The sequence below is a fragment of the Garra rufa genome, chromosome 4 (genome assembly GCF_049309525.1).
Source record: "Garra rufa chromosome 4, GarRuf1.0, whole genome shotgun sequence".
Taxonomy (NCBI): Eukaryota; Metazoa; Chordata; class Actinopteri; order Cypriniformes; family Cyprinidae; genus Garra; species Garra rufa.
This window is the reverse complement of record NC_133364.1, coordinates 52,921,180-52,993,268: the sequence shown is the minus strand read 5'-3', so window position 1 is coordinate 52,993,268 and position 72,089 is coordinate 52,921,180. Positions and strand designations below refer to the sequence as shown.

General features: G+C 39.5%; 2 protein-coding genes across 2 annotated transcripts in view; both read left to right on the top strand.

Annotated features, from left to right (window-relative positions):
* LOC141333016 (uncharacterized) overlaps positions 1 to 6,317 on the top strand; it is a 12,672-nt gene extending 6,355 nt beyond the window's left edge. Inside the window, exons 3-4 of the mRNA XM_073837964.1 lie at positions 214 to 387; positions 6,156 to 6,317. Of these exons, the coding sequence (XP_073694065.1) occupies positions 214 to 387; positions 6,156 to 6,317 (336 nt within the window). The remainder of the gene's footprint in view (positions 1 to 213; positions 388 to 6,155) is intronic.
* Positions 6,318 to 14,473: 8,156 nt separating this feature from the next.
* LOC141334149 (uncharacterized) lies at positions 14,474 to 54,968 on the top strand. Its single transcript, XM_073839284.1, has 3 exons — positions 14,474 to 15,167; positions 15,501 to 15,673; positions 53,098 to 54,968. Exons 1-3 carry the CDS (start codon positions 14,507 to 14,509, stop codon positions 54,007 to 54,009), a joined length of 1,746 nt encoding a protein of 581 aa, XP_073695385.1. The 5' UTR covers positions 14,474 to 14,506; the 3' UTR covers positions 54,010 to 54,968.
* Positions 54,969 to 72,089: the final 17,121 nt, after the last annotated feature.

The following is a 72,089-nucleotide window of genomic DNA, read 5'->3' as shown; positions in this document are numbered from 1 at the left end:
GCTGGAAACAATCAGCTCGTGAGCAGCAGCCCGACATGCCCACCACACACACAACTCACAGCAAGTGACAGACACAATGCAGGAATGAGTGCGTGAACCCATGAACTGTGACAACCTCAGTACGTCCAGAATCTTGTCACCCTTCTCGAACCCGAAGCCAGGTTTTGTGTAAAGCTGACCTTAAATTTAAGGTTTTGTGGACCTTAAATTCAGGGCAAGTATTTCTGCTGTACCTTCTACACGTGTGCCATGCTCACTGGGTTGATGAGGCGCAAACCAGTGGTGTCAGTATCCCAGTACCAAGACACAACCTGTAACCAGTATCAAGGCACAAGTTTCTTCAACTCCCTGTGTCCTCCTCTTGCAGTGACTGAAGTGTCTCCTGAGGTGACTTTTTTGCCTCTTTAAGAGAGATAGCTCTAATAAATACTCAATTTCTATTCTAAATTGTTAAAAAAAAATATTTTTATGAGTGCTCTTAAAGCAGGGGTGCCCAAACCCGGTCCTGGAGGGCCAGTGCCCTGCAGAGTTTAGCTCCAACTTGCCTCAACACACCTATCTGGAAGTTTCTAGCATGCCTAGTAAGACCTTGATTCGCCAGTTCAGGTGTGTCTAAGGGTGTACTCACACTAGGCAGTTTGAACCATGCCCGAGTGCGTTTGGCCACCAAAGCGCGGTTCGTTTGACTAGTGTGAGTGCTAACCGTGCTGGAGCATGGAACAGGACGCGGGATGTCACGCTTTTGCGAGGTAATCAACGTTTTTGTAGTCCGTAATCAAAGCTGCAAAGTCATTGCTGAGCTTCAGCAGGTAATTGAAAACCTCCTCACACGAGCAGCATGATTGCGTGAAAATTTTCGTGCCACAAAGGCGATAGACCTGTTTAACAACAGGCTGTGAGAGGGCTGTGGACCACCGCGGACCAAACGATTTAAAATAATTATCCACAAAGTAAACTATTTCGCGTTCAGCGAGAGCGTTGCTCTTCCTGTTTATCCTGAAACCATCGCAACATAATGACGTAAGCGTGCTCCGGCACGAATGCTGAAACCCTATGTGAGTGTAGGCCAGAGGGGGAGGGGGACAATCGTACTCGGGCCCGGTTCACGACAACCGTGCCTAGTGTGAGTACACCCTAATTGGGGTTGGAGCTGAACTCTGCAGGACACAGGTCCTCCAGGACCAAGTTTGGCACACCTGTCTTAAACAACATTAACAAACACATCACCCTCACTAGAAATCGTGATCGCTTGGAGGGCCCCCATTCATCACCCGCCCTTTGAATCATCCTTACTGTGCCTTACAGCGCTCCTTTTCACACTGCCTCGGATAATCTACTGTTTGTCTTGTCCACTCCATGGTGTGAGTTTCTTCGAGCACTTGCTGCAAGAAACTGGAGCTGTTGCTGAAAGTTCAGGGCTTCAACAAAGTCACACATTTCCTTTCAAAACCAGCCTGATTATGTAAGAGGCAGTTATTAATGCAGTCTACGGCAGGCTTCCACTTTTGTGTGTGTGTGTATGTATATACATATATATTTATACTACAGGGCCGAATGCTTGAATCTGATGAACGTTCTAATGGTGTGTATTATTTTCAGAGAAATGCACGGCGAACATATTTTCAGGCAGGTCTTGACTGCAGTACGTCTATATCACTTTGTCACACGATTTCAGATATTTCAAAGGTCCTTACAGCCTTAAACAGCAAAATAACCAAAACCCATAATGACACTGGCCAAACAAATAAATACAGTAAACAATAGGATAAAAACGACAGATTATGTCCATGTTTTTGCCACAAAATTACGATTTATTATGTTCGGAAAGCACATACTCTATTTCTCCCACTCTCTCTTCCTCACAGATGCACACACATACAGTTTACTCACACGTTAGCATACACGCTAATATTGTTAGCTCTGATCTGACGATTAACAACTTTAAAACGACATGACAGTTCTCACATGCGAGGTATCGGCATGGTCTTAAAGAAAATGAACTTAAAGTTAACTATTAGTAGAGACAATGCTGCCGGTCGCTTTTGAGAGAAGCACAGATTTAGAGAGGTAACGTAACTCACAAGTTTTATATCTCTCTCCCCCTCTCTTGCCATCTGTCTTTCCTGTCTGTCTCTCTGTCTAAACCTCATTATTAACTGCATTAGTTTGCTCTCAAACGCTCAAGCGTCGTTGCTAGGTCTAAAATGACGTTTTGGAATTAGTAACGAATGAATTGGATGAGCTGCGTAAGAAATTAATCGTACTCACAGTAGCATTTTAAGGACAAAAACTGGACGAATGTCTTGAAATATCTCATCTGATTGATGTCTTGAGGTGTGGTAAGCGTAGTATAAGCAGAATAACTGAAGAAAGAAAGACAAGAGAGACGCAAGTGTAAAAAGCCATGTGGTATTCTACATATTTTTTTTCATATAAAAACAGCTGAAATTAAATTTATTAGCAACACCGTGAGAGTGATAATGTGATATCCGTCTTTGATCTCTGTTGCGTTCATTACGTCACGGGTGATTAACAGCAATGTAACGCAGGTTAACAAGTGGGAGGTTTACTTACTTGATTGAAGCATAGATCAGTCACGAGTTGAAGCATGGACCAGTAAATCCTAGAGCGGCATGTTAGATTCTAATAATCAATGAGCACGGGCTATAAGCGGGAGCGAGTACTAGTTTGGCATGTTGTCTCGTCAGGAGAGATACGCCACCGATAAGCTATTGTTTCGTTCACTTGAACTGCAATTTGTTTGTCTGTTTACATTACCGCTGTACTGCCGTTGTGTATATACGTGATTCGTATGCTTAATGACTGATATTTTGGCCACACTGAACATTTACGGGCTGATATTTAATGTTGTTGGCTCGATAGTACTCGTGGCTATATTTTAGCAAATGTTTGAGATTGGAGCGTTCACTGTCATTCGAGTCACTTCCTGTTTGCGGTGCGCGTTGGGTAATGATTGCTATGCTCAACGTTGTCATTTAAAACTACACTCACTGTTTGCACTTTAGTCCAACATACTGAGAACACAGTAGTGGATTAGATTATTGGTTTAATGTGTAACTTTGACATTGATGTACAGTTAGTTTAAGCTATTGACTTGGCTAATGTGTAGCAATGCAATGTTTGATGTACCATGTTGCTTGTGTGTGAAATTGTTGTATTTCTATGTTTAGATGTACTAAATATATTATAGTAACACTAAGTATATTATATTTTAATTCTAAATACTAACTATATTGGAATTTATGAGAATATTTATTTGGATATTATTCAGTATTTATTGTATATTATGTATGTGGCCATCAATATTGCTGTTTACACTATAGCTTTTCTATTTTACAGGTTTATAACCTGCTGTTTGTGGACAAAGTAAATTGTATATGGAAAATCAATCAGTAAATAAAAAACCACAAAGAGTTGTAACAACGTGTCCTCTCCTGGCGCCCTGTTCAGTGGGGAGAATCTTAAAAGAACTGAACAATCTCGCTTTGAGATGTGCCTCGACTGAAATTTAGGTGAGAGTAGGCCGCTGAAATGAGGGAAGGAGTGAAATAAGCTCAGTCAAGACTGGTTCATATTAGATCACCTGTAATAAATCAGCTGGATTGTCTGGATTATTCTGTAAACAGCTGCGTTCTTGTGATGGGCTGATTATACCAGTGTTTCCCTACTCCAGTCCTCGACCCACTGCATATTTTGTATCTGGAGTTGGGAAACGCTGGGTTATACAGTAAGTTACTTGGATGTAATCTTCAGGTGTTTTGTAGAGAGAGTCTGTGGATGCTGTTTCTGGGAGATTGAGTGGAGTGGGATGTTTGGTGTGGAGATATCAGTCTCATATAAGAGCATCAGCAGGAAAGGAGAGGGTGATGAATGTGTGTTTGGACGTAATGATCAATCCTGGAGTTTGTTCTGCTCTCCCTCTAGATGCTCATTTGTTCATAATAACAGATGGGCTGAACTGTCTGTAGTGTCCAGCAGGCCTGGACTGACCATAGGGCATACCGGGCAATGCCCACCGGGCCGACGCACATTTTTGGGCTGGGGCTGTCAGTTATATATATATATATATATATATATATATATATATATATATATATATATATATATTTATTTATTTATTTATTTAAGTTTATTAGGCCAATTTATTTATTACTGCAGTGGTAGAGTATCTGAGATACGAATCTTATGAGTCTTAAAGGACATTGAGCTAGTCCAATGAAATCTCAGGCCACGCCCTGCTTCCCTCCTGGCCAGCCCTCATCTCCCCTTGACAAAATCTGCTATTTGAGTTCGACCGGAGTTTGAGATAAGTCCGAAATATGAGGGTACGAAACCCCTGCGATCACGGACAGGTATTTCATGATAGCCTACTGTACATGAACCAGGGATGTAGCCTACTGGTCATCGGGAGCACCGGATATTCCTGGTGAGCCGATCACCGAAGCGAGGGAAACCTCCCGCATATTAGGCACTATTTTAAAATTATAGCGCATTCAAAACTGCAAATAGCTGAAAAGTTTGAAGCAGTGGGATCAGTCACCCGCACAGAGCTGATGAACGCACGCTGCGCTCCTGCCACGATGTACAGTGATAAACAGCGCAAGTTGCTTGATCCGTTCAGATAACGCACAGAATTGTGTTATACAGTCATGTGATATGAGAACATTAAAGGGGCTATATGCAATTTTCTGAAATTTAAACTCGCGACTGACACCTGTGGCCAAAAAACGGAACTGCTCTTTCTTTCTGCTCGCTCTTGCAGCGCTCGTACGTACACACTTCACAAGTCATCCGCTGCAAAGAAGTCAACTTTTTTTACAGAGGTAAGAACAGTCAAATTCATATATTGTTTGAGAAACTAAGGCTAAGCACTGACTAGCGGTGGTGGCAGAGTGATCTGAAACGTTTAACAACGCTTTACGTCACATCCGCAGACAGCGTGCGAAAAATCCGACCCGACAGAAAATACGAAAAATAGGATAGAGGCTTATAGGTGCACCCGCTGTGAGCTGACAAGGTGTCAGTATGCTCATCAGGAGATGTTTGAGTCATAAATGGTCATATAAAAAGGCTATTGTTACTTTTATTTTGGGTAAAAAGTTGCATATAGCCCCTTTAAAGGATCTGTAAGTTCTGCCGTGCTGGCAGAAACTGCATGATGAAGTAAAGTGGAAAACGCCAATAAATAATTACCTGTCAAAACAAAATTATTACAAATTTTATAGTTTTATTACTATTTATTTTAAAAACCATATAACTAATGTTTTCTTGTGACCACCGTCTTACTAATACTAATATTCAATAACTTCTTTCTTTTGAATGTTTAGTTGTAATTCGTTTAATTGGACTAAAATATTAATTAAATAAGAGCCTGATTAAACAATTAAATATGGGTCTTATATAAATTAGGTCTTTACTATAGCCTACATAATAAAGTTCTTCTGGCCAGGCTGGAAAATTAGCCAAAACCCCTCAAAAACCAGCCTACTGACCAGCTATGACCAGCTAAAACCAGGCTGGTTGACCAGCTGTTTTTTTCACCAGGGCTGTTCACCAAAAAATAAAAACTGTCATCATTTACTCAACATCATGTAATTTCAATCCTGTATTAACTTTTTTCTTTTGTGTAACATAAAGGAAGATACTTTCCTAAAATATATTTTTTATTCCACAGAAGAAAGCAAGTCATACAGTTTTGGAACAACATGAGTGTGAGGATTTTTTTTACTGAATGTTTTTTGTTATTATTATTGCAGAATTTATTAGCAACTAATTTCCTGCATTCTAGCTCAAAATCAATGCTTTACTGCATGCATTTCTCTGTGACAAAAATGCAATTAAGTCAGTTGTATTTGAATTCAGTAGTATTTATCAATATATGTTTCTCTCCTGTTTTATTCATTCATGTTCTCCAATTAAAGACCATATAACCCTGCTCAAATAAACAGCTAAAACCAGCCTAGGTTGGTTGGCTGGTCTTGGCTGGTTTAAGCTGGAAGTAGCTGGTTTTAGCTGGTCTTTTAGTTTGTGGTTTCCCAGCCTGACCAGCTAAGACCAGCCTGGCCAAACTGGAAAAGCACAGGCTGGTTTTAGCTGTTTTTTTTTTTTTTTTTGTTTGTTTGTTTTTTCACCAGGGAACCAAAGAAAACGTTCACGTGGAACTTGTGGGCCGGATTGGCTGGATTTGTCCAGGGCCAAATTTTAACCCCAGTCCAGCCCTGGTGTCCAGCCATAGAATAGCAGTGTATGTGGATGAGAGTGAACTCTGTCCTTCTCCAGCGTCTCTGACACAATGAGCCTCATCCACACAGTCCACACCACATTCACTCAGACGCTCTATCCTGGGTTTATGCATTTATTGGATCTTCAGTGAAACTGTGTTGATGAATCAGAATAGATTCTAGATATTGCGGTGTATTTCTCTGTATGTCTCTGTAAAAAAAAAAAAAAAGATTCTACTCAATAGTTTGAGCTGGAAATTAAATGAGCGTTAATGATTTGTTATGGTCTTATTTTTAGTTTTGTATATTAAAGATCTATTTTGTTTTCTAAGCTGACACTTACTATTACTATTTAAGATAATATGTGATTTAAAAAAAAAAATCAAAATTCATTGATTGGATATGAAAGTGTTGGGTTTGTCAGAGGTCAAGGAGGTAACTAAGAAATCTCAGTAATTTTTACCGTTTCCATTAATTATTACTAATTTCTGAATGATCAGCAGAAGATTGCCTTACACTGGCATTTTGAATGAATGCTGACATCTCTGTTTTTCAGATTGCCTCTGTTTCTGTTGTTTTTTTGGTTGGGTTTTTGTAGTTAGAAAAGCACTCTTTTAATTGTAAGTATCCCAGTCCCAGACAATTTTTTTAACTGGTCCTGCTTCCTGATCAGATTCATCTAACATTCAGTTTTCTTGATCGCTCAGTTAATTTGGATACTTCTCATCTTCTATCAATCTGTAAAGTCTTTTTGAATAATTAATAGACGTATATAAATATCCACAATAAAGGTAAAATCTAGTTTATTTAAAGGTGCAGTGTGTAGATTTTTGCGGCATCTAGCGGTTAAGTTTTGAATTGCAACCTGATTGCAACCAACGGCTCCGTCCACCGCTCACCCCTCCCTTTACAGACACTACGGCAACCGACACGCGATTAAGATGTCGTCGTTTCAGACAGCAAAGAATAATGAAGTTTATTTTAAAACGTAAATAAGAGAATTATATTTACTTGATAATTCAATAAAACGATGTTATTGTGAATATTGCAGTTACTTGTTCATCATTGTGTCAGTGTTTTTTCCCAAGAACAGCAGTGATGAAACGCGATCTGTAGAGCAGTTTGTCCGTTCAGGGCTACAGTAGAAACATAACGGCGGCTTCCATGTGGCGGGACCGCGGTGTATGTAGATATAAACTGGTAATTGTAAGGTAATAAAAACATAATGGTTAATTAAGTAAGGTCTTTATTCACCCCTGAAAACATAGTTATGTATATGATATTGCATTTCTGTCTAGAGATAATCTTAAATATTACACACTGCACCTTTAACAAATTGATGACTTAAAAAAAAAGTACTTTAGTAAAAAGGAGTAATTTTAATAGACAAGAGTGTAATAAAATTGGAACATACATTTATCAAATTATCTTTTACACTTCAGTTTAAATCATTTTTTCAACATCGTTGTCATGATATTTCTCCATTCAAAAAGGGCCCTGCTGACATTTATTGCCATTTAATTGAGGATCTGAATTTGTCAGTCCACATTTATCATTTTTAATTGTACAAGAAAGTGTGCAATAACTGCAGCTCAGCTTGGGCTTCAGTAGTCGGCTGTACTGGGAACTTAGTGAAGTCATTTGTTTCTTCACCTTTGAAATGAAAATATAAATGTTTTTTTTTATAAATGTTTCATATCATGTTAATGCATCTTTGAGGATTCAGATGCTCCCAAATTTTTGAAAGGGGGTTGTTTTGGAAGTGGTAAAAACACTCTTAGGAAGTGAGTTTAGCATATCATTCACATGCTTCACATTATCAGTCATTTATCTTTATCTTAGCATTTTTTGTTAAAAAAAAAAAAAAACATTTTTGGTGGGTCACACTGGCCTCAGAGCTTCTCTCTTGCTGACAAAGAAAGGTCTAAATAAATAAATGTCTTAGTAAATAAGTAAATAAATGGAGACATAATGCAGAAATAAATACGAAATTAAGTAAATATTAAATGAACATGGAAAGAAACAATTGTGGACATGAATATTGTCAGAAATGAATAAATGAAAGAATGCATTTCAGAAAAATACAATAATCAATAAATAAGTAACTAAAATTATAAATATCACCATTTGTAATTTTTTGTAAAATAATATTTTTATCATTTCATTCTTTATATATATTCTTAATGTGTATTTCACCAATAAAACAAAAATTCTTAATACCATTGGCATAAGTTTTATAGTTCGTATGTGTTTCCCTGTAAATATCAGTGCACTCTTTGGATCACAGACACAGAAGCGCGTGAACAGGACTTTTATTTTTGATCTGGTGGTGTGACGTCATAAGGCTGCGGCGCGCTCCTGCATCAGTGAATGCTTTCAGTTGAAGGAAGGTCTGTAGTTTTAATCATTTAGTGTTTAAATTCATGCGCATTCAGTCTATTTTATATGGTTTACAGGCGATTTTAAACTTTATAATTATTGCATATAATATTGTAATATTTTATCTAATAATGAACGTTATTTTGAGAGAGTAAAGTACATCCACACAGCGCCTGATTTCTCTCTGTTAGTGATTTAGATCAGAAACACGAATAACAAACTCCGAGTCAATTGAGTTAGTTGATTCACAAAATGATTCACTGTATTGAATCGCCGATCGCTGAGAGACCTGCTGCTCAAAACAGAGTCAATACAACGAGAACAAACTCAAACATGAGAAAGGACAACTTTGACAAACAATTGCAAATGTTTGGTTGTTGTAATGACAACTTTTTAATTAAATAGCAATTCTAAAGTGTGTAATCGAATTAATGTAATTATATACTAATCATTAAATGTTAATCAAATGAAAAAGTAAGTTAAAATGTTTGAGTGTTTGTCAAATCAAATCCTTTAAGTCCATTAACTATTACTCTGATTCCCTTACTAGTGCACTGACTACTGAACTAGAGCTGATTGAGATGCACACAGAGATTTCATTTTTTTCTTTTTTTATATTTCTGTTAATAAATCTCATCTTAAAGAGACCTTTTTCCAAACAGAATAAAACTCCTGGTGAAGCAACTGAGATCCACGTGACACTATTATAAAGATGGCATTTATTAAAGAGGAGAATGAAGACGTGAAGATTGAAGAAACATTCAGAGTCAAACATGAAGATACTGAGGAACAAACAGGTTGGTTTTCATTCTCAAATCTGGACTATCCTATGAACTGTCCTGTACATCTTCTCAATTTATTTGTCTTTGGCAGGTGTTTTTCTGCTCCGTTTGCCCTTCTGCAGCTTTCTTAATTTTTTTCTTAAAGTTCAGCTCTGATTTAAAAACAGCATTTGTAAACTTGTGTCTCATTTAATATGTAAACTTTAAGGTGCACCGCTAGGATTGAGTAACATTTTTTTCATATGAAATAGTTAAATAAAAGTTTTGCATGTGGTCTAACTTGCTCTGATGTGATGATGAAGTATGCAAAATAAAGTCTAGTGACAGCGGTCCCTTTCACTCGACTAGTGCTGCCCCCTTAATAGTTTACTGAATGTTAGTCGTCGAGAAGAAGCTTAATCGACTAAAATTTTGTTGTTTAGTCAGTCACAGTAAAAATGGTCCATGTCATTATTGAACAGATTGTTAACAGCTGGTTCTTGAGGTCGGCCTAATAACGGTATATCGGGCAGGAAATAAATACATTTGCCTATCATTCATCAATCTCACATATGACTTATTATTTAAATATCTTGGGCCAAGTGGGGCTAAAGGAACAAAAGTGGAGTTTATTCGAGACGTCAGCACCGCTGTTTATTTCCCACATTTTCATATCAAGCTACTAACTACCATCGACATTTCAGACATTTAAAACAATTTTAATGGCAAAACTCATTTTTAGACACCAGCAAATTAACGTCTGAATTAGCGTACGATTGCGACCCGATGGGATTATGATCAAGGCAGATTTGTATTACACACAATGCTAAAGACTGCTTGATGAAGAACTTAAAGTTAGTGTAGTGATGGGTACTCGTATCACCGATAACGTTATGAATCTTGGATCACATGTCACTTAATGTGCGGTTATGAGTACATCACATAAGAAAGATTGGTGGGATATCTAGCTTGTAGAACCTCTCACTGTATTATCAACACAAGGAAGACACAAGTGTAATAAAATAAATTTATTAACAAATGATAGACAAGAGTAATAAACTATTAAATGAATACAATAAATGCAAAAGGAAAAAAGTGCATACGATGCATAAAATGTGGTTCAGTTGGGTGTTACTATGTCATAGCTATGTTATCTTATGGAAAGATAAACTGTTGCTACTCTGAAACAAATAAGGTAAAGAACCTTATTATGCATCAAACAAATAAATGAGCTATTATTTGTTAGCAACTGCAATCAGCTATACAATATCTAATGTAAATTAGAAAAATCATATACTAATAGGACACAACAATGCCAAGGTCTCTGGAAGAGGATTGGAAGTGATATTTACGTTCTCTGTGGTTGATTGAGCAGTCCGGTGGCGGTGAATTCTTCCACTGGTTGTGCTGGGAGCAGTCAGTGGGAAAAGGAGCAGGAATCCGTTTCGACAACCTTGAGCACAGGGCTCTAGACTTACTTTTTGCACTGGTTGCACTGGTGTGCCTAACTTTTTTTCTTAGGTGCACCAGCACAAAAGTTAGGTGCACACAAATTTTAAACCGCATCACATTTAACACCGCAGTTTTACAAGTTCACTTTTTAAATTCTTTTTTTATTATTATTATTTTTTTTACCGTACTTTTATTTTGACAGGTTGCCGTGAAGTTTCTGTGTGTACAGTATGATATTATGCTTTCTCAAATGAAACGGTAAAAGTGACACTCACAGCAGGTTTGGAGATTGAGTTTATCTGTTAATGTGAGATGCAAATGCCAAAAATTAGCGGGAGCGTCATGCGTGCTTCAGTAGCCTATACGCGTGTAGTTAAAAAAAAAAATACACGTCTCCACTCCACCATTCATACATAGAGGCAAACAGAACATGCAGGATTCATATTAAACGGTATTTTTGCCTTTCAGTTTTCACAGACACTAGTCCATATCGCGATTTGAATTAAGTGACAGACCAACTTTTGATTTATCATTCCGCGCCAGAGCAAATTCGGTTTTTATGAATGGAGTCCGCGATCCAGTCTGCGTTTTATGCGGAGGAGGCATTGTAAACACTTGACCATGTAGAGACAGCCTGACTGCATCACATGCATTTTCAAACGTACACACACGTACAGGAATATCTCGACCACGGCCAATCAGAGGGGAGGCGGGATCCGTCCTTCATCTCCGATTAGTTTAGACCACAATTTGGGTCTAATGTGTAGTGATGGGATTTATGGCTCTTTGAGGGGATCCGGATCTTGGCGATCGGTTCCTTTCAAAGAGCCGTTCAAAAGAACGGCTCTTTTGGCTCTTTTTAAATATTTAGTCAGTTTTAAGAAGCCAGTTTGGGGGCATCTCAGTTTATCCTGGAAATAATCACTGGGAGGAATTATGAGGTGAGATTTGTAGTCAAATAATTAAAACTCAGATATCACACACCAATATCTGAGTTTGAATTATTCTGAAATATTGATTATTACCTCATTTGTCATGTGTGGACTATATTCCATAGGGCTGCACAACATCCCTCTGCGCCTTAGACAGTGGCATCACTATTTTGGATTTACCTTTAGTACAAAGTGTGTTGCTGCGTCCCAATTCGCATACTTATACTATGCCCTTAAAGTATGTACTCTTTTTGTGAAGAAAAAGTACATACTTTTGAGTATGTAGCAGAAAAGTAGGCTTCGTCTGTTGCTTAGTTACCTAAATCCTGTCACTGTTTAAACTGCCCTGTCAGTTAATATCATCTACATTTCGTTTAATTTGATTTCCTACCGTATTGGAGAGAAATGAAGAGGCACATTCTTATACTAGTCTTTTATGCCGAGAACTTTGCTCGTGTTTGCATAATGATGCATTTAAAAGTTAATGACCAAACCTGTCATTATAAAAGTTCATAATGTTGCTGCACAAGAAATATACCATGGATAACATTATTTAAATATTATTTATTAGGTTACACATTGATTAGTTATCTCAAAAACCCCTTTCTCTACCTGTCCGTTGGTAGCGCGTATCCGTCATGTTTGTAGTTTTCTTAAACAAATTTTATGCGTGTTTGTAGTTCTAATCGGATCCTCGTTCACCGCGCAATGTATTGATGGCAATATTAGCCGTGAGTGTGCATTGATCCGCACTTCGAATTCTTAAGTTAAGTAGTAGACCATCCGGGAATAATTTGTGTGCATCTGTGTGAAACACGCATAGGAAAAAAGAACGACAGAAAGAACGGCCCCCCCCCAGCCGCGACTTGGCTCCCATCGTTCATGTTTATGAGCCGTTCAAAAGAATCGGTTCATTCGCGAACGTCACAACTCTACTAATGTGTGTCTGTCGTTTTTGCCCCCTCGAACGGCTGGTCGCACCGGTGCAACCTTTGATTTTTTTTTAGTCGCACCATTGAGAAATTAGGTCGCACGTGCGACCAAATTGGTCGCACTCTAGAGCCCTGAAGCGCTGTAGGATGCTGATCTCCTGGAGCACCAAAGGGTCCTAAGATCTGGAACACGTAGATGTGACCCTGGTGTAGGGGCTGAAGGCCCTTAGCTTGGAACACGCAAGCAAAGGTACCTGAAGTGAAGGTTTGCTCGCTGGAGCTCAACCTTGTTGCAAATGTCTGTTGATCTTCTGCCTCTCTCAGCTAGAGACTCAGAACTTGGTCAATCCGCTTTGTCTCTCTCGGACGGAGACTTAGGACGTGCTGCATCTGTGGTTGCCTCGCTGGACGAAGACTCTGAACGTGGAAAATATCTCTTTCTTCACAGACAGAACGTGGTCGTATCTGCTGCTGCCTCAAAGCTGGAGACTCGAAGCGTGCAACGTTTGTTTCTGTCTCTCTGGACAGTGGGCTCAGAAGGGTTGTGTCTGTTAGTGTCTCTCTCTTGTGGAGCTAGAGACTCAGAATGGAGGTATCTGTAGCTGCCTTCCCAGTAATTGGCCGCAGACTCAGAAAGAAATTTGATCTGCTACTGTCTCACCCTTGCGGCCTAAGACTCAGAACTGGTGTAACTGTTATGTCTTTCCCCGATGGGACTCAGACTCAGAACTTTGTTGCTCTGTTAGTGTCCCTTCCCCTACGGGACTTAGACTCAGAACGATTATCTGTTGCTGCCTTCCCTGTAATGGGCAGCAGACACAGAACAAGGAGTGTCTTTTGGAGAGGTACCTTTATACCTTTCCGATGAGGAGGAGTTTGCAATTTGGTGCTTCTCCATTTCCATGCTGTGATTGGATGGTTCCATCAGAGCGGGGGGGACATGGGGTAGCCCACCCTTCTTTCCTCTTGTGGAAGTCATTTGCATAGTCCAAACTCAAAGTTAGAAAAGTGTTAATAATATTTTACTGGTGCATTTCTCACTTTCCAAAACACAATCAGAAAACATTTGATCATGTAATGAACACATTAAGTCCAAACATGATGGGAAAAGATTGAACTGTCAAGCATGCATTCATTTGTCCATTAACAGCTGAGTTTGTGTAAGATGTTGCACTACACATCGCTGTCAGTGAGAATACTTATTTCTCTGAATAAGTATAAGAAGTGTGTGTTATGGTTCGCATCAGTTCAAGGTTTAAAAACATAGTTATGAATGGATTTGGATGGATCTTTGTGATCTCTCTTTGTTTCACCCATTGCTGCTGTGTCTGGAGATCCTAAGGAATTTTTATGGCTGTCACAGGACCAAACCTTAGAAAGCAGTCTCAAGGTGGGTGGAGGGCAGAAACTGCATCTTGACCAATAGGAAGTTCTGTCCTTCCCGAGTTTTTGTCCTAAAGGTCTCTTCTTGCCCTCAAAGAGGTGTCTGGCAGTTGTCCTGGCATCCTTATCTGATGGCGTTGGACAGTTTGCTTATGTTAGTCCACCAAGATCCAATCAATATGAAGCAAACCTTTGTCCACTATTGTGGACAGGGAGGGGCCCTTGCCATAAACTGGGCCCTGGAATGTGCTGTCCACTACAGTTGCTTCGTGGATATAGACTGAAGTTGTATGTTAGTTTTGACACTTTACATGTTCGAATGTTTTGATGTCTGTTGTTTTTTGTCATTAAACTGCGGTAAACTTTTGTCTTCTTTCACCTTAGACCTGAGGGCACTGAAAGAGGAGAGTCAAGTACTAAACGAAATGGAAGAGAAAGATCATGATTGCATAAATGAAGAGAAATATTTTAGTTGTTCACTGACTGAAAAGACTCCCTTAAGAAAAAGGACTCAAAAGACTGGAAGAAGTTATTTCACCTGTCAACAGTGTGGAAAGTGTTTCAAACAAACAGTAAGTATTAAAAGACACATGAGAGTTCACACAGGAGAGAAACCGTATGGCTGTCAACAGTGTGGAAAGCATTTCATTCATAGAAAAAATCTTAAAACACATGTTAGGAGTCACATTGGAGAGAATCCCTACACATGCCCTGAGTGTGGACAGAGTTTCCATCAAAAACAACACTTTGAAGACCACAGGATAATTCACACTAAGCAACCCTACACATGCCTTCAGTGTGGAAAGAAGTTTAATTATAAAGTACGCTTTGAAGACCACATAAGAGTTCACACTGGAGATAAGCCTTTCACCTGCCAGCAATGTGGAAGAAGTTTTAACCAAAAAGGATCCCTTAACAGACACATGAGAGTTCATACTGGAGAGAAGCCTTTCACCTGCCAACAGTGTGGAAGAGGTTTTAACCGGAAAGGAAACCTTGACAGTCACATGAGGGTTCACTCTGGAGAGAAGCCCTACTCCTGCCAACAGTGTGGAAGAAGTTTTAACCGGAGAGAACACCTTGATTGCCACATGACAGTTCACACTGGAGAGAGCCTTTTCACCTGCCAACAGTGTGGAGTAAGTTTCACTCAAAAAGAAAGCTTTAATAGACACATGAGAATTCACAATGGAGATCAGTCTTACACGTGTGATCAGTGTGGAATGAGTTTTGATCAACATGAAAACCTTGAATTTCATATGAGAACTCATAGAGAGAATCCCTACACATGCTCTGAGTGTGGAAAGAGTTTTCTTAAAAAACAGCTCTTTGAAGACCACATAAGAATTCACTCTGGAGAGCAGCCCTACACATGCCCTCAGTGCGGAAAGAAGTTTAATTATAAACGACACTTTGAAGTCCACAAAAGAGTTCACACAGGAGAGAAGCCTTTCACCTGCCAGCAATGTGGAAAAAGTTTCAACCAAAAAGGGTCCCTTAACAGACACATGAGAGTTCACTCTGGAGAGAAACCATTTATATGTGGTCACTGCGGAAAGAGTTTTAGAAATAAAGCAACACTTAAATACCACATGAGGTTTCACACATGAGAGATCTGTATGTTTATGTTATCAGTGTGATATGAGTCATGTAATAACACCAGAGAGAAATCTTAACTGTAACATCACTGTGGAAAGACTTGCAGAAACAAGACAATCTTGAGGTTCACATAAGCACCTCTAATAAATTTCTAAATATCTGAGCAGTGAATTTGGGCTTTGTTTACACCTGGGTTTAAATGTGTTTTGGTTGATTGGATCACAAGTAGACTGTATCTGTATCACAGTTTCTTTTGACCACTTCTCTCCCCATTTTGTCAAGGGGAGGTTAAATGCATGGGATCTTTCAGATCTTCCGATCAAATAACATAAAAAGTAAGTCTAGAGAAAACAACCAAAGAGGTAAAGGAAAGTAAGCAGTGCTGGTGATTGTGTAGGGAATCAATAAATTGAGAACAGGAGGAATTAAAAACTGTAGTGCAATTTACAGAGGGGTAATTGCATTAATAAATGAGTTGAAACAAGCAGATGACATCAAGTGTAAAAAGTTCTTGAAGATGAAGGATTGGTGATAATATGTAATAGAGCATATGGATAGTGATAAAATGAAAATGGTATGTGAGCAATGATTTGAAGTTGCAGTCAAATAGGAAATAAATTATGGAGGCTTGGAGTAATAACTGGGGTCCCATTAAGTGTGAACATGGGAAATGTAATAGAAGCCGAATACTTACAGATGACTAGAGAGTGTTTTGTTTTCTAACCTGAGCTCTTTCTTCCTGTCATTTTGTCTTATGCCCAAGCCATCTTTGTTGCTGTAGGTACATTTGATTTCATAATGTACTCTTCAATGGTAAGCAACATGAGTCATTTTTCATCAGTTCGGTTCAGTAAAATACCACCACACCAGAGCAACTCAATCTCAGTGACGGGAACATTGTGATCCTGCACCAGAGCTACATGACTGAAGGACTGAATTACCTCTGCTCCTCCAATCTATAAGAGGACTGCCATGATGTATTCATTTTTCAAGAACTTTTGTAGCCGTTCAAAGAAAATAAACTGGTTTTATAAGTGAAGCTGGTGATGCTGTTTTTGAATTTGTTTATTCATTGTCTGCTGACATCTTAATAGATTTAATAGTTGATTATTTGCAGTTTATTTACTCTTAACACTAAGTAGGGCAGATTATATAAACCGTAATGTTCATTTTATCAAGCCATTCAAGTGGCAGACTGGGGCTTGGTTTCAACCAGACCCCGAGACAAAGGAGGAACAGTTTTATCATTTCTAAATAAACTGAGCAACACGTCAAAACACACCACAAGTGCTCATGGTCGTTAATTGTAATGATCTTTTGGCATTACAACCTCTATTATTTTTATCTAGAGCAATCTGTATTCCAAGCTGATCTACGCTGGTCTATGCTGGCTAGTGCTGGTCCAGGTTGGTTTAAGCTGGTATAGTGCTGGTCCAGACTGGTTGATGCAAGTATACTGCTGATGCAGGTTGGTTTATACTGGTAGAGTGCTGATCTAGCTAGTGGACCAACATATTTATTCTGTTCTCAAGCAAAATGAAGCTGGAGATGTTGGTTCACAAGCATTAGCTTTGCATTAGGGTTGAGTGTCAGTCAACTTTTTATTTTGTATAATTGATAAGCGATTATGTCTCCAACAAGACAGCATACTGATTGACAGGTTTCCATCACCTGACCCTGTTTTGTTATACTGAACCAGTGGCATTAAAGAAAAAAATGCATTGCGCTGCACATAGTATTACTGCAGTTTATTTACTGCTTGTCTGTAAGTTCTCTGAGTGTCTGTCTGACACTGATATCTAGTGGACATTTTATTATATGTGACTTTACAGACTTGCAGACAAACCTGGTTTTCACATGACACTCAAACACAAAACCAGGAACAGTGTTGCCAGATTGGGCATGTTTCCATCCAACTGGGCTTCTTTTGATCAGGCTGGGCCAGAGAAAAATACATTGGGCGGGTGAACAACATTTTGCAGCATCTTGTTTTTTTTATTCACCTTTTTGTTTGGTGAATGTTATTTTAATACATTTGAAAATGTGTTAAGTATTAACTAGATAAAACAGTTTGTCGAGACGAACTTTGAAGTTCACTGTAAAAAGTTTGCTGTAAATTTTACAGTAACTTACTGGCAGCTGGATGCCAGTAAGTTACTGTAAAAATGTTTATAGTATTAATACTGTAAGTGCATTTACAGTACTAAAAGGTCTTTACTGTAATTTCATTTACAGTATTTTTACTGTAATTTCATTTACAGTATTTTTACTGTAATTTCATTTACAGTGTTTTTACTGTATCTTCAATTACAGTATTTTTACTGTATTTTCAATTACAGTATCAGTACTATAGAGTTTATTTTCATTTATTTTAAACATTTTTTACCTGTAAAAACAATCCAATTAACCTACAGCACTGTAATTCAAGATTTTTACCACCCCAACCCCATAAAAATCACAATAACTCATAAGCATTAGTTCTGATAATATTCTTTTTAATTGTTGAACATTTTCTTTTTAAAAGTACAGAGACTTTGTATCATGGCAAACATACACACACTGAAAAGCAAAAATAAGTAAGTACACTACCAGTCATAAGTTTTTGAACACTAAGATTTTTTTAAAGTATTCTCTTCTGCACACCAAGCCTGCATTAATTTGATCCAAATTTAATTTATTCCTTTGATCAAAGCTGAATTTTCAGCATCATTACTCGTCTTCAGTATCACATGATCCTTCAGAAATCATTCTAGTACGCTGATAAACATTATTTAATTTTTAGATTTTTCAGGATTCTTTGATGAATAGAAAGATATTATTTAGCAAGGATGATTTAAATTGATCAAAAGTGATAATAAAGACATTCATAATGTTACAAACTATTTCTGTTTCAGATAAATGCTGTTTATCTGAACTTTCTATTAATCAAAGAAACCTGAAAAAAATGTACTCCACTGTTTTTAGCATTATAATAATTTCAGCAACATCATAATAATAGTTTTTTTAATCAAATTATTAGAATGATTTCTGAAGGATCATGTGACTGCAGTAATGATGCTAAAAATTAAGGTTTGATCACAGCAATAAATTACATTTTAAAATATATTCAAAAAGAAAACAGTTATTTTAAATAATAAAAATGGTTCAAAAGTGTATTGTTTTTGCTGTACTTTGGACCAAATGAATGCAGGCTTAGTGAGCAGAAGAGACCTTCTTTAAAAACATTTAAAATCTTACTGTTCAAAAGCTTTGTCTGGTAGTGTAAATAAAATAAAATCATACAGTAAAAATGTGTTTGTGTTGTGTTAAATTTTAGTAGTTTTGAGTCAAAGTTGACAAGCTCTCTGATGAGAAACAGCAGAATGGGATTCAGGCTGATGCTTGTTGTTTGCACCCTCTTTCCAGAAGTCCATCTGATCTGTGACTGTCAATGCATTTGCTGCCACAAAGATTGACTGTCTGAACAAACCTGCAAGCACAAGAAAAACAGTGTTTAAAGAATTTGCCTCAACTGTCAAACTTGGTGCTGTATGCATTTTTTAAAAAAAAATTATATACTACATACGAACGCAGTAGTAAGAAAAAAAACTGAAGAAACTTTTTCTTGAAATTTTTTATAAAGAATTTTATGAATGGGTCAGTAAGTCACTGATTCTAGGTGTTTAAAAAAGGTAAATTCATTCAGTAATGAAACACTGCTGTGTGCAGAGATGCACAACATGGCTTTGTTAAGAACCGTTTTTACTAAATGGAGCAAAAAGACAATATTTTCTTCTTGATTTAAAGGAGAACTCCGGTGTGATTTTGACCTACAGTGTATTGAATCATGATACCGAGTGTGAACGTACCTTGCATATCTCATCTCGTCTTGTCCACTGCAGTCCGAAATCTGGGGTCAGTTATCCGATGCTCACAACAGGTTGTCAATGAGAGTCAACAGGGCATCGAAGAAGCCATGTAAATAAATCACTGTTTTACGCCATTTACGAGGCACAGAGTAGCTCCACACTTCATTGGTAGACTTCCAAGGGCCCTGACATTTAAAACGAGACATTGAGAACTCAGAAAAAGCACCGGTAGTTTATTTACAAGAAGATTTATACAGACAGTTCCTGCAAGAAAAAATCCGGCCGCCGCCATCTTAAATTTAGTCACGATAAGTCGAGTGTTGAGCACCAAGGAATTTATCAGGTTATCAACGTATCAGGTTGTAGTTTCCTTCGTGCTCGACACTCGACTTATCGTGACTAAATTTAAGATGGCGGCGGCCGCTAAACTTCTTGCAGTTACTGTCTGTATAAATCTACTTGTAAATAAACTCCCGGTGCTTTTTCTGAGTTCTCAATGTCTCGTTTTAAATGTCAGGGCCCTTGGAAGTCTACCAATGAAGTGTGGAGCTACTTTGTGCCTCGTAAATGGCGTAAAACAGTGATTTATTTACATGGCTTCTTCGATGCCCTATTGACTCTCATTGACAACCTGTTGTGAGCATCGGATAACTGACCCCAGATTTCGGACTGCAGTGGACAAGACGAGATGAGATATGCAAGGTACGTTTACAGTCGGTATCATGATTCAATACACTTTAGGTCAAAATCACACCGGAGTTCTCCTTTAAATCACTTAATATTACATTCTTGTTTATTGAATTTTGTTGCCCTGACACTTAGTAAAGTCTGCCACAGACCATGCTAAATGCTAACCAATCTGTTCATATAAACATTCTAAACGTGTGTGTGTTTCCTAGAAAGTCTGTGCATATAATAGGCCTACTATGATTAAAAATCTATATTTGTTGTTTTACAGTAACAATAATCTAAATTGACAGACAGTAAGATTGCTATTATGAATTTAAAGGTTACAGTAAGTTAAAGATACCTGAAGCAGCTGCATTTTGCTGTTTAAATGCTGGTTTAATAGAAATAATTTTAATGCGCATGCAAACTCAATCTTGATGGTAATAAAAAACATTCCCAGGAAATAAATACCTTACAAATGTGTACTTTAAATACAATATAACTTGCTTAGGATAAAAGCATCTGAAAAATGCATGAATGTAAATGCAATGTAAAACAAAATATGTTTTAGGTTACCTTATTCTGCATGTCTGTAAAATGGACAGCTGGCTGTGTGATGATTCTGCCCTTGATGGTCAGCATCCAGTTAGTGCTTGGAGAAATCTCCTGTAACAGACAGTGTCACAACACCCTTTTAGTGTTACTATAGTTTATGATCTGTTTTGCGGTGCTCAATTTCCTACACCTTCTACCTTATTTTGTTTATTCTCAGGTTAGGTAAAGATAGTCGAATCTGCCCTATCGTATAAGTAATTTTCATACTCACACCATAGGCTTCAGAAGACTCCTCCGTGGTCTGTTCAGTTCAAGTCTATCAATCAGAGTCTTTTGGCAGGCAGGCTTCTTGGTTATAATAAAGTATAATTTTATTGTCTATAGGTTATATATTTTACATACAAATACTACTATATAAAATAAAGAAATATAAAAGAAAATAAATTGCTATCTTAGTCGTTCGAAGGCTTCAATGGCAGGTCGTCATGGCAGGTCGTCTGGCACCGGAGAAGCTGTTGCAGAACCAGCATCTGATGTCCTCTTCGTACTTCAGTCTTTTATACCCAGCAGGTGCATTCCAATGTCCTTTTTGGAAATCCCCTAAGAAAGTACCTATATAACCTCTCTGCATCTTCGCATTCTTTCTTCTCCGGATTCTTCTCCTCTGCTTCACTCTACGCCTCGTCCACTACAGAACACTCGACGGTAACATTTGAATTCCTCTTGGTCATTCTTTTTAGCAAAGCTCTTTCTAATACATGTTTGTTTCCTAGCTATGTTCTTGCTAGTACATGTTATAAACCTTTTCTTAATAAATGCTTTAAAACAACAAGTATGGTGTTTTAGTTAATAAACTACTTTCAATAAAACGTATACAATACAAATGTGTGGTGTCTTTCTTAATAAACTACTTTCAATAAAACGTATACAATACAAATGTGTGGTGTCTTTCTTAATAAAGCTAACACAATACAAGTGTTATATAGAAGAAAAGGACATACTTGCAACAGGAAAATTGCATATTTCATTAACAGATCAGAAAAGACAACTACTGTACAGTAATACAATTTACATTTTTAATAAAATAAACATTTATAATATTTATTAGCAAAACTTGCTATTTTAATATATTGCTAGCCCGTTACTCTCTTTAAAATGTTAACCCGTTCTGTGAGTTAGTGGAGAACAGCAGCCTGTGGCTAATTTAGTAACGTTAACATTAGTTAAGTTGACGAAAGCAAAAGCTTAACGTTACCTGTTGTTTGCACTGCAACGACGGCAATCACCAGAAAAGGCTCCAATACACCTCTGATGCAGACGACATGACCACGAGACCACAAACTTGAAAATAAAACACAAAAGAAGCACTTAACCGCGGTGTTTCAGCTTTACCTCAGTGTTTCATGTTAGCGCGCTGTTTATGTCACGTCTGTCACTGAATTTAGGGACCGTCTATAAAGTTACATACGACATTGATACACACATTTCTTACTTAAACATCATTTGAAGAGAATTACCTTGCCAGCTATAAAGAAGCAGCGTTGAAATGATATTATGCCGCTCTGTGACTAACGTTGAGTTTGTCAACTTCGGCTTATGGACATTATTAGCTTACCAGTTCATGTTATCGTCGATACTATGGCAGTCATTCACAAGAAGAAGATCCAAAATACACCTCCGACGTTACAGACGACATCCAGACCAGAAACTTGAAAATAACAAGCAAAAGAAGGGCTTGAAAATACTATTTAAAATCTCCACAGAAAAAGCGGTGTTGCTTAACGCACTTTACGTTACCTCAGTATTTCACCTCAGTTCGCCGTTAAGCTTGAGTAACGTTAAGGGCTCGTCAGACGAGCTAACTTGCATTAAAGGGCAGCACAATATACAAACGCGTTTCTCGGTTTCACTAAAGTTTATTTCGACTAATATATGTCACCTTAAGTTACTCACCAGTCCATGTTTTCACCGTTATGGCGGCGCCCCGGCCGTCAGTCAGAAAAAAAGGCTACCGACATGCAAAACACGATGAATATTGTTAGTTTGCTGTTAACAAGTGAAAACATCTTAAAATTGTTCAGTTTTTCATAAAACAGAAATAATATACTAACCTTTTTGTCAAGTTATTGGTGCAACATTTCTCCTTTTGTCCTTTTTACCGCCACTTCCTCTCAGCAGGAGAGAAAAAAAATCGCCCTTGCCATTGGTCAATTTTTCGCGGGCAAGTTCACTACTGTAAATTTACAGTAGTTTACTGTAAACGGATTTACAGTAGTGGATAATTACAGTAGTGATCATATATTTTCCCATAATCCTTTGCAGTTTACAGTAAAATACTGTATATACATTTTACAGTATCTTACTGTAGATATTACAGTAAAATACTGTTCAAATTACAAAAATCGGTTACAGTGTTGGCTTGAGAAAGTCTGACCAGATAGTTTAAAAAAGTTTTAAAAAGTTTAATTAGTTTAAAAGTATAAAAAGTTTTAAAAGTTCAAAAGCAAGTTGCTAGTATGTTTTTAGTTGTTTTTAACATGATTAGCAAGTCACTAGCATGTTTTTAGCATGATCAGCAAGTTGCCAGCATGATTAGCATGTTACTACTCAGGAAAAATCCTTCTAGAGTGGAGCTGGTCAGCTGGAGTTACCAGGGATTCTACAATGCAGCAGGATATCTCTCTTCTCTTTGGGTGAGTACTGAAAGGATTTCTGAGAAGTGATTAAGCGTGTGGTTTAATAACCAAATAAAATTTCCGTACCTTATTATGGAAATGCTAAGTGACGGTTGATGGCGTGATGGCCATTAAATGCACTGATGTAATATATAACGTAAAGTCTGTTGATGTGTTTATTATTATATTTGTGATGGGGTGTGCAATATGATGATTTTTGTTCGTGGACGAATAAAATGTCTCCACAATATGCTTTTGAAGAAACGTAGCATCGTGCTACAGCGCACATTCAATCAGTTGCAGTTTTGGCGCCATCTCAATACTGTGCAAGGCCACATGCATTCACAGCAAATGTTAACTCAGGCAGGGCTGTGCAGAGACCTTTAAAGGGGCAGGTGCTCAAAGTATAAAAAAGGCATCTGAAACAAGGCATTAAAGAGCCCCTAGGGTCCATCACCTCATTGTAGGCATCCAGTTACTTATGTAGCAAGTAGCAATGTCATTAATAAGACAAATTATGCATTATTTGAAGTTTTAATTGCATTTATGTTTAGTTCAGGACTCAAACAATAGAATTATTAATATTTTTATTACTATAAAAGGGGCTCCCTAAATATGACTGTGCTCAAAATATCAGTACAGCAATACTGTACTGCACTGGTCTCAAACTCAATTCCTGGAGGGCCACAGCTCTGCACAGTTTAGCTCCAACCCTAATCGGACACACCTGATCCAGCTTATCAAGGTCTTCAGGATTACTAGAAACTTCCAAGCAGGTGTGAGTTGGAGTTGGTTGGAGCTAAACTCTGCAGAGCTGTGGCCCTCCAGGAATTGAGTTTGAGACCTCTGCTGCACTGTATATTGTGACACATTCCTTGCTGATCCACGTATTATTACAGAGGCTTCTATGTTGTGAAGCAGTTTTGAGAAAGAAACAACACAAAATACCATTTTAATGTTTAAAAGATTAAAATATTTTTTGGACCTATTCATTTTGATTAGAAATTGTTGTGTATTAAATTGTCAAACCTAAATATTTTCTCTCTGTTTAACACAATAATAAAGAACAGCTGTTATATTAAACTCTGTGTTGTCACTATTGATAATATATGTTGTCCCTGATGTATTGTATTGTAAGACTGTAGACAGTAGAATATTGAGGCATAAAATGGGATGATTTATAATTCAGGTTCACACAAAAACAAAATATCTTATACAATTGAATTTCAGCCTTTATACCATTAAAAGGGATAAATCGAGTTTATCATTTATTATATTTATTTAAAACAAAAACTATCTAAACTGTCTTAAGGCGAGACACTACAGGTGAATAGGGTAAAAATTTTAACTAGCAGATATCACCATGAAACTTTCCCAGTTGATTACCTACATTAAGATGAGAAAAAAATGTATTACAAAGTTTCTGTAATTTTATGTTTAAATATGCAAATTAGGCATTATCTAATTAAATATGCGCTAATTTGCCTATATTTTAAAAAACGAAATCTCAGAATTGGATAAAGCCAGGTTCAGAATTCTTTTTTCATTGTGTTCACATATTAGATGGGAAAAAAATTACAGATGGATTTATGGATTTCTACTTTTGTTATCCTGTAAATCAGAATATACTGTCAATAGCCTTAAAAAATGTATTTTCGCCATGTTTTTTGGAATAAAATGTTATATAAATCAGGCTAGGAATAATATATTTACAAATCCCTCTGTAATTGTCTTCATAATATAACTAGGTACAAGACTGGAAAGTTTGGTGTATATAGGTGCTACTGAAGTGGAGATTTCAGACTTGGAGTATGAGAGAAAAGTCATTTTGAGAAAATGGGCTTTAAAGATTTATATTGTAAAAATTCCACACATTTTTATATGAAAACGTTGCTAACAAGCAAAACAACTGGCCAAGTAATTGTTTATAACAATGTAGACCATGAACAATGACAACTGAATAAAACAACATTGCCAAATAAGACCTTCAACTAACCACAGAGAACCACAAATACATGAACAAGCAGCCACTGTTGTGTAGAGTGCACTTTATTTATAGATTGGCTTATATCTAAACCACCCTGGTTTCCCATCGACAGCTTACGTTCAGATGCGCTTCCCGAGGGCATTTCAATGGGTAATCCATTACTAATTTACCTTTTCCCCCTTGCAAGTGACAACTGCTGTACTCTTTTCGATGATTGACGCAAAGTCATTTTCATTCATTCACTCAAAAGATACGCGCGGAAAGCTAAACCAAACAAGGAAGCGTCAAAGCATACCATGTGATGATTGTGAACGAATCACGTTGTCAGAAATTATCTTCAGCCAATGAGATTGCGCATTTAGAATTAAATCCCCTCTTTTACTTTCACGATTGGTTGCTGATAAAAAGGAAATAACCATATTTGGATCTGACAGCATTGTACAGAAGAGAGAGAGCTTTCCAGCAGTGTACGTGATGACTGGGTACAGGCAGAGATCGCGGAGCAGCATGTTGATTTAGAACGCCAACTTTTGTTGAATTTATGAGAAATCTACAGACGCAAACAGACAAAGTGCAGTAAAATAAAGACCTAAATGTGTATTTCGGACTTTTTTTCACCACAAGTCTAAAAGAAGACATGTTATTGAAGACAAATATCCAGTGGCGGCTGGTCCATAGGGGGCGCTGGGGCGCCGCCCCCCCTCAAGTTAGCCAAGGAAGAAGACTATTAACATGTTAAAAATAAGTTTAATAGATATTGCAAAATAATTACGAAATTGCATTATTTTTACATACTATTCGACTGGTAGTTATGTTAGCACCTGTTAAAAATAAAAAAAATCTAAACTGTTTTTCGTTTGTTTGTGTATGCGGGACGCCGGCCAAATGGGTGTCTATTAGGTCTGTAAATTTTTGAAACGCATGTGACTTGAGGCTGAGCTCTGATTGGCTTGTTTCAGATTGTCCTCGGGGCGCAGAGCACAGCGCCCCAGACCCTCCCACTTTAGATCTTAGCCAATCAATCTTGTTTTTATATATTTTGTCCTCATGTGATTGGACCTTTCTCGACTGTCAAATATGTGCAATATCTTTTCCGAGATGAAAGTAAATTTGATTTTATCTTTCACAAGCCGTTCAAATGAAGAAAAAAATAAATAAAATAAACTTATGAATCATGGAGCTTGGATAGAGTTTGCTTGCTAGATGCGATGTAAGTCATGCCTTTTATTGTTTTCATTGTTTGTTATTTCATTGTTAAGTCCTGTCACCGAAGCGTTGTGGGCAACTACACAGAAAGTAACGTTAACTAAAACAATGCAGTTTAACTCAATCGTCGGGGTACAAGCAAGGGTTTATGTAGATGTCTTTTTTCAAGTAAATTGTGAGTGTTTATGTTAGTATTATTTTAAGCACAATATTAAAATAGATATATATAATATAGTGTTCCTTCTTTAATTGGACATACAAATATATTGTCAATAGCATTATAATTACTTATTATATTGGACTATATATATCTATGAAAATTAATTTATATGCAATGTTTTATTACAAATCAATTTATTTTCTCTGTCTTTGAGATTTAACCTGTGGCTCCCTCGTGTGGATAACATTAGTATTATGGCCTTTATCTCTGAATCACATTAATATAAATGGCTTATATTTTTTGGGATGATTACAAATGTTTAATAATTACTTTACTGATAATAAAACCTGTATTAACAGTGTGATTCATTTTGTGTGCGCCCCCCTAAATTTTTTTAGCACCAGCCGCCACTGCAAATATCCAAAAATCTCAAAATTGACCAATAAAAAAAAAAACGATGTTTTTGCCTGCCGTGTCTCGCCTTAATTGTTTTGATTTTTAGAAGTCACATTAACTTCTTTCACACTTCTTTGCTACATAAAAACATAGGTCGATAACTGCAATAATTTGACCATAAAGAGCAGAAAAAATGTGGAAATATATTCATTCTCGGTCACGAGGGGGCGCTTTAGGAGCGCTGAAAAACTACCATAGGAACGGTTATACACAAAGCAGCATTAATGCTGTTTTATCAGGCTTGAAATGAACATGCCAACGACACGATTCTGAGGACAGTCGGTTCCCTTCAGATTTATATAAAGACATGCGTGCCGCCTATTGACTTTAAAATGTTCAGCATGCATATTTATTCAGTGACATCATTGCCTTTTGAAGTTTAATCCAGCCCTATCGCGATTCTCGCCTTTCCGTCCCCAAATGTAAGACTTCCTAAATTATAATTAAGTCTTTTCTTATACTATTCAACATATATAAAACTTTGTATGGCCTTAAATTTGATACAGTTGATACAATTGAGGAGTTTTTAAGGACCTGTAGGAGCCCTACTCATCTACCATTTCCATAACACTTGAAAAATCCCTTCTCCCATGCACCATGCAACTAAGACAAAGTTTATTAAATTAAAGATTTAAACAAAATCCCTTTTATTTAACTGTGATAATGGAATACAAAAAATAAAATAAAATCAGCATGTTTTGCAGATTGATGTTAGGCCGGCCTATTTATTTATTTTTACTATAGTATAAATAAAATATATAACTCTCTAATTCTATTTTTAACAGAACAAAATGACCCTTTTAAGACTTGCACTCTATTCATTTTCTAACTGCTTGATTTCTTAAACCAAAAACTAACATTAGCTTCTCTATTCTTTTTGCATTCTATTTATTTGTTTTCTATTTATTATATAATTAGCAAAAACAAAAAAACTTGCCACATATTATTGCTCTTAGACTGTCATTTAAACATCATTCCCTATGCATAAAGAAAATTAGGTTGCTCTAAAAGTATGTTATAGAGTGATGAATGCAGACAAGAAAACATGAAGAATGGAAAAGTGAAAAATAGCAGGTAAGACAAATACATTTATTCTACCTATTTACATATCAAACTGTTGGTACGCCAATAAGAAAAGGTATTTAGAAAAAAATATTTTTGCGTGCTATACCACGTGCAGACAAAAAAAAACAGTGTAGATCAAATGAGCGCGTGATCGAGTGACATCACTTTAGGGTATGCGCAGGTATCCATGGCAACGCTCAGCTGCGTAGTGAGTGACAGTTAACGGTCCTCCCGGTTATTTCTTCAGACACGGCCTTTTGTTTATAGCTTTCGTCGGTCGAAAAGGTATTTATACTTTTACATTTGTACACATTATCTACCGTAATCACTGTGTATCTGGTAATGCTAAAAAGTTCGTTTTCTGAAGTTGTCCGTCGTGTATGGCTGCTGCCGTTAGCATATGTGAACACATTTGAAGCTAACGTTAGCATGCAAAGGTGAAATAATTAAATGTACATACTATTTACAGAAAATGAGCATAAGTATTTAATTTTCATGTGGTAAAGATACACACAGAGACGCCAATGTGGCAAAAAGCCCATTTGGGATGGATATCTTCATATAAGGATCCTTTTCATATATTTTCCATTAGTGATGTCTGGTTCGCGAACGAATCGTTCTATTTAACCGGATCTTCTTAGTGAACCGGTTGAACCTGTTCACCAAATCGAACTGAATCGGTTGAAACGGTTCGCGTCTCTAGTAAACACTAATCCACAAATTACTTAAAGGTTTTTACTTTTTAACGTGCCCCACACTCCCTCTGATTCAAAATAAATCAATTTCCCGAGTTATTCAGTTACTCAAACAGTTTTTGAACGGCTGTGAAAAGAGAGCTGATGATGCGCATGAGCAGAGCAGCCAGAGCGGTTGTTGTTCTCGAGTCATGAATCGGTTGCAGCGGTTGTCGAATCACCAGTACACTGAACGAGAACCGGTTTCTTTCGGATCACCGGTACACTGAACGAGAACCGGTTTCTTTCGGATCACCAGTACACTGAACGAGAATCGGTTTCTTTCGGATCACCAGTTCACTGAACGAGAATCGGTTTCTTTCGGATCACCAGTTCACTGAACGAGAATCGGTTTCTTTCGGATCACCAGTTCACTGAACGAGAATCGGTTTCTTTCGGATCACCAGTTCACTGAACGAGAATCGGTTTCTTTCGGATCACCAGTTCACTGAACGAGAATCGGTTTCTTTCGGATCACCAGTTCACTGAACGAGAATCGGTTTCTTTCGGATCACCAGTTCACTGAACGAGAATCGGTTTCTTTCGGATCACCAGTTCACTGAACGAGAATCGGTTTCTTTCGGATCACCAGTACACTGAACGAGAATCGGTTTCTTTTGGATCACCAGTTCACTGAACGAGAATCGGTTTCTTTCGGATCACCAGTTCACTGAACGAGAATCGGTTTCTTTCGGATCACCAGTTCACTGAACGAGAATCGGTTTCTTTCGGATCACCAGTTCACTGAACGAGAATCGGTTTCTTTCGGATCACCAGTTCACTGAACGAGAATCGGTTTCTTTCGGATCACCAGTTCACTGAACGAGAATCGGTTTCTTTCGGATCACCAGTTCACTGAACGAGAATCGGTTTCTTTCGGATCACCAGTTCACTGAACGAGAATCGGTTTCTTTCGGATCACCAGTTCACTGAACGAGAATCGGTTTCTTTCGGATCACCAGTTCACTGAACGAGAATCGGTTTCTTTCGGATCACCAGTTCACTGAACGACAATCGGTTTCTTTCGGATCACCAGTTCACTGAACGAGAATCGGTTTCTTTCGGATCACCAGTTCACTGAACGAGAATCGGTTTCTTTCGGATCACCAGTTCACTGAACGAGAATCGGTTTCTTTCGGATCACCAGTTCACTGAACGAGAATCGGTTTCTTTCGGATCACCAGTTCACTGAACGACAATCGGTTTCTTTCGGATCACCAGTTCACTGAACGAGAATCGGTTTCTTTCGGATCACCAGTTCACTGAACGAGAATCGGTTTCTTTCGGATCACCAGTACACTGAACGAGAACCGGTTTCTTTCGGACGCGTCCGATTCGAGAATCGATGAGTTGATACTGTGCGCATGCGTGACTCGTGCAGCTGCCAAACAAACAAGCTCCTGCTATGACTGACTCCATCTGAACCGAACTAGTTCTTTGTTTACCACTGTCTCTGTGCTAATACTATGAGCAGTTAACTGAGGACTTGAATGAGGGGATCTGGTGAAACGTAAGTTTATAACAAATAAGTCTTTATGGATTGTGCATGTTCAGTAAGCTGATCGTGTTTCTGATTAGAATTAATTTATCTTATAATTTATTAAATCAAGACTTGTAAAACTTACTCATATGATCACTGCATGTAACTGCATATGGGTGCGAGACGATAGTAATTAGTAGTAAATCTCTGACAAGCTACGCCATATCGCGCTAAATATCGAATGCGATATTAAGCTCGATATGGCGTAGCTTGTCAGAGATTTACGTCTCTGTGTATTAATTGCCGCTCCAGCGGAACCTGAGCGGAACGCACGTGATGGAGATTTACTACTAATCAAAGCACCGGCTTCATTGACTAAACGCGCCTCACAATATCGTTCGATATATTGCACAGCCCTATCATAGCGTAAAAGAACTGGTGAACCGGTTTTTTGAACCGGTTCTTTGAAACGAACTGTCCGAAAGAACCGGTTCGCGGAAAAGAACCGAACTTCCCATCACTATTTTCCATATTGCGGTTGAGATGGGGAGTCGACTCCAAAAGAGTCGATTCCTCGACTCTCACTAGCCCTAGTGTCGGAATTGACTCCAGGTCAGGAATCGACTCCCAGTGTCGAGTGTTTTTTTCAAGTTCAACAAAGCAACAGTTCATTATAACAAAAAGATTATAATGAATGTAAAGATACTGAAATTAAAACAAAAAGATAAAGAAATGAGAGGAAAAAAATAAGCCAGGAAAACAAAGAACAAGAGAAAGAGAACTCGGCCAGTAATTCAGATGAGCTGTCGAGGTTAGGAATTTTTGCAACAAATATTTGTTTATATTTAACGTGCCTATTTAACACTTATTTAGGCTACTTTCTTATTTAAATGTATTATTTCTTTTATTTTAGCATTTTGTAGGCTGCTTGTTCACCGACGGAATTGCTAAAATAAACAGGCATGATTGTGAATAATGTTTGAGCCTCATTTATTTATATATAAAACACCGCACCACCGGCGATGGTAAAAATCTGCCACCGTCACAGCCGTTCCTACCATCCATAAATTCGTGCACTACATGTTGAATTTAAATCTAAATTTAACATTCAACGACAGATGTTTCAGTACAATGAATGTTTTTTGCGCTGAATATTAATTGTCTCCCTGCCTGTGTTCTGTGTTCCAGTCTGACTCGCTCATTCAGTAGCTAAAGATTTAAACTTAACACAGACTGCCAGAATGGACTTTTATGCATAAATGGAAATGCTTGTGTGAATGTATGTCATTTACAGATGAGGATATGACCGTAAACTGAAAGTTTTCATGCTAAGGGTTACAAACGGATCTCAAAGCGCCTCACAGGGCAAGCAATTACGCTATAAACTTCAAGTTTAAAATAATGAATTCTCATGTTTTGGGCAGCTTGGATCAGGTAACTCTCCTGCAGCATCTCAAATGCATTTTTAGATGCATTTTGTCTATAGAAATGCGTCATTTTTTTAGGGTCGTAGGACATACGAGCGAGAAGTGAGGAAACGAGGAAGCATATTGAGACGCACCTTCTGAATCCTGACCCTATTTTAATTCAAAGTAAATGGAGTCGAGGAGTCGATTCCACCGACTCCAAAATTAGGAGTCGGGAGTCGGAGTCGACTCCAAAAAAAACCGGAACCGAACACCCCTAGATTGCGGTGACCCTGAAGCATGCTCCACATCGTGAAAAAGCAAAAACAAATGCTCAGGTGAGAAAATTATATGCAAAAACTAATATTACAATTTTATTTCATGATAACTCTGTTTACTTTTGGTTGTGAGTTTAAATAAATTTTAATAAATTAATTGCAGAATTTTAAAAATGTTAATCATTTTGACAAAATAAGTGATCATACAATTTGACAGTATTTTGTTTGTTTGTTTTACAACAGCTCTGAATAAGGTAATTAGCATATCAGAGGTTTACATAAAGACTATAAGACAAAATAACAGAATTTACAAAAAAAAATTATTTAATAGCAATTGTGTGTCCAGTGAGTCTCCTAGTCTGCAGTTGCAAAAGAGTTATATCACAACAGAAAGAAAGAATTGTTGATTTGTTCTTTAGTTAATTTACTTATTACATCATAATGAATTTTTGTTATTAAAACTGCAGTAATTTAAAAAATGTCCACAATTCTGTAGGGTGTGTATGTGTGAATGTATGTACAATATGTGACCTTTTTTTCTACATAAAATCATCATATATATGTTGTAAAGAACATTCTGTAAATAAATAACCTTGATATCATTAATATTGATTGACTAAGGCTATTTCAAATTTTAGACTCAGAAAATTATGTTTTTTTGGGAAATTGCAATATTTAAAACCAGAACACATTTGAATTACCCTGACTATGGTACATTTAAGCTGAGATTCTCCCATTTTTAGTGATATACTGTACAGTATAATATTCTATTTTATGAATGCTGTGTATTGTGTATATACAAAATATTTAAATTATATGTGTAGATAAATCATTTATGTCTTTTTTGGGCTGTTGTGTAGCATTAGTAGTAAATCCTTTACAACACGCACACACACAAAAAAAAAAAAAAAAAATCACGGCATTGTTTGCGTTTCCTAGAGGTTCTGTGAACATCCTTCATCACATCCTTTCAACGTTTAAAGAACCCTACACAAAGACATCCAGGGGACATCCGCAGGCACCATTCAGGGGATTACACGCAAAGACAGATTTTTTGAAACATTGTATTTCTATGTGTTGTCTAAGCGATCAGTGTGTGTGCTTTGAGGGTGTCAGTCAAAGGTGTTTTTTTAACAAGTTTATATAATGCCACATTGTTATTTTTAAATAATAAGGCTTAAGTTTACAGTGATTGAAATGTAAACGCTACATAAACAACCAGCGATATGCATAGCTGCCACTTTCGTGTAGAGTGTATCTTTGATAAACCAGGATGGTCTAAAAGTCACAAGAGGTAGGAAGGTTTAAATCAACAACTGATTTTTGTTCATTCATATTTTTTTAGGTTCCAAACATACGGCTGGAAGCGGACCTGGAGAACTAACACACAACAGCTGGAACACACACACACACACACACACACACACACACACACACACACACACACACACACACACACACGCACGCATGTTGGGTTTACATGTTTTATGGGGACATTCCATTGGCGTAATGGTTTTTATACTGTACAAACCGTACTTTCTATCGCCCTACACCTACCCTACACCTAAACCTAGCCCTCACAGGAGATTGTGCATACTTTTACTTCATCAAAAAAATTCATTGTGCATGATTTATAAGCCTGTTTCCTCATGGGGACCTGAGAAATGTCCCCACAAGGTCAAAATCTACTGGTATTACTATCCTTGTGGGGACATTTGGTCCCCATAATGTGATGAATACCAGGTGCACACACACACACACACACACAGACAGAGAGAGAGACAGACAGACAGACACACACACACACACACACACACACACACACACACAGACAGACAGACAGAGAGAGAGAGAGACAGACAGATACACACACACACACACACACACACACACACACACACACACATTCAAGCACACACACACTTAAACAAACAAACCATAAAATGAAAAGATAACAAATAAAACATTGTCAAAGTGCTATTGCTTGTGTGTTTATTCCTTGGGTAGTTCAATTTGACTAATGACATGTTTACAAAGGATGTTAAATTGACCTGCAGAGAACGTTACCTATAGGTCCTCACAATGTTTAATAAACGTCCTGCGAACCTCCGTGGCAAGTCCTGCGAACGTCCCCATTGGGTCCTCAGAACGTTCCGCGAACGTCCCCGGTACGTCCCGCGAACGAACTGGCGACGTCCCCATGACGTCCAAAAAAACCTACACGATGACGTCCAGGGGACGTTCGCAGATACCATTCAGGGGACGTTGTGGCGACCATTTTTTGTTAGCTGGGATTTAACTGAGTCCCTACGGGATGGACAAGTACAAAAACATTTGTTTCTAACTTTAGATTGAACAGAAAAATGTGTCTAATCTTGATTTCCTTTTCTCATCCTCTCTGCCATTCCTTTATTTAACTTGATTATGACCTTTTCAGCATCTTAATTGGCAAAAACCATGTCAACATATTCAGTTGTTACTCCTCATCTTCCCTTTTTAGCAGTGAACAGTTCCGTTAATAAATACAAAATACAATACCTAGTTTACTAGAAACTCAAACTCTAGAAGTGCATTCATTAAAAACTATAATTATGTTATATTAGTGTTATGATTTTAGTGAAGTTACAAGTTTTGAAACCAAAATACCTGCAATATCCAGTTAGACCTGTGGTAAACTCAGAAGTGAAGATCAAGAGATCTGATACAGATTTTAGGGTCGTCATTAGAAGATAAAATATGCAAAGGATGTAAGCAGGTACAGGAATTTGCCCAGATTTTCAGCGACTCTAATCCAATCAGCAGAACTATAGACTCATTATCACAGAGATCAGGGAAAGTCTCACCTTCAGCCTCTGCATTCATATTTAACTCAGATATTGATCAGAAACAAAGACACCAATTAAAGAAATGAGGCAGAAACATCAACAGCCAATAAAGACAAAAGATGACACTTACCATCATTTCACATTCATATTCACACACTCCTAAAGCTAAATATATTCATGTTAAAATGTACAAACAAGGACAAAGAGCACATTGTAAAAAACAAAAAACACAAGGACAGTCCATAGGTGTGACAATCATTACTGCAAAAGACACAATTATATTGGTTGAAATAAAATTATTGCTTAGGAAATTAAGCAGAAATGTTCAGTTGTAAATTAATCTCTTTTGCTTTAGGTTTGTGTGAATACAAATGTAAAATGACACTGTCATCTTTTGTCTGTGATACTCTCGATGTTTCTGTCTCTTTAATTGTTGTCATCGTTAATGCTAATGAACACTTGAGTTGTGTGTGAATGTGTCTTTACCTGATCTCTGTGATCATGAGTGCTATAGTTAGAGTATAGTATTGAACTGCTCACATCCTTTGAATACTGTGTTTAAGATCATGATCTGAGAGCTTTGTCTTCATCTGTAAGAACGGCCTCCTGAAATCTGTATAAAACTCCAGTGATTGAGTGCTTTAGTCAGTCTGGATGACCGCAGCGACACACAGGACCAGCTCAAGTCTCCTGATCTTCATTTTCCTGCAGGTGTATTGAAGGTATTTTGCTTTCAAAACATTTAACTTCACTAAAACCATAACACTTATACAACATGACATATTTTTTTCCTGATAGATGTTGTCACGGGTGACAAAAACGCTCAGCGAGCGGAACCCTTTGGACGAGGTACGAGTTTCCAGAGGGAACGATTTGGGTGTGTCACATCTCCCTCTGACTCCGGAGGTGCGTTCCGATCGACAGGGTCCCTACGCAGTGTTCACTGCTCCCTACTCCCTTAGCACGGTATATCCGTTGAAGTGGACTTCGCTGACAATAATCGCTCATTTGGAATACCCTGGAACGTCATCAAAGCAAATCAACGGCAGGTCACGCAGATTATGATTTAACATAAATAAATATTGTAATTTATTTTACTTTATAATTTAAATACATATAAAATACATATAAACGTATGTATCTAAAAAAAATATAGTCCAAATGTATATGTTTAGACCGTTAACAGATTAACAGATTTTTGTGGTCTTATCTCACGCACTTTTTTTTCCCCACACACAGCCTATATTTAACTATCCTGTGGTAACATTAAATAAAACAAGACAGAGCTTCACCTCGCCAGTTTTACTTTCATTCATAAAATACAATATGCAAATGTAACATGAATCGCCATAACCATTCATAAACACTCTAATTTGTATAATAATAACATTTATTGCAACCGCTTCATTTCAGAGCCTTAAAAAAACTTAAACGGCTCTTCTCCATCATTACTTCAAACTGGTGACGCGGTGCGCAATGACAGTTGGGTAGTTTTCCCCGTCCACTTCCTGTGAAGTGAAGTACTGATGTTCCCTTATTCCCTATGCCGTTCGCAGTGCCCTTCGAACTGAACATGTTCGCTCCCTTCGGTTTGGAATCTCACTTAAGATGGCGGAATACCCTGTGAAGTCCACTTCGCAGTCCACTTACGGTCGAATGGAACGCACCTCGGGTGTGGCAGAAACATTGGCCGGCCTGATTAGCGCTAACACACGGCAGGTGTGTGTGCTTCATGAGACAGAAATAAAGGGGCCATTCAGAGAAGCTTCCAGGGTTGTTTTCCTGCGTTGTGTTTTCCTGGGAGGTTTTTCCTGGGGGGGGGGGGTTGCTTTCGGGGAGAGAAGTTGGTTGTGCCAGGGCAGTTCCAGACACGAGTTTGTTTGTGGAAATTTGCTGGGAGCGGAAGTCGCCCATTGACGTCTACTGGATGAATTTATCGATTGGATCTCTGCTGGGAAGAGAGAGAGAAAGTTAAGTGAATGGATTCCATCTTTCCAACATTTAGAAAGCTTGAAGAGGATACAGTACATGTAGATCTTACTGGTGGGGAAGCTATGTGTTTCAGAGTGTGCTGAAGAGGAATTGAGAACTGAATATCCCCGACGTGAGCGGATGGATTGAGGCTCGGATCAGCCCTATTGTGTGAGTGAATTGCAGTGCTTTTGTCTCATTGATATATATGGACTCATTGCTGTGGATTTGAAGTAAACACGAGTGTGGTGTGTCTTTGCTGAGAAGTGGCCCATCCCCTGCTTACACGTTTGTGGAAAGAAATACTATTAACCTCTTCTCTGCCTGAGCCCTGTGAGTGCACAGCTATGCTGGTGAAATATTATTAACCTCTTCTCTGCCTGAGCCCTGTGAGTGTACAGCTACGCTGGTGAAATATTATTAACCTTTTCACTGCCTGAGCCTTGTGAGTATACAGCAATACTGGTGAAATACAAATAACCTCTTTTCTGCCTGAGCCCTGTGAGTGTACAGCTACGCTGGTGAAATATTATCAACCTCTCTTCTGCTGGAGCCCTAATCCTCACCTCTCTACTTACCGTCAGAGTCTGGAAGTATGCAGCATTGCTGGTGGAGTAAGCTTTCAAACTACTGTCTCCCTATTGTGCACCGACGAAAGTATCCTGTACTGAGAGGAATCCTTACCTTCCTGCTTAATGTCTAAGTTGAGGAAGTATGCAGCATTGCTGGTGAAGTAAGCTTTTAAACTACTGTCTCTCTATTATGCACAGACGAAAGTATCCTGTACTGAGAAGAATCCTTACCTTCCTACTTACTGTCTGAGTCCCGAAGTATGCAGCATTGCTGGTGAAGTAAGCTCGTCAACCACTGCCTCCCTATTGTGCACCAACGAAAGTATTCTGTACTGAAAAGAAATCTTACCTCCCTACCTACCGTCTGAGTCCTGAAGTATGCAGCATCGCTGGTGAAGTAAGCTGTTGGATTACTGTTCAATTACTGTGCACTGACGAAGGTATTCACCTGTAGTGGAAAGAAGACCTGGAAGACGTTGAAGTCCATTACGTCTGAGTTCATTGATAAATTGTGTTCAATAAAGATTGTTATTCCTTGGAAAATCATTTTCTGTCTGTTTTGTCCATCTGTCGCGGGCCTGTGGTGTCGGCTCCTCGCGGTGGTGGTGTTTAAAGACAGGGGCGGCTGGTCATTCGATTCAGTCTGCCCCGGTGACAATGTACTTCTAGTTAAAGTTTCTAATAAACTGTTTATTGTGTCTTGTATTTATTACCCAATCTTTTCACTGTTAATAAGGGAAGATATGGAGTAACAGCTGAATATGTTGGCATATTTTTGCCAATTAACAAAACCGAAAAGATAATAATGAATGAACCATATTCCTTTACACTACAAAAAAAGTATTTAAAACAAAATTGCTTACATAAAAGAACATTACCACTGAAACCTTTGTAACACTTTCAAAGCAGCATGAACTAGTTTTATGTGAATTTAATGGCAAGGTATATTCACATAAAATAAAGTGTTATAAATGTACATTAAAAAAGAGAATAATAGTAATAGATTTACAATGTTATTAACTTTAGAAAAGCATCATAATATGGGTACGAAATTCTATTCTATATACAAAATTGGTAACACTTTACAATAAGGTTCATTAGTTAACATTAGTTAACCACATTAGTTAACATGAACTAATAATGAACTGCACTTATACAGCATTTATTAATCTGTGTTAATGTTAATTTCAACATTTACTAATACATTATTAAAATTTTGTTAACATTAGTTAATGCATTGTGAACTAACATGAACAAACAATGAACAACTGTATTTCCGTTAACTAATGTTAATAAAGATTAGTAAATACAGTAACTAATGTATTGCTTGTGGTTAGTTCATGTTAGTTAATACATTAATGTTTAACTAATGAACCTTATTGTAAAGTGTTACCAACATTTCTATTATATGTGTGTGTGATTCTAGAGAGCAGTGCACCAATGGGACTTTTATTTTGCTCTAATGGTCTGGTCATGTGACGTCATAAAGCTGCGCTGTGCTGTTTGTGTCTGTCTGTTGTGATTCACCTGAAGAAAGGTTTGTGCTTTTAAAGTTTTTTTAAACCAATGGATATTGTTGCATCAATTAAAGCGTTTTTACAAGCTATGTAAAATAAATCATCCATTAAATATAACATGTACTGCTTTAGAGTTACGTTAGCCTTTAGTAACAGAGAAGGTGCGTTTCGTTTTGCTCTCTATATCATGAATCAATCGTGTGAGGATAAGAAGTGATGTGAGAAACTGAGAATCCGAATCATTTGAGTCAAATCATTTGTGAAATGATTCAGTGATTCGATTCAGCGTCACTACAAACGACAACAACAAACACAAACGAGTGAATCACAACCGAGAATGATTTCATTAAAGTGTAATATATTAGATATGAACAAATAATTGAATACCAAATATATAAAAAATAGCCTACTTAAATATGAACCTTCTGGGTAATTTGTATATATTTTATTAATTTTATATATAAGTCTGTTAACTCAGAGATTTAGTTTGCATTGATTTTTCTTTCTATTAATTATTCTCATCTTAAACAGGACAAAGTGTACAAACACACAGAAAAACTCCTGGAGAACCAACAGAGATCCATGTGACACACTATTATAAAGATGGCGTTTATTAAAGAGGAGAGTGAAGACATGAAGACTGAAGAAACATTCATCAAACATGAAGGTACTGAGGAACAAAGAAAGATGGAGTTTATTAAAGAGGAGAGTGAAGACATGAAGATTGAAGAAACATTCAGAGTCAAACATGAAGATACTGAGGAACAAACAGGTTGGTTTTCATTCTCAAAGATGAATTCACTTCAGAAATAGATAATATTTATGAAAAATGTCACACGAGTGTAGAAATGTTAAAGACATTTGACAGAAGTGTTGAGATCACATGACAAATACTAACGCTGCCTTCAATATCCTGCGTTCACACTGAACATTTGTTTTCAATGCATTATAAGATCATGCATTTAAGTTGTAACAATAATATGGAATAAGCATAAAAAAACTATATATTTTTCTGTAACATTAAACCCAATATTTGCTTCAAATATTAAAACCATTGATTTCTAGCACTTAGGCTCATTATGCAAAAGTATCTAAGAAAATTATTTATGTTAAAGTCATTTGCACAAACCCTGAAATGTAAATAATCACATTTGGCTACTGCATGCTGACTACATTTGGTCATTTAAAGTATTTGTAAGCAAATAAAACAACCAGTGGACACTAAAGCTACATCTAAATTCATCAGGATACAAATGAAAACAGTGTTTTTGTTTTAAAATGTTCTACATCCACACTAGCGTTTTTTTTCAGGTGTTTTCCAAAAGTTTCTCATCCACACTTGAATGTAAGAATGTTTTAAATTTTCCTTACTGTGCATGCGTGAAACCTCAGAAAAGCTCACAGAGACTATACAAACAGAACGGATGATACTTTTTCATGCAATTTCCCCTAGTAAGATCTTTTCATTTGCCGAAGTGTGTGTGTGTGTGTGTATATATATGTATATATTAGTTGTTTTAGACAATGTTTAGAAAAACAGCACAAAATAGGAGAAACAGACCTGTAAACAACGCAAGTCTGACAATAATAGAAACAGAAAATAATTCAAATAATATTAATAGAATTAAGTAAATAAGTAGATGAGCACTGTTCAGGAGCATCAGAGTGGAGCAGTAGGGCATATTTATAGATTTATACTGTATTTTAAAGGGATAGTTCACCCAAAAATGAAAATTTGATGTTTATCTGCTTACCCCCAATGCATCCAAGATGTAGGTTACTTTGTTTCCTCAGAAAAACACAAACGAAGATTTTTAACGAAAACCGGTGCAGTCTGCCAGCCTTATCATTGACGTGGATGGGCACCAGACCTTTAAAAGTAAACAAAAACATGCACAGACAAATCCAAATTACACCCCGCGGCTCGTGATGATACATTGATGTCCTAAGACACGAAACGATCGGTTTTTGTGAGAAACTGAACAGTATTTATATCATTTTTTACCTTTGATACACAGCCACGTCCATCTGTCATGTGCATCAGTCACGTCACATGAGCACGCGCTCTAGCGTAGAATATGCAAACGTCGTAAGGGGAAATCAGTGAAAAGTCCCGGATGAGTTTGCGCAAACTAACGTAATCTTTTAGCTTTAAATCGGTTTAAACAATCAGGATACGCGCAAGTAATTTCCATTTTGAATAGCCGCTATACACACAATCTCTCTGCTCTGTGTAAACAATGAGTGTCGTATACATGCGACAGATCGCTTCCGGCGTTTGCGTATTCTACGACTGAGCGCGTGCTCATGTGACGTGACTGATGCCAAACTCGTGCACATTACAGATGGACCTGGCTGTGTATCAAAGGTAAAAAATGATATAAATACTGACATCAATGTATCATCACGAGCCGCGGGGTGTAATTTGGATTTGTCTGTGCATGTTTTTGTTTACTTTTAAAGGTCTGGTGCCCATCCACGTCAATGATAAGGCTGGCAGACTGCACCGGTTTTCGTTAAAAATCTTCGTTTGTGTTTTTCTGAGGAAACAAAGTAACCTACATCTTGGATGCATTGGGGGTAAGCAGATAAACATAAAATTTTCATTTTTGGGTGAACTATCCCTTTAACATGAGAACAGTATAAACCAGTGGTTCTCAAACAAAATGCTGAGCTTTGGCATTCGTTTAATTCTGTCCCGACTTTAAGTAAAGCAAAGCAAGTACTTTTCACAAGCAAAATGTCACTTTTAGTATAAAAACAGGAAAATTGGAGTAAACAATTTAACAACATTAGTTTTCCTTGATAAAAATGCTGTCTTAGTGTGGACAGAAGGCCAAAACAGAGAGAGAGGAAGAAAAAAATGTCTAGGTTACGAAGGTAACCCTCGTTCCCCGAAGGAGGGAACGGAGACGTTACATTGGGATCTCGCTCGAGAGACCGATCACCTCTGAGCCTTATTAAAAAGGCCAATTGAAAATTGGCGAGTGGACGTGCGCGCCGGCCACGCCCCCGTACATACGGGTATATAAGATGGCGGCGCGCACCACTCAGTCAGGCTTTTGCTGAAGAGCCGGGAGAGCCCGGCGTCAGCGCGACGCCAGGGGCGTGGCAGGGGAATGTAACGTCTCCGTAGGCCTGTCACGATAACAAATTTTGCTGGACGATAAATTGTCCAAGAAATTACCACGATAAACGATAATATCGTCGATCTGAGACCATTTTCATCTAGAAACATGATAATGCCATAATAATGCACATACGCCTTTCAAAATTCAAAAACGTTTATTTTTAGACTATTTAACACTGAAAATGGAAAACATTTAAAATATCCACAATAACAATGAACAAAACAACAAAAAACAATAAAAGCAATGGACTCTCAGTCTCTGTCAACAAAAAATGCACTTGAATAAATACCAAAAACAATAAATAAAATGGATGTAAACAAAATTACACTTCAAAAAATATTAAACAATAGGCTCAAAATGCATTCCATAACAAGCAAAACCTTTGTAAACAAACAAAAAGCCTCAAGCCATATGCAAAAAACTTTTGAAAAATAATTTCTCCAGCAAAAAAATTGAATTGCAGTCTATGTACACCAATGATGAGAGAGAGAGATAGTGATTTTATGGCAGATTCCTTGCAAGAAATACCAACATGTTGACTTTGTGTGGCTTAAGGCAGTATCTCTCAGGAGTAGGCTTGCCTAGATAGACGGTGTTGACGGTGTTACCGGTTTTAAGACGCAACACCGGTGACATCACTTTTCCACCGTGACACCGTCTCCACTTTTTTTTTTTTTTTTTTTTAAGTATTCGTTTTTTTATTAAATATTTATTTGAATTGAATGGAAAATATAATTCTAAATAATTTACTTAAGACGAGAGCATGCAATATAATTAAAAACTGAACATAGCTACAATGCGTCATATTTCATTTATCACGTGAGGAGTTCGCGCTTACATATAATAAACAGCGTAAAAGTTAAGCATGTTTGGCCGAGCCCGGGCCACTCCCCCTGCCCAGGGAGAGGGATGCTGAAAACAAGAGATGATGAAGGTAAGACTGCTTGGCTATTTAAAGGGATTCTCTTGTAGTGCTTGGATACGGAGTGTGATTGCTGATGGTGAATTGGCTGTGTTAATTATCTGTGCGAGGAGTCGAGTTTACAAAAAGAGAATGGCGGACGATTTAGTGTCCAAAAGCACCTGTTTGGCAATATTTTGGGTTCAAAGTTTTTTTTTTTTCTTGTAGTTTCGTTGTCGTCCATTAAAACAATTGACGCCGAATTGCCAATTTCCGCAAAACTGAAAGTGAAAGTATAATATGCACGCATTTATAAGCTCACCCCACGGTGATACCGGTATTACCGGTGTTGTCACGTGCCGATTAACCGGTGGGGAAATTTCGTCATCGTCACAACCCTACTCAGGAGTAGCAATGTTGCCAGCTGTGCTAAACATTCAGTCGATACTGTTTTACAACAAATGCGACATACCGGCTCGCTCAGGTTAAGTGGTTCACCACGGTCATTCGGTTTGAATTCGAAGTGCTCCCACACGGCAGCTGTCGCGCTTGGCTTTGAAAACAATTCCATGTCACAACTTGCGTCTCGTCTTTTTGCTCTTTTCTGCAGTCGCCTCAAGCACTCCCGCCTTCCCACACAAAGTCCATGTGACTGACAAGCACCGCCTCCCCACACAAAAGACAATGCAACTGACAAGAGGGTTCGCTTCTCCTACGCTAAGGAAACGAGAGTTGTCATTCAGTCGCGGAAAACAAACAAGTATGCAAATGAGATTATCGCGGCCGGAAAAATTATCGAGGTCATTTTTTTTTTATCGTGCGATTAATCGATTTATCGACTATCGCGACAGGCCTACGTCTCCGTTCCCTCCTTCGGGGAACGAGGGTTACCTTCGTAACCTAGACGTTACCCCTTCAGTCGAATCACTTCGACGTTACATTGGGAACTTAGACCCATGGAAAAGGCCACGACCCTGACACCGCGTTACGCACAACGCCACATGCCGGCAGGTCTTCCCAGACGTGTCCGCAGGCGGTCATTGAACGTAACCTTCCCAACGCCCCGAGGCCCCTTTTTATAAGGGGGGCCTGCAGGGATGCCAGTAGTACTGAAGCATGGGTTGGGGGGGCGGAGCACATGGAATTTGTGCATGTGGAAATGAGAATAATTCGATATATCCATAAGGCTTCTTAGGGATACACGAAGGAGACCCAGGCAGGATCACAGTAAGGACTACTCCGCATCTAGCCCTGACTGCGGGGCATGGAGGACCCAGGGTTCACCGGAGGGAACATTCTGGGAGATAGCGCACGGATCCACATGGGAATGGCGCCGCAAGCCAACACCAGCCGTCCTCCAGCTCGCCTGAAGTCTTATGTTAAGACACGGGAGGATACGGCCTCTGCACGGAGGTTGTAGAACCTAGCGAAGGTATTAGGTGTCGCCCAGCCCGCAGCTCTACAGATATCTGCTAGTGAGGCGCCATGAGCCAGCGCATAGGAAGAAGCAACACTCTTAGTGGAGTGGGCATGAACACCTAAGGGGCATGGCTCTCCCTGATATAGATAAGACAGGGAGATGGCATCTACCACCCAATGAGCCACCTCAGTTTGGGGACAGCATTCCCTTTCTGCTGAACCCCAAAGCTGCTCTGTGCGCCTGAAGTGCCGAGTGATTTCATTTTCACATAGACACAACATCGCAAGGGCTGGGTCTGCCTCCTCCAGGGCAGAGCTTGCAGGTTCACCACCTGATCGCGGAAAGGCGTGGTGGGGAACCTTGGGCACAATAGCCGGGCCGGGGTCTCAGGTTGTAACGTGAGAATCGCCGGGCCCGAATTTCTCGACACGCTTGCTGGCAAGGAAAGCTTGTAGGTCTCCAACCCTCTTAATAGGAGCCAGGGCAGTCAGGAGCGCCGTCTTAATGACAGGACTCGACTGAGGCCCATGGCTCCAACGGAGCGACCCTCTGCCTGAAAAGGCGACGGGGAGATCCGAGAGGTATGAGATGCGGTCTGAGCACCTCTGGGGAACCTTAGTTTGCTTAATGGAAGCCAGGGCAGTCAGGAGCATTTTTCTCGCTCGACTGAGGCCCGAAGCTCCAAAGGAGCGCCCCCCGGCCTGAAAAAGACGACGGGGAAGCTTCCCTACAGAGAAATCTTGTAGGTCTCCTATCCTCTTGATGGAAGCCAGGGCAATCAGGAGCGCTGTCTAAATGACAGGAATTCTAGCTCGACTGAGGCCAGTGGCTGGAAATGGAACGCCTTGCGGCCCTGGGGGCGACGGGGGGGTCCCAAGAGGGTATGAGGTGCTGTATGGGCACCTCTGTGGAGCCTCACGACCAGTGGATGCTGACCTACTTTGCTCCATCTACTGCATGTGATATGCGGCTAAGCGGCGGCATATATTCGAGGAGTCGAGGGGACAGCCTGCACTCCGACTCTCCTGCAGGAAAGGAAGCATTACAGCAATCGTGTATCTCTGTGGGTCCTCTCAGCGAGAGGAATGCCAGCAAATAGACCTCATCTCAGTGCGTAAGCCTGCCTTTGTGAAGGCAGCTCAGTACCGAGTGATAGTTTGTATCACGGCCTGTGAAAGGCCGGAGAGGTCTACGGTGTCAAACTGTGCCCTTACAGGGAGGGACTGTCGCGAGGGAATGGTTACTAAGACCTAAGTCCGGGTGGGCCATCCTTGTAGCGCAACCTACAGACTTACTCCTCGTCCTCCCTGGACTCGCACAGAGTCTGCGCAAGGAGGCTCACTGGGGAAGGGCGTATTTGGGCCCCGGAGGTCAGCTGTGTGCCAGTGTTACTCTGGCAATGGAAGGAATCGGAAGGGCGAGCGGATGTGGCTGGGCCTTGCCGATATAACTCCAACTAGCTGCGTCACGGGGTGGAGTCGCCATTCTGCAGGTGGGTGGACTGCCATGGGAACCGGCCGGCTGCACGGTTGAGTTTCCCTGCTTCAAGTGAATGGCAAGTAGCAAAATCTGCCACGTTGGACTCCATGGGAGCAGATGGGGAGGAGCTGTAAGCCTCTGTTGTACATGGCAACCCAAGCCGTGGTAAGCCACGGGCTGACTTGTCGGCAATACTGCGGGAAAACGCCAGTCCGGAGTGAGCCGAGATGCCATGCCCATCATGGGACTCGATCGTGCTGAAGCGGTCTCACATGAAACAAGCTTAGCGGCAAGCGGCTAGAGCTGTCATGTGCCCCAGGAGCCTCTGATTTTGAGGGGACCGCTGTGTTGTGCCTGATTAACTCAGGGACTACAGCACTGACTGCGCGCTCTTGATAGCAAGACGGGCCGTCTTGAGGACCGAGTCGGGCTCCCGACCGAGGAAAAGGATTCCCTCGGTTGGCCTGAAGGACCAGATGGCGGGGGTGCCGAAGCACCAGGTCCCTGTATTCGCTACAACGGAACTCACGAGTGGGCTTGTAAGGCACCAGTCGAAGAGACGGTTGAAGATGCGAATTCCTGTCTGCCGAAGAGGGGACAGGGGAGCTCCCATGGCCTAAAGAAGGCAGGAAGGAGGGGGACTGGCCAAATGGAAGCACCTCGCGCTGAAGTGCTCGATCCCCGGGGCAGACCGCCGGGGAAAAATCGAGACGCGACAGCGGGTGCCCTTCAGGCAGACGGCTGCGACCCAGCCCTGGAGACGGAAACATACTTGTATGTGCGTCGTCGTGACCATGTGTGCCGACAGCCTAAAAAGGGATCGGAACAGAGCTTCATCCAGGGCGGATATTAACCCACCACTCTAACTGGACACGTGAAGTCGGAACTTTTGTCAAATCCCGACCTCGTCCCGGCTGGGGGGACAGGCTGGATCGCGTCCTTTGCCAGTAGGAACGCGACCTCCGAGGCAGAACAGAGGCAGGCCTGCCAAATAAAGAATGTAAGGGGTACCTCTGAGTCCGGGCGGACGCCTGGAGCTGTACCGTCCGTATCAACCAGTGTAGTGGTATCAAGGGAACGTTGACCGACATGACCGTGGTGGGGCAGCCCTAGGGAAAGACAGGGAAGGAGACAAAACCCAGAAGGATGAACGTCCTGGAGAAGTGTCTAACTGCACTAAGCAGTGCTTACCTTCTTCCCTGGTTCCCGTGCTGGCGACATCCGGTCCCGAGTCTGGTTCCGAGGAGTGGAAGTGCTGCTCAGGAAGGAAACTCGGGGCCGGGGCCCCGGAGGTGGTTTCTTTTCTGTGATTCCAAATGAACGGCTAGGTCCCGCTTCCAGCGGGAGTGCCGACAGAGTAGCTCTCTCCACCTCCGGGGTGCTCGCATCAGGGACGCTTCGAAGCTCGCCTGTGAGGGTCTTCCCTCGCAGGACCCTGAGAGGCGAGCGCCGTCCCACTCCCACGGGCAGCTCTACGTCGGCTGCGAGCCTGGATCGTGTGGCTCAGCAGGGGACGGAGCTGTGGGGGGGACGCCCTCGGCGACGGGCAGGCGGAGGCGAGGGCCCAGGCGGCGGAATGGTAACTTTGCGGCGGGGCAGGATACGTTGGATGGCCTCCGTCTGCCTCTGAACCGTTGGAGCGCCAAAGCAGACGCCCAGCCCGAATGACGGGGAGGCGTACTGCTCTGGCATCTCGACGGGGTATGCTGATGGGCGGAGGATCGCAGGCTTTTGGGGCCAGCGGAACGTTCGACGCCGCTGAGCAAAACCCTTCACGGTGTCGCCGAATAGGCCGCTCTCGGAGATGGGAGAGTCGAGAAAGCGAACTTTGTCGGCCTCTGCCATCTGGGCCAGAGTCAGCCATAGGTGGCGTTCCTGGACCACGCAGGTGGACATCACCTGACCAAGGAGTTCTTCAAATACCCCCTGGTCTGGACCACTCTCGTGCAGGCCTTTAAGTGCCTGCACCTGGTACACTTGCAGTGTTGCCATGGCATGCAGGGCGGTGGCAGTGAGTCGGGCGGCGCGGAAGGCCCAGCCGATGAGGGCGGAAGAAAATTCACATGCCCTGGAAGGGAGACGCGGAGGGCCCCACCAGGCGGCCGCGCCCCGCGGGTAAAGGTGCACCGCGACGGCGCGCTCGACCCAAAAGTCTGACTGAGTGGTGCGCACGTCCACTCGCCAATTTTCAATTGGCCTTTTTCATAAGGCTCAGAGGTGATCGGTCTCTCAAGCGAGATCCCAATGTAATGTCGAAGTGATTCGACTGAAGGGGTAAAGAGAGTTTTTAAATGAAAATGTATTAGTGTGGACCAGACCCAAAAGATAGAATGGGGAATGACTTTATGGTGACAGCTTAATTCTCATCGGTTTTAACTACTACTATTATCATTCTAAAAAATAAAATAAATAAACTTTTTCTTAAAGCTAAAATCATGATTTTATGTGTATATTCCTAAATGTACTTTCGTAGTTTTTTTAATCATACTTATTTTTATATAAAAACAACTTTAATTTCAATTACATCCATCAATTTAATGTGGTAAATACCACAGATATTCTTTTTTATGTTACAGCTGATGAAACTGTAATGAGAGTATTGCTTGTAAATAAATTACTTGAACAACAATACATTTTTTATTTTTATTTTTTCTTACATATAACTTTTTACTTTTTTCTACAAATGGATGATTGATTTAGCTGTCTAAAGGATAAGCGTATATCAAGGCTTGGGCTACGTTTACATTAATCCGGAAACATTTGAAAACGGAGTTTTAACTTTAAAACGCTCTCTGTCCACACTAGCGTTTCCAAGCGTTTTCCAAAAGTTTCTCATCCACACTGAAACGTAGGAAAACATCAAATTTGCCTTACTGCGCATGCATAAAGCCTCCAAAATTATACAGACGTAATACGTTTTCACGCAATTCTTCTGACGGGATAATTTCCGGAAATATCTCATCATCCACTGACGCGTCTATATCGCGCTCATTCATATTTTGTCTGAAAAGCAGTTGTCGTCATGTTTTGCAGGACAGCAACTGTGAGTAAATTTCCTGTCATCATTTTAGGACTGTAATTTGAAGAGTGTACAAGGTAAATCTCTTTAGCAGCAGTGTGACAGTGAATAGCACAGGCACAATTACTGCTGTAAACATAGATATCTATTGGTACAATATGTGTCACATGACTATAAATATGCGTCATCGTTTTCAAAAGCCACCGTTTTCACATCTACACTACAACGTGAAAACGGCGTTTTCAAATTTATCCACTTTGGCCGGAGTTTTTAGAAATAATCGTTTTCTGTGATAAAAATGGGGTTTTCGTGTAAATGAGAGGCCAAACCGCAGGGAAATATCTGCGTCTTCCCTTCGTTTAAATGGGGTCTTAATGTCAAGCTGTGGGGGCTGTTTCAAAAAAGACGCTCAGAAAAACTGGGATTAAAGTGCAAAGGGGCACAAAACATTTTTTTTAATTCTCTTTCAAAAAACAAACATAAAATGACACTTAAGTGGGGTATACATATAACAACCATACATCATGGAGGGTAAAACATTACAATTTACAAATAACATTTTTCAATATTAGAGATGTTTTTATACATTTCTTGTTTCTAGTAATTTTAATCAATGAGTCATAAAATATATTAAGGTCTTTACAGAAAAAATGAAAATAGGGAGTAGTAGACATTATTTTTTTGTTTAATTTACCTTTACATTTAAGCATTATCAACTTCCTCTGATCCAGTATTGCAATTTTAAAAAAGGATCACAGATTCTATTTCTATTTTCTATTTCTATTAATCTATTTTTCTATTTTATAAAATATATCAAAAACCAACATAGATACCTGTTTCCAAAAGTCTTCAGAATATTTACATTTGCAAAATAAGTTTGTGTTTTGTTTTCTAAATTACAAAATGAACATTTAGGTGAGACTATCTTTTTTAAACTTGTTAATAAAAGTGTTACAAGGATAGCACCTGTGCAATATCTTAATGTATTTCCTTTACCTTATTTGGCAGTAAACATTTATTAGATGCTGACCATATTTTCTCAGGTATGAAAAAGAATTGTTTCCACTTTTTGAGTGCTTTTGAGTAACAGCTGACATCTCAAGTAAGACATTTTCTAATATGTGAGTTATTGCACTTATTAATACCTTATTAATACCTCCAATAACAAGATTTGGGATTTGTCGGACAGCTGCATTATAACAAGATGTATTTTCACAAGGTAAAGCTATTAAGGATAAATGCTTTTCACCACCAGATTATAATCTCTACAGGAAGATTCAATCCATAAGAAAGAAAGAAATTGCTGATAAGTATAAATCTCACCATTCCTGTTCAATAAATCAGAAAGAAATATAATACCTTTATCAAACCATTCTTTTTTAAATACACTCTTGTTTTTAGACAACTAAAACTGGTTATTCGGGGTGCTCAAAACTGCAAGCTCTGAAACTTTAAGACGCGGGGGTCACTGGAGAAGCATCTGCATCTTTTTAGACTTGGCAGACTCTGCTTAAAAGACCCGCCCTCCTCCCTGGACAGTTAAAAAGACCAATCAAACTAACAATGACATCAAGTATTAACCAATCAAAAGTAGGAAAGGAGGCATCTTCATAAAATGCATGTGGTATCATTTGCATGAGACGCTGCTTTAAAAAAAAGACAAAAAATATGGGACAAAACCCGTCCCGTATTGATTCAAAACAGGACGCGCAATTTCATTCTCAAATACGGGACGATTCCGTATTTTAAAGGACGGGTGGCATCCCTACTTTTGGTTGTTCCTCCCATAAGCTTAAAAACCGGGGGACCTAGTCTTAAAACTCATCTTTACTCGTTGGCTTTTAAGACAGTATGAGAGTTAAGGTTTTATGATTGTGTTGGACTCTTGTCTGTTTTACAGTGGTGTGAAAAAGTGTTGGCCCCCTTCCTGTTTTTATTTATTTATTTATTTATTTATTTTTAAAGTTTGTCACACTTTAATATTTCAGATCATCAAACAAATGTAAATATTAATCAAAGATAACACAAGATGCAGTTTTTAAATGGTTTCTTTTAATGAAGGGAAAATAAAATCCAATCCCACATGTCCCTGTGTGAAAAAGTGTTAAAACATAACTGTGGTTTATCACACCTGAGTTCAGTTTCTCTAGCCACACCCAGGCCTGATTACTGCCACACCTGTTCACAATCAAGAAATCATAAATAGGACCTGCCTGAGTGAAATAGGTCCTCAAAAGGTACACATTTTGAGATCGAAAGAAATTCAGGAACAAATGAAAAGGAAAGTAATTTAGACCTATCAGTCTGGAAAAGATTACAGATGGCGAAAACATGGAACAGTGGTGAACCTTCCCAGGAGTGGCCGCCAGACCAAAATTACCCCAAGAGCGCAGCGACGACTCATCCAAGAGGTCACAAAAGACCCCACAACAACATCTAAAGAGCCTACACAACTGCATGAAAGAGACTGGGCAAAAATGGCCTGCATGACAGAGTTCCAAGACAAAAACCACTGCTGAGCAAAAAGAACATAAAGGCTTGTTTCAGTTTTGCCAGAATCTTGATGATCCCCAAGGCTTTTGGCAAAATACTTGGACGAGGGACTGATGAGACAAAAATCGAACATTTTGGAAGGTGTGTGTCCCATTGCATCTGGTGTAAAAGTAACACAGCATTTCAGAAAAGAACATCATACCAACAGTAAAATATGGTGGCGGTAGTGTGAATGTCTGGATCTGTTTTTCTGCTTCTGGACCTGGAAGACTTGCTGTGATAAATGGAACCATGAATTCTGCTGTCTACCAAAAAATCCTGAAGGACAATGTCTGGCCATCTATTCATGACCTCAAGCTGAAGCGAACTTGGGTTCTGCAGTAGGACAATGATCCAAAACACAGCAGCAAATCCACCTCTGAATGGCTGAAGAAAAACTAAATGAACACACTGGAGTGGCCTAGTCAAAGTCCTGACCTGAATCCTATTAAGATGCTGTGGCATGACCTTAAAAAGGCGGTTCATGCTCAAAAACCCTCCAATGCGGCTGAATTACAACAATTCTGCCAAGATGAGTGGGCCAAAATTCCTGCACACCGCTGTAACAGACTCATTGCAAGTTATCGCACACACTTGATTGCAGTTGTTGCTGCTAAGGGTGCCCCAAACAGTTATTAAGTTTAGGGAGCCAAACACTTTTTCACACAGGGCCATGTGGGTTTGGATTGTCCTTCATAACAAAAAAAACATCAAAAACTGCATGTTGTGTTTACTTGTGTTATCTTTGATTAATATTTATATATGTTTGATGATCTGAAACATGAAAGTGTGAAACATGGAAAAAATAAAATCAGGAAGGGAGCCAACACTTTTCCACACCACTGTATGTGTTTGTTTTAAATTTGTACAGTACTTTAGTAAACACTTGTTTTTAAAAGTTATTTAAATTAGATAAATAAACTTTGACATTGACCTAACAGTTCAGTGTAACAGCCCGTTTTTGATTGGCTAACATAATTTCCCCCTTAATAAAACCTCAGAAAGAATTGTGTGATGAATTTTTCATCTTTTTTTCCTCGTCTCTCTCTAAATTTGTTGCATTTTTTTTCCCTAGGAGACAAAAATGGTACAGAAAGATCAGTCTGTATATAGATTATAGATATATATATAGATCCTAACCTCTGTAATTAGATTTTCTAGTTTTCTAGATTTTTTTTTTTTAATTATTATTATTAACTGTATAACGGCCAGCCTAAACTCTGTAGGGTACTGGGTGAGCAGGATCAGGTTTGGACACCCTGGTATAGGATCTAGCATACATGCATTACATATCTACATGTTATGATGTTAATTGTTTTTTGCCATTAAACTGGGGTTAACTTTTATTCATTTTTTTTCCACCTTTTTTCCAGCGCTGAAAGAGGAGAGAGAAGTACTGAATGAAACTGAAGAGAAAGATCAGTTTTGGAATCTTCATAATTTCGTATCTGGAGAAAAAAAAATTTGTACCTTAGAGTCTGAAAAGACTTCTAAACAAATAAGAGCCCAAACTACAAACCTTGAAGTCCACCAGAAAATTCACACTACAGAGAACCCTTTTACCTGCCAACAGTGTGGAAAGAATTTCACTCTAAAAGGACACCTTAACAGACACATGAGAATTCACACTGGAGAGAAGCCATACACCTGCAAACAGTGTGGAAAGAGTTTTGCTCGAAGTGGAAACCTTAGAGTCCACCAGAAAATTCACACTACAGAGAACCCTTTTACCTGCCAACAGTGTGGAAAGAGTTTCACTCAAAAAGGACACCTTAATACACACATGAGAATTCACACTGGAAAGAAGCCTTACACATGCAAACAGTGTGGAAAGACTTTTGCTTTAAAAGGATGCCTTAACAGACACATGAGAGTTCACACCGGAGAGAAACCTTGCACGTGCAAACAGTGTGGAAAGAGTTTTGCTCGAAGTGGAAACCTTAGAGTCCACCAGAAAAGTCACACTACGGAGAACCTTTTTACCTGCCAACAGTGTGGAAAGAGTTTCACTCAAAAAAGACACCTTAATAGACACATGAGAATTCACACTGGAGAGAAGCCTTACACATGCAAACAGTGTGGAAAGAGTTTCACTCAAAGTGGTAACCTTGAAGTCCACCAGAAAATTCACACCATGGAGAGCCCTTTTACCTGCCAATGGTGTGGAAAGAGTTTTAATCATAAAGGAAACCTTAACATTCACATGAGAGTTCACACTAGAGAGAAGCCTTACTCATGCAAACTGTGTGGAAAGAGTTTTAATCAAAAAGGAAACCTTAACAAGCACATGAAAGTTCACACTGGAGAGAGGCCTCACACATGCAAACAGTGTGGAAACGGTTTCAGTCAAAAGGGAAGCCTTGACAGGCACATGCAAATTCACAACAGAGAGAAGCCTAACAGATCCCTTCAGTGTAGAAAGAGTTTCAAACTAAATGTATAGAATGGAACATTCTAATTCACATTTTAAAGCATTATGTTTTGTTCATAGTACACTTTAAGCTCAGTCTAACACAATATAGCTAGTTGACACGGTAATGCATAAAAGTGCAAGGAATAATATGGATTATGGACAATGCGTTTGCTCTGTCTACAATGTAAGAACTTCACATTTGTATAGACGTTTTTCCTGAACGCGGAAGTAAGTCCGACTCTTAACTGAAAGAATGCTTTGCATTTCCGGTCTGCATTGTTTCTAGTCAAATTAGGGTATATTCCGAGCTAATAAACTAATGTTAAACCTATTAAAATGTTTTTAAAAAGCACATGGCTCCATAGCGCCATCACTTGGCAATGTCGCAATGACCGTCATTTGTCAGTGCCTCACTTTAATGAGTGTGTAGACAACACGAAGCAGCGGACGTTAGCTACATTAAAAACAGATGGAAGCTATTTGAATGGGTTCCTATGGAGACCGGAACAGAAAAGCATTTAATCTGACGTTAGAATTCATAATGGCGGCGCTCATCGTTCACTCAGGAAAAAGGTCTATATCATGAATTGAAAAGAAATTTTACAGGGAGTGCAGTTTTTTGGTTGAAACACAATAAAGGACATTGTTAGCATTCTTAACATCACCGTTTCGGGTTACAACTACAACCCTTGTTCCCTGAGAAAGGGAAGGAGACATGAGGACATACAGAGACAGGCTCCTCCCTCCGTCGTCTCCACCTTGGACTGTTTTTTATCCTCCTCCCGGATGTCCATTCTCCTCCTCCTGTTGTTCCATCAGTGCAAGGGTGCACCTTCCAGAAGGGGGACGATATGCCTGGAATATGGATCTATTTTTTGTTTCTGTGTGCTCTTTTTTTGGTCGAGCTCCTTTCCTTTAGTCCAGTTAGTCATTCTTTGCACCCGTGTTCCCCAGTTACCCCATATATTAAAATCAAAGTCTGTGCATTCTGTCTCTGTTGGGTCTCTATTGTCCAATACGTCTGTCTTCCCTATTCAAGTATTGGAGCAATTTTATATTTTATTAAGCACAAATCTTAGATCTTCAGTTGAAGCTTCTGAATGACTCAGGGTGTACTCACACTAGGCACGGTTGCCATGAACCAGGCTCGAGTACGATTGTCCCCACTCCCCACTCCCCCTCTGGCCTGCACTCACATTATGTTGCGATGGTTTCAGGATAAACAGGAAGAGCAACGTTCTCGCTGAATACGAAATATTTTACTTTGTGGATAATTTTTTATTTTAAATCGCTTGGTCCGCGGTGGTCCACAGCCCTCTCACTGCCTATTGTTTAAACAGGTCTATCGCCTTTGTGGCACGGAAATTTTCACGCAGTCGTGCTGCTCGTGTGAGGAGGTTTTCAATTACCAGCTGAAGTGCAGCAATGACTTTGCAGCTTTGATTACGGACTATAAAAACATTGATTACCTCGCAAAAGCTTGACATCACGCATCCTGTTCCGTGCTCCAGCACGGTTAGCGTTCACACTGCATGCGAACCGCACCCGAGTCCAAGTGAACCGTGCTCTGGCCCACCTCTTCCAAGCGGGCCAGGGACGGCTAATCAAGCCGCGCCAGGGCACGGTTCAGAGCACTCACACTAGTCAAACGAACCGTGCTTTGGTGGTCAAACGCATTTGGGCATGGTTCAAACTGCCTAGTGTGAGTACACCCTCACTCTAGTTAAAGTTTTCTTTCCACTTACAAGTGAGCGCTAGGGACCAGAAGTAAATTCTAGGCCCCCCCTGCAGGGCTTTGGTTGGTTGGTGGGTGCAGGAGGCCCTTTTAGCGTCCTAAATGCTGGATGTGGTGTAGTGTGTTGTGTTTGGTGGAGGGTGTGACACAATCATTGACAAAAGAGGTGCGGGGTTGTATTCTCTCCAGTCAAATGAACAGTAATGGTAACCCCACCTGACTCTGCCCTTCAGATTAATAGTTGTCAATCCCTGTTTACACCTGCTACAAACCTTATTTCTAACAAATATAGTTGATTTATTTGTTAATGTAGTTTAAAGTTTGAATTGAACATATATTTTATTTTGTTTCATCTAACAAACAGACTAGACTAATACTATAGTGTTTCACTGAAGAATGAATCATTCACGTAGTTTGATTTGTAAATGAAAACATGCTCATTTATGGGCACACGGGCATAAAAACAATCAGAAAGTCATATAGCTTATGTCAAGCATTTTACAGTATCATTTCCATATAGAACGTTAAGAGATCAAAATTAAGGGGGAAACAAATATAAAAGAAAAAAATATATACTTAAATAATAGGCTAATAATAATAGTAATAATTATAATAACGATGATGATAATAATAATACAAATACAGAAAAAAGACGATCAGTTAATAGAAGGAATGTCATGTAGGTCTATTTTACTGTGTGATGATAAATGATTTCAAAATGAAACTACGTGAAAAATTCACTCTTCACTGAAACACTATGTTTGTCTATTAATTAGATTAAATAAAATACAATATAGGCCTATGTTAAATTCAACCTTTATACTGCATTCCAGTAAAAATCCCAGTCATAGAACCTACATTCAGAACATAAAAGGCTGTATCAGCGATTTCAAGACTGAAACATTGTGTCACATTCAGCTGACCTTTCTTCATGATCCGCTCGCTGCCTGCCCCACAAATTGGCTGTAAAAAAAAACGCGTCTCTGTGGTGAGCCTAGGGTCCGAGATATGCCAAAAAACAATCGGTGCTATCAACCATTCCACAGAAAAACAGTGTTCCAACCAATCACCGTCAGGGGGTTGGTGTTGTGGACTTTCGCTCTGCCTCCCTCACATCCCTGCACCAGTACGAAAGTCCACAACACCAACCCCCTGACGGTGAGTGATTGGAACACTGTTTGTTTTTCTGTGGAATGTCCATTTATAGACTTTTGAACGGTGAGCCTCTAGAATAGACATTGTTAAATGCGGTTTCTGGATTTTCTTTTTCACTCCTCCCTCTCTGACTGTGACCACAGCCCTCATTCCTGGCGCTTGCCTTGTGATGTCATCTCTCTCATAGAAGTCCCTGACATGATCATATGTAGTAGTAGTGGTGGTGGTCACATGATTCATTTTCTTTTTCTCTGGAAGAAGGCACAGTGATGTTGCAATTCTTTTTTGTAAACTAAATTTTTTTGAGGGCTGCTAGGTAAAGCTCAGAGTAAACCTAGTGATCGTTTTAGTGCCTTGCCTAAAGACTGTCTTGTTTTAAAAGATGAATTCTGTGGTGACTCCTGGAGCAAAGCAGGAACCTGTGACCTCTTCAGCAAACACCTTTTCCTCTGTCTTTCTCTAGTAAGCTCCCTGACTGAATCCACATACTTTTTTAGCAACTTCTATGCTTTCTCTAATGTTTCTAATAATAAAGATATAGATAATATTTACAGTTCTTCAGCAAAGCATGTATAGTAATCAGAGCATGGATATAATACATTTTTTATTATTTGCACCAATTCTTACCACACTTCTTAAGCAGTCGAACAGGCTCAAAGAGTTTCCATCCATCTTGTACAGACTCTTCATTCTTCACTGCTACCTTTCATTTAGCTGGGTTGTAGTTTGGCCAATTACACTTTTGTTCAACAAGCCAATTGTCTGGGACAACATCTGTGCTTTTACTAGGGAATTCTCTCAATGCATAACACTGGTTCACTTTGTCCATTATTTTCTAGGAAAGATGAAAGTGTGTCAGCAGAAGCCATCTTATTTTCACCTTTACAAAAAGATCTCTTATGTGTGTGTATATATGAATCTTAGAAATACATTATATTTATCATATTAATCTTGAGAGATTTTCATTTTAGTTACTCTACTGACAGCAAAACTTTATTCATCCAAAAATGTTATAACATTAAATTTATAACATAACATTATAACATAAAATTATAACATTGGAAGATGCACATTTATAAAGGTTTAATCTAAGTCTCCTGAAGAGATACAGTCACTTTGACAGACAGATTTAACTGATCCATCATAAACACTGAATGTACAGCACATTGCATACACCCAAGTGCTTGTGTGTGGGCATGTCCCATGAACCAATGAGATTTGTTCTAGTGTGTTTGAATTTACTTTTACGGAATTGAAACACTTCCTGTTTGTTTGTTAACTAATATTTACAATGAATTGAATCGTAAAATCTCTCCATCACTTAAAGTTCCACCCTGTTAGGCTGTTATGGAGAATGTTTGTCCGGTCAAAAACATTTAAAAACATATTTGATATAGTAATAAATGTTCTGTTCATCCTGTGAAGTAAAAGATAATTGTTAATTGTGAGAAATAGTTTTATTTTACTGAAAATGTCAAACTGTAGGCAGAAAAAAAAAAAAAGAAATATGTAAATATTACGTTTTTGTGCATAAAAAGTGTCTACAAACAAGAGCATTTATGTTTGTTTTTTAATCTAGTCCAGGGGTGCCCAACCCTGTTCCTGGAGATCTACTTACCTGCAGACTTTAGGTCCAGCCCTGCTCTCTAGCCACCTGAACAGAGAATTGTTTTGCCACTTGTCATGATTGATAGTGATAAGAATCCACACGTGACTATTTTTTGTGTCCCTGCATCAAAGGATTTTGTATGGTTTTGAATCAATATTGCATAAGTACAGTTCCACATGTTACAGATGGCAAACAATTCAGGACAATGATGGTAAGCTCATGCACTGTTAGAACCTATTAACACTGGTGGTCCACCCTGATATACTACGTTCCACCCTGTTAGACAAGACATTTTAAATAAAAAATTTGACAGGCATAATTTGGTTTTATTTTGTGAGGTGAGGATCATTAACAGCATATATATGCTTTTTAGCAAAATGTTTGTACTTTTTTGTAAGAAAAAGTACTCGCACTTAATAATCAAGACATATTGTATACATAAAAATTTTTGTTTTTGTTTCAAGAATAAAAAACACTATCATGGCATCCAAGAAAATCAAAAAAAAATTTGATGTTACGTGCCCGTCTAGGATGAGGGCGCAACATGAAAGAGTGCAAGGATATGGGAGTAAATGAATGAACAGTATTTTCAATGAAAATAATGAATTGTACAGTTAAAGTGCTCCTATTATGCTTTTTCAAAAATGACCTTTCATGCGGTGTGTCATGTAGCTGTAGGTGAAAATAAACTACCTGCAAAGTTTCGAAGCCAAAAGTGCACAATAAATAAAGTTATTGTCTATCAAAAAAAAAGAGTCGGTTCACTTTTGCTTAAACGAGTCGTCAGGAATTAGAATTTTTTTCTGTTACGGCCGCACGTCACGAAGTAACACATTTGCATAATGTCCGCCCACATTCTACATCTCAACAACTTGCCCGCCCACAAACACAGAAATATTTCCATGTGGTTAACATCATTTTCAGTAACACCCCAGCAGTACAATTCCAATCTTGTGTTCCCGTCATTTTACTGAGGACAAAATTTGGAGTACAACGCAGGATTCACCAAACGCTTGCTCTTATAAGATGGATCAGTGGCCAGTTTATCAGATGCTTGCTCCTCTGAACCTCTACCTGTAAGTATGATTAATTATTGATGATTGTATTTTCTAGCGATTGTTCAAAATACGTAGTTGTGTATGTTATGTTGTGTCTAGCTAACCGGCTAACTCGCTTCTATAGTTATGTTGTTTAGCTGTGGGCCCATGTAGTCTAAAAATGTTTGGATTGATGCAGCTTGACTGTGTGTCTTTTTAGTTGGATGATAAATGATAAAGGATGGTGCATGACTTTACACAGTGTAATGGCTCGTATAATGTTGAAGTTTACAACATAGAGATGTGCCCGGTTCGCTTACATAAGCAAATTGCGAGCACTTTCCACTGTGGTCTGTGCTAACTAGTTAAAGTATTTTCCAATCGTGCTTGCAAATCACACCGTGTCTTCACCGGACGTGATGGTTGTTGCGCCGTGCCACAACAGCTAAAGTCTGTCTACACTGGACACGACAAAGCGACTGTGGCAAATCATTTGAACTTTCTGTGAGCACGACATAAATAGAACGCGTCAGTAGTTTAGGGATTTGCCGTGTCGTGCCGCATCCAGTGTAGACAGCATCATAGGTTCTATTGTATTTTGTCGCGCCGCGCTGCTTGCATTTGGTGTAAACATAGTGTCAGTTTCTTGTCGATCAGCCACTTTTATCACCAACCGTTTTATCATCAGACTCAGTAAGGTACAATCGATACCATCTTTTCTATGTATTGTCAAGTCTCCAGGGCTGTCATTCAGTTATGGCAATGGGCTTTTCGTTTCCTACACGCCCTGTACGCGCCGTAGTAGACCAATCCAGAGCCATATGGAGAGCTCTCTCTATGGCTCTGGGCCAATCATAAAGGGCTAAGCCGTCTGACCAATCAAAGCAGTGAGGGCTCACGGAAAGGAGGGGTTTACAGAGACTGATTCTTCTAACTGCTTCGCACGAGTCGTTTACGAATCATTTAGAAATGAGGTAAAATTAAATCTATTTTTGGAGAAAACTAAAGTGTTTTTTGACCCTGCATACATGTAAACCTCTTTTAAGAGACTCATAAAACAATATTAACAACCTTTTAACTAGCATAATAGGAGCACTTTAAGTTGCATATATTTCTCACAGGGATTATAAAACCATGTTAGATGCAATCAAGGACATGTGACCAATAAGTAAATGGTATTTGTATCAAATACATTCATTAGGAAACCATTCTAACATTTAGGGGTGAAATACATATAAAAAATATATTGTATTGAATCATAAAAAAAGCTGAGATGGCAAGATATGTTTCTATTAGTTTAACATCCTCTAAATGTGAGTCTACGGTAGAATGACCCATTTCGCCAGGAGCCACAAATATTGATTTTGTGTTCCTTGATATGCTTTTTTTCATTCTTAAGTACGGGACGCCATTGACTTGCATTTTACGAATCACCAAGGGCAACTGTTTTAGCAGAAATTCTTGCATGTTGCACTTTTTTCTTATAGTGATATATTGCTGGATAGCGATTCTGAGGAAGATTTAGAGATGCTATCATCTCCTGCTCAACCTTATAGTCCAGCTCATGTGAGTGAATGGTCATTCTGCACTTTGTATATCTGACAGGCTGTTAAATTTTTGAATTATTCTTTGTTCTGATCTGTTTTATAAGGGATGAGGATGGCTCCACTGAGGTTTTAAGTAACTTCAGAAGTGAAAACATTACTCAGGATACTACTACAACTGTGATGGTTAAGTGAAAATGTGTCCTGCAAAGTGCCAATACCGCCCTTGGCACAAACGACCACAAGTTGAATTTGTGGGTGAGCTTGCTGAAGACCATGGTGGTCCCACAAGGGACTTTTTCTGGTGGGTGTGTTAATGGTTTAAAAAAAAAAGTCACATTATTTTTCACATAATTTACCTTTATTCTTCCATGTGCTATTTTGTAAAAAAAAATTAGTGTTAAATGTTTTCGTGGTCGACAGCTTATAAAAACGTATATATATATATTTAAGCTTGTTTGCTGTACACCTTGTCACACAGCAGCTTTTAGACATTGTTCTGTTTTTTGTAATGTCTCAAATGACAAGGAGTCAGCTTACCCTAAGACAAAGTCAATAGAGAACTTTGAGTTGCCCACTTAATGCGCTGTGTCTCAATTTGTTGCATGTTCCTGGGGGAGGGGTTTATGTAAATTTCAGGGCTTGTGATGTCACCAAATGGGGAAGTACCAGCCATAACTGTAGGCTTTAAACCAAGTGTGCCGTAGGAGTCCTGAAAAGTGAACCCAAACATTTTGATCGCCCCCCAGTGGCTGGCTGCAGTATAGGTCATAAACCCCGCCCTCTCCATGTAATTTAATGGAACACAAGAAAAACTAAATAATCGAATTACACTTCAAATATTTTTTTTTCCAAAGATGGTTTCCATCATGTGAGATAGTTCTTATAATGCTGATTCATGTTCATTTTTTTTTTTTTCTAATAAGTTCGGTAGCTATTTTATGCTATAAAAACGGGGTGTGGTGTCATGATTGTGATTTTGCGATTGGGTCTGCGGGAGTTTGGGCGGGATTTTGCTACCGTGGCTCCACCTCACGAATTCTACTGCGCAGACTCTGGCTCCAAACAAATCTCTACTGTGCAGAATCTGGCTCCAAATTACATAATTTTACTGGTAATTTTACATTACCGGTTTGGTTGCTGTACAGCATTTTTTCTGATATGGAAATGGAGATGGAGATGGTGAGGCAGCATCGGCATCAGGCTCGAAGAAGGAGAATTTAAATTTGTCGCCACCTCTGCCGACGTGGGATGGTAAGTAACGTTAATGCTCTTATCATTCATTTAAAAATAATTACATTGATTATGTCAAATTGAACCGCACTGTTTAAACACACTTGAAAGCCAAAGAAAAGGGAGTTTATTGATTTAAAAACGATTATATTGCCTGAGTGAACAGAACTGCGTCCATAGCAACGCTCTGTTTTTCATGGCAACGGTGTGCTGTATATTTCGCGGTGGTCTGTTATCAAGAAATAACAGACCGGAATTCAACCAAGCCATTGTAATAATATTTGATATTTAAAAATATTTATAATTTAACAACTATTTCTCACGAACAAGTTTTTTTTTCCCCAACTACACTATTTTTACCCTATTGAGCAAAATGATCCCTTCAGTTTTTCTCTCCACATTTTGAACATAATGTATGTGTGCTTTCTGCATATGTATTTATTGCATTTAACACAAGTGGTACTGGTTTTACTGTCTCGTCGAGATGAGCAGAGCTGTTATCTTTTCCATTGACACTTTTTATTTTGAAAAAAATTAATTGTCAAATTGACCCACAACATAATAGGAGTGTTAAGCTTATTAACTGGTAACATTGCTGCAATGGTAAAATATGTGATCAACAAAAAAAGGCTAGGCTATATGAAGTAAAAATTACAAGGTGAATCACCAGTAAAAGGGAACCGCTTTAAATACCCCCCCAATTTGTCCACTTCCCTCGCACACAGGAGGAGCTCCAAGTGGTTGGGGATGGTTTTGCTCGCTTGGCTAATCACCAAGCATTTGGCAAGGCAGCAGGGGCAGTAGACGGCTGCCACATTAGAATAAAATGTCCTGGTGGCCCTGATGGTCACGATTTCAACAACAGAAAGCTTTTTTCCTTCAGTGGTGCTCCAGGCAGTCTGTGACCATCAGGGCCGCTTTATTGACATCTTTGTGGGTTACCCAGGAAGTGTGCATGATGCACGCATAATCAAGAACAGCCCCATCTACACTAGGGGGACTTACCCTCCGCCAGGGTATTTTCTCCTAGCTGACGGTGGCTACTCATGTCTGTAGAGATCTGCAGCTCAGGTGGGGGAATCTGTCCATAGGACAACTATTAGTCATGCACTGCACAAAGTTGGCCTTTATGGAAGAGTGGCAAGAAGAAAGCCATTGTTAAAAGAAAACCATAAGAAGTCCCGTTTGCAGTTTGCCACAAGCCATGTGGGGGACACAGCAAACATGTGGAAGAAGGTGCTCTGGTCAGATGAGACCAAAATGGAACTTTTTGGCCAAAATGCAAAACACTATGTGTGGCGGAAAACTAACACTGCACATCACTCTGAACACACCATGCCCACTGTCAAATATGGTGGTGGCAGCATCATGCTCTGGGGGTGCTTCTCTTCAGCAGGGACAGGGGAGCTGGTCAGAGTTGATGGGAAGATGGATGGAGCCAAATACAGGGCAATCTTGGAAGAAAACCTCTTGGAGTCTGCAAAAAACTTAAGACTGGGGCGGAGGTTCACCTTCCAGCAGGACAACGACCCTAAACATAAAGCCAGGGCAACAATGGAATGGTTTAAAACAAAACATATCCATGTGTTAGAATGTCCCAGTCAAAGTCCAGATCTAAATCCAATCGAGAATCTGTGGCAAGATCTGAAAACTGTTGTTCACAAACGCTGTCCATCTAATCTGACTGAGCTGGAGCTGTTTTGCAAAGAAGAATGGGCAAGAATTTCAGTCTCTAGATGTGCAAAGCTGGTAGAGACATACCCTAAAAGACTGGCAGCTGTAATCTTTATTTGTAAAAAATGTTTGGAATCATATATGATTTTCGTTCCACTTCTCACGTGTACACCACTTTGTATTGGTCTTTCACATGGAATTCAAATAAAATTGATTCATGTTTGCGGCTGTAATGTGACAAAATGTGGAAAAGTTCAAGGGGGCCGAATACTTTTGCAAGCCACTGTAGGTTGTGACAGCGTGTGTAATTTTGCACAACATTTGTGTTGGTGTCGGGGATGTGCTGGAAGAGGTTGTGGAGGAGGAGACCAACCAGCCACCTGTGGAGCTTGATGGTGGGGAGAGCCGGAGTGGAGTTGCTTGGCGGGGTGTCTGCACTCCACGAGGCACCTCTTGACCATGACTATTTTTGTCAGGTGAATAATTAAGTGTGGACTATGACCTGCTGTGCTTACATCCAAGTACATACAACACCACCATTGGTAAATACCCATAGTCAAGAAGGTAAATGAAATATACTTAATGTACCAGTGATGTACTGTATTATGGTCTTAACTGACCAAAATAGTACATTAAAGGGATAGTTCACCCAAAAATGAAAATTCTGTCATCATTTACTCTCCCTCAAGTTGTTTCAAACCTGTATGAATTTCTTTTTTCTGCTGAACACAAAAGAAGATATTTTGAAAAATGTCTGTAACCAAACAATTGATGGATCCCATTGACTTGCATAGTAGGAAAAAAAAATACTATTGAAGTCAATGGGGTCCATCAACTGTTTGGTTACAGACATTTTTCAAAATATCTGAGTAAATGATGACAGAATTTTCATTTTTGGATGAACTATCCCTTTAAATATATTTTATTTACCTTCAGTGATACAACATTAAATATACTGCAACTGTTGTAGAATCAATTATCATCTTACACGACAGATTGGATTACCACTGGACTAACCTAAACTTTCTTCTTCTGTCTGCAGCCTTGAAGCAACAACAGTGGCACCGGCGGTGCTGTAGGCAGTGTGGCTGATGGCCGTGTTCTTCTTGTTTTGTTGTATATAGTTGTAAATGTTTAAGTTGTTGTATATAGTTGTAGATATGAGAAAGTTCAAATACATTTTTTATTTAACAAAGATGAAATTAATGTTTTTTGTAGAGCTTGGAATACCGAATCACAAAACGTTGTAAAATAAGGGTGAAGATATTGTTCAATACATTGTTTTGTTTTTCTATTGCAGTCTAAAGAACAAGGTTTTTTTTTTTTAAATGGATAAACAGTCTATATTAAATAATTAAGGGGCAAAGACAAAACCAGTTCAATTTAATTGACTTTATTTTTCCGCCGACCTCTCCAACAGCAAAAAAAAAAAAAAGCGGTTGGACCACTCTCTGGCCTCTGCTTCCCTCCTCTCATCTGCCTCCCTCTGGCATTTAATATCCTCCTTAAGTAGCTGTAGGATTGGATCCTCTCGCTCCCTTCTCATCTTCTCTCCTCTGTGCCCTGCTCTCTCTTTGCTGCTGTCTCTCACTCTCTCCTCATCCTCGCCTCTCCCTTCATCTGCCTCTTGTGCAGTGCTTGGACCTGGTTTTTCCTCTTTGATCGAGGCAATAAGGCAAGGGGGCGAGACTGCTGCATACTGCCCTAATGCCTCGTCCATGAGGGCAAACCAGGGCCAATTTCCTGCTGTCGCCTTGCCATCCTCTGTCCCTTGACCTGTGGCAGGACACTTACATTCCTAAACAGTGAAGACCAAAAAGTCTTGATTAAAAATACTACAAAAATCAGTTATAGTATTATTATTACAGTGTAAATCAGCTGTTTTCTATGTGAATATACAGTAAAGTGTAATTTATTCCTGTGATCAAAGCTGAATTTTCAGCATCACCAGTCTTCAGTGTCACATGATCCTTCACAAATCAGTATAATGTGAGGATTTGATGCTCAAGAAACATTTATGATTATCAATGTTAAAAACAGTTGTTGGTCTGTCAGTTGTAGTTTTTTTCCGCCAGGACTCTCTGATGAATAGGAAGTTCAAAAGAACAGCATTTGTTTAAAATAGAATCTTTTGTAACATTATAAATGTCTTTACTGTCACTTTTGATCAAATTAATTATTCCTTGATACAATAAAAGTATTGATTTCTTTCCTCCAAAAAAATAAAAATAAAATTCTCACTGACTCCAAACTTTTGAATGGTAGTGTATTAGTACTATTGTACACTACACTGCATATACTTACTGGAAGCAGGCCCAAGTCTGTCAGATTAACATTCAACTTCAAAAATCACAAGTTACTTTACAATGTGGATAAACAATTATTTCCATACTTGTCTCACACCTTGTACTTGGTTTTTAAATTGTCCCACTTTTTTTTGGCCTGGATGTGGGAAACCCTCCCTTCTAGCCCCATCTTCTCCAAATTAAGCCTATATGTGAATGACGGGGGGAGAAATAAAAAGAAGATTACACAGCTATCACTTCTGAACATTAAAATAATTTACTTCTAAACGATATCCGTTCGCCGCGGTGTCTCTCCCCCCGGTAAACAGCTGTTTTTTTTCTACACGGAGACGAATGAACGCCTCCGTTTGTTCCTTGGTCCCTGTTAAAAAAGACGAGAAAGCTATGAATAATGCTGTGAATGGTATAATATTAACGTTAAATTACTTTGGACAACTTAACTAAGTTAGTTATTTACAAAAGAAATGCCGGTGACGGCTAACAATTGTGAAATGACAGGTCCGGTTCAGTTAGCCATCAATAACGTAATTTGTATAATTTATAATATCAATACGATAGTAATCTGTACTTTTTAATACAAAAATGTTTTTTAAGTAATTTGTAATTTGTAAATATATACTTACATTTGAAAGCATATTGCCCCGTTGGCGCTCCGACTCCACTAGTGATGTTTTATTAACAAATTTCGGGAGGAGCATGTACAGATAATTAACACGGCCAATGCATCATCGTTTCAACATCCCTCCACCACCCCGTCTCCTCTCTATAGGGGGGAGCTATTGGGTTCGGGCAGGGGGAGTGCCCCGGGCTCGGGAACGAATTTCGAGCTCGGAGCCCTCTCCTGGACAGCACGCCAAATACGCTTAACCTTATATGCTATCTTTTTTACTCTGTTTATTATCAGTAAGTGGGAATTCGTGAAACGTCCGACATTTTGTATTTTTGAACAAGATAGCAAAGCTGCGCACATAGGATTGTGGGTGATTTTAGAGTGCGAAGAGCGTGAAGGCTAGACTTATGCATCCTTTCCTGTGTATGGGATATTTTTCGAACAAAGGACGCAGGATCCTCGACCTTGGAACAGTCCTTAGACGGATGTCGATGACGTAGCATCCTCGAAATTCTGGCTTCCGAGGATCCTTCCTTGACATTGAGAAATGCAGACTGTGTGCTATGTAATGACACGCCCCACAGAACTGAAGGGCGGGGTGAGCAGAGGATCATATCATTTAAAGGGCCAGGTACTGATATCGCTTGCTGAGAACAGAGGCATTTTTTACCAGGTAAAATGAGTGTTTTTTTACACTACCATAGAGAATTTTTAATCACAGTATATTACAAACTTTTCATTTGGACCCTAAAGCATCATATTAACTTGTGGAAAATGGGCATTGGATGACCCCTTTAATAATTAAAGGGATAGTTCACCCAAAAATGAAAATTTGATGTTTATCTGCTTACCCCCAGGGCATCCAAGATATAGGTGACTTTGTTTCTTCAGCAGAACACAAACAAATATTAACTAAAACTGGTGCAGTCTGACAGCCATATAATGGCAGTGGATGGGTACCAGACCTTTAAAAGTAAAAAAAAAAAAAAAAAAAAAAAAAAAAAAACAACATGCACAGACAAATCCAAATTACACCCTGCGGCTCGTGACGATACATTGATATCCTAAGACACGAAATGATTGTTACCTTACCTTACACACAATACATATGTGACTCCTAAATGAACAATTCATTTTAATTCAAGTTTATTTGTACAGCACTTTTTACGATACAAATCGTTGCAAAGCAGCTTTACCGAAAAATAAAGTTTCTACAATTTATGTAGTAGTAGTTTACTAGTGGTGACCACGTCAAGTTGATGTACATATGGCAGAGATGTATAGTAAAAATCAGTTCAACAGTTCAAACAGACAATGAACACTTAACAGTAATGATTATATTGTGACTTTTCATTATTTTACTTAAAGTAGTCACATTAAAAAGGTTAACCACTAGCATTTAGATTGAAATACCAATGCCAGCAAACGTTTGTTCTATGTAAATATATATATATTTATTTTTTTCTTAGATGGAAAATGTTGAATCAAAAAATAGTGTACCCAAAATAAAGTTAAGAAACCCCCAATGTCTTTGAAACTTCTCCCATAACAAACAAAACAAAATGTCTTAGATGTTGGATGATGATCCTTTCCTTAAAAAAAATTGTCACTGAAAAAAAACATTGAGTGCGTTGAAATGTGTTGATTTAACGACTGGCAGACAATTGAGGAACGAAACTTCCTAATGATGGTGTCCAAAAAACTGAAAATCTCATTCAGACAGCACCCCAATTAGCAATGTCCAAACAAATCAGGTATCTGGACAATAAAGAAGTCCTTCTAACAAAACAATACAAAAACACCAAAAACAAGTGTAAGAATTTCAAACATTCTGAAAGAAGACAAACAATTGTTTTAAACATACTCACAGGCTGAGCTTAAAACTAAAAGTCTCCCAACCAGGACTTCACAAGAAAATACAAACAGTTTGAAGTAGCTCCAAGGAACCATGCGGTCCCTCTACCACAACTGAATCTACTTCTTCATTCAACCACTCACCTATTATACATTCCAGGTGTCTAATCAGCGCCCTCTAGTGCCCTGTAGTTCCATTACAACAGTATTTTTATTACCATTTTTCCATGTATAATAAAAATACAAGTGACAGACATTTCATTCTGTTACAATATGTTGCAATCAAACTTATAGCTGTCACAGTCTTGGCTGGATGAGGAGTGGAAATGGATGAGGTGAACCGGAGTAAAATGATAACAGTAAAGTTTATTAAATGAAACACTGAAAGTAATACAAACAAAAACCAGGAGCATAGAACGAGCACATGTAACGTTATCGACGGACAAATGGGGAGTGCAAACACAGGACCTTAAATACACAGAAACAGGGGCGTGGTTACAAACAAGCTAATAGGATAACGAGGGGGAAATACAAATATGGGCATAGACTGAACTAACACAGACAAAACTAGAAGGGGGAGACAAGGACTAAACCATAGCAAGGAAACATAGGGGGAAAAAACACTAGGAAAACCAGACAGAACAGGACAAAACACAGACAAATCCTGACATTACCCCCCCCTCCCCCGAAGGCGCGTCTCGCGCCTAATAACATCCAAAGGGGAGGGAGGGTGGGCGCCCTGGAGACCGCTAACTAGGGAACGCACAGAATACATGGATGGTCTCCAGGGCAGATCTGGGGGCTCAGGAAGCCATGGCCGAGAATACAGTCCAGGCGGTCATGGCGGATCTGGGAGCTCAGGAAGCCATGGCCGAGAATACAGTCCAGGCGGCCATGGTGGATCTGGACGGCGCGCGGGAGAGAGCTCCGGCTCTGGACGGCGCTCTTGAGGAGCGGGCTCCGGCTCTGGACGGCGCTCTTGAGGAGCGGGCTCTGGACGGCGCTCTTGAGGAGCGGGCTCTGGACGGCGCTCTTGAGGAGCGGGCTCTGGACGGCGCTCTTGAGGAGCGGGCTCTGGACGGCGCGGTCACTGGAGGGCGCTCTGGCGGCGCGGTCACTGGAGGGCTGGGCGGAACCAGCGGAGACTCTGGAAGGCTGGGCGGAACCAGCGGAGACTCTGGAAGGCTGGGCGGAACAAGCGGAGACTCTGGAAGGCTGGGCGGAACCAGCGGAGACTCTGGAAGGCTGGGCGGAACCAGCGGAGACTCTGGAAGGCTGGGCGGAACCAGCGGAGACTCAGGCTTGGCGGCGGCCATCTTGGCCGGGGACTCAGGCTTGGCGGCGGCCATCTTGGCCGGGGACTCAGGCTTGGCGGCGGCCATCTTGGCCGGGGACTCAGGCTTGGCGGCGGCCATCTTGGCCGGGGACTCAGGCTTGGCGGCGGCCATCTTGGCCGGGGACTCAGGCTTGGCAGCGGCCTTCTTGTGCGAAGACGGGCTTGAGCGCTGGGCGGCGGCCGGCAGACTAGAGCGCGGGGAGGAGGCCGGCCGCATCGGACTGGAGCGCTGGGCGGCAGTCGGCAGAGTAGAGCGCGGAGAGGGGGCCGGCCGCATCGGGCTGAGGACAGCGGCAGAGCTCTGGAGGATGACAGGGGATAGGAGACTGGGCTGGTGGTTTGAGCCGTTGGAACGGTATGTGGGGGTTCTCGGCTTATGGCAGGCTGGCGCGATGTGCTGTGTCTGTGAGGGGACTGGAGGATGAGACCGAACAGAATTTGGAAATTCTTCTACTTCAAAATCAGAACCATTCAGATATAGAATTAGATTTATTAGCTCGATCAGGGGGAAATTACACGAGGGAAGATCGCAGCGAATGGTCTCATCATCCAGCCCCAAAACAAGTCCTCCACATATCGCTCTAACTCACGACCACCTTGCCGCAGTCTCCTCAAAGCTGCCTCAGCCCGACTCATTTTGTAGTTGGTCCGTCGATCTGTCACAGTCTTGGCTGGATGAGGAGTGGAAATGGATGAGGTGAACCGGAGTAAAATGATAACAGTAAAGTTTATTAAATGAAACACTGAAAGTAATACAAACAAACAAAAACCAGGAGCATAGAACGAGCACATGTAACGTTATCGACGGACAAATGGGGAGTGCAAACACAGGACCTTAAATACACAGAAACAGGGGCGTGGTTACAAACAAGCTAATAGGATAACGAGGGGGAAATACAAATATGGGCATAGACTGAACTAACACAGACAAAACTAGAAGGGGGAGACAAGGACTAAACCATAGCAAGGAAACATAGGGGGAAAAAACACTAGGAAAACCAGACAGAACAGGACAAAACACAGACAAATCCTGACAATAGCAAACAATACCAGAGTTAAAATACTTTCTCTAGTGTATAATTAATAAGAAAAAGAAGGAAGACAATTTGCTTAGGATTAGAAAATAAACAGTACATTTATGTAAATACAACAAAGAATGAACTATGCTAATAAAAAAAGAAAATAAATCAGACTTGCACATAACTAGAATAGTATTTATACTTTTCTTGATCATAAGTTTAAAGCTGCCTGGTATTTCCAGAGTTCCACAATCAGTAAACATATCCAGATATTATGACATTCAATTGAAATCAACTGAATAATACGCTAAAATACACCTACAATCAAGGGGAACAAGTCATTTTGTTCAGTTTATGTCAGTTCATTTATCTTCCAGTTACATTGTTGCTTTTCCCAGCAAGGCAAAAGTTTGACTAATATTTTGATTCGAAGGAATCAACCCGTAGAATTCAGTGACACATTCATAGTCAAAATTTGAGGGAATCTACAACCATTTGATATTCGAAACTACAGCAAAGATGATGATCAGGTATGGCCGCAGAAGTACAAATGCACAAAAGAAAAGCCTTATGATGAAGCATAAAGACATTAAGAAAGCAAATAAAAGAAGTAAAAGAGGTCATAAAGGTGACAGTCAGATGTAACCCGCATTCACCCATGGTGTGAACGTAGCCTTGATTTTAAACAGCATTTTTCCTTCAACAAAGAATACAAACTGGGTCTCACATTTGCTTTTTTTAGTGTGGTAGCAAATAATGTTTTTATTACACCGACTACTGAATGTCCCCCAAAATGAATGATAATAGTAGAAATGACTTATTTTCTAAACCTTGTCACTCCGAGGAAAATGGCGATTTCGTCTCATAGTGGGTTCTAAAATGGTGTATCATGATGCTTGGACATGTGAAACTCTGCGGACACTGGAGACACTTGTAAGGCTTCTCTCCAGTGTGAAGCTTAAGGTTTGATTCGCTTGAGAAACTCTTTCCACACTGAT

Excerpts from the sequence above, each read along its gene's own strand:
- LOC141334149 (XM_073839284.1), top strand. The coding sequence starts at position 14,507 with ATGGAAGAGAAAGATCATGATTGCATAAATGAAGAGAAATATTTTAGT. Across the intron at positions 15,168-15,500 it reads CCGGAGAGAACACCTTGATT|TCCACAAAAGAGTTCACACA; the intron begins GCCACATGACAG and ends GACACTTTGAAG. Across the intron at positions 15,674-53,097 it reads AAGCAACACTTAAATACCAC|CAGAAAATTCACACTACAGA; the intron begins ATGAGGTTTCAC and ends CTTGAAGTCCAC.